Below are 72089 nucleotides of genomic sequence, written 5' to 3' on the forward strand. Positions count from 1 at the left end.
CATAATAATCAACAAAAAAAGAAAGAATTAATAATAATTTTTGAACATCCCTCCATGATACTTCTATACAATATAAAGTTTACCTTTACTCACATGAATCATATTTTCAAGCAACACAATTTAAAGAATCAAAGACATAGATTTTTTAAACTTAAATCCAGATTTATGCATTGATAGAATCCTAAAAGTTTTGCATCAAACATCATAAAACCGGCTTTTAAGATGAGGTTTGCACCTCACTTATATGTGTGTGTGTGTGTGTGTGTGTATATATATATATATATATATATATATATATATATATATTAAATTGGCCTTATCTCTAGTTGATGTGGGACTTCCAACACCCATACCGAGGTATAGACATCTCGTGCGTGATAGTAGAAATTGGGTGGTCCAATAGCAGCCCGATAACGGGTGGAACAGAAATGAGAATATCGCTAGGATAGACTCTTAACCATGGCTCTGATACCATATTAAGAAAGTGGAGTTTAAGCCTAACTCAACCCCACAAAACCGACTTGTAAGGTGAGGTTTGCACCTCACTTATATATTATAAATTGACCTTATCTCTAGTCGATGTGGGACTTCCAACACACCCCCTTCACGCTGAGGTATAGACATCTCGTGAGTGATAGTAGAAATTGGGTGGTCCAATAGTGACCCGATAGCTGGTGAAACAAAAATGCCCAAGAAATGAGAATATCGCTAGGATAGGCTCTTAACCATGGCTTTGATACCATATTAAGAAGTGAGTTTTTAACCTAACTCAACCCCACAAAACCAGCTTGTAAGGTGAGGTTTGCACCTCATTTATATATTATAAATTGATCTTATCTCTAGTCGATCTGGGACTTCCAACATCTGTCATGTAATGAAATAAAATGAAATGTCATGACCATCCCATATTTAAATGGTCTCAATTTATCATGACAAAGTAAGTTCTCTTATAACCTCATAAAAAAAAAGAAGACCTTGGTTTTAGAGCTCTCCAAAGGAACATTCTTCGTCTTCTATATGAGTTTGTGAGTCTAATAAAATTAAGATGACTTCATAAAGACAATCCCTAATCAATGCATAACGTTATAATAACCATTATGACATTTCTCCTTATGATTGATAACATTCAAAAACATCAATTCATTTCACTAATTTATGTTGATATCATCTTCTTAAACCATAACTAATTCTTCAATATAACAATTCCATAATAAGTTTCCACAATTCAACCCATAAATCAACTCTTGATTTAATAAACTCGCTTAGCGAGTTCACTTACTCTAGCCCTACAAGCTTCACTTAGAGAAATACTCACTCAACGACTAGGTATTTCATCCAACGAGCCAAGCATCATAACAAAAATAGATAAATGCGCCCAACGAGCCCGACGAGCAAATCTCCTCTTCCTCTTTGTCAAACTCAAATTTTGTATTCGCTCAACAATAGTTTGGCTTGGCTAACAAGTCTGAATAACTTAAATGCACAAATTTACATATTAAGTGGTTCTCTTAGCTTTAATGAGAGATTTCTACACATGTAGACAACTTGAGTTTTATTGAGTCACATAAAGACAACTTTCTACATACATGCATAAACTTTCAAAACTCAATCAAAAGAAGGGATAACAATAATCTTACTTCAATTAAAATTTTGATGTGATAAAATTACTCTACCCTACTGCAATATATTTAGAAATTCCAATATATTTAGATCTTCTAAATTGATATCACATATCAATAGAAAAATAATTAAAAAAATTTGTGGATTACCAATTAATCATTATTCTATAATTTTAATATATACTTAGTTTGATATACGAAAGTGTATATATTTCACTTTCAATTTTAAGCTTCAAGATAGTAGTAATTTGTTTCTCAAACAATATTTTAGACAATAATTTTTTTACTTGAGTGGATAACTCTTAATCATAGGTGTAAAATTGAATGAATTTGACTCATACAGGTTGAGAGGTTATGAATTGAGTTAAAAATAGATTATTTTAACCCAATTTATTTTTTGGTGAAACAAAAATTTCACAATCTAATACAATTCACCATAAGTTAGTGAGTTGGCTCACTTACAAATATATTTTTTTTTATAATTTTATATATTTATTGTAATATAATAAAAGTGAATTAACTCAATTTATTTTATATAATACTGAAATCAAAATATTTACTTAATTCTCCAAACATTATTATAAAAGTAGAAGTTAAAGATTAAAATATGAGTGTATATAATTTGAGAAACAATCAAATTAGATATTTAAACTATTCAAATATTATTAAATAATATTATAATATTTAAAAAGATTTAATTGTGAATTATTATATAATCAGAAGTAATAAATTATTAAAAAAATAAAAAATAATAAAAAATATTGTTATTAGGCTTAATACCGCTTTTGGTACCTGTAACATCCCAAATATTATATAGACGTACATATAATAGGATTCAGCTATTATAGTACGAGAAAACAGTTAGGAGTTAATAGAGGACAGTATTAGGCATACAATCATCCAAAATATGGTTGAAATTTAAAACTTAAATACAAGATTGAGAGTTCTCCAAAATATAAGACAACTAAAGGTCTAAGGGTGCCTAAAGAGTAATTCCAAAATACAGATCATGAGAAGTAAAAGCTAGAAGTCTTTCAAAATGAAGAGTTATCTAAATAAGACTATAGGAAATCTAAGAAGTAGGAGCTGGGTCTTCTTCAGTCTCCAACGCTTGCTCCAAAGGCATCTCATCATCAACTTCTGCTCACATCCAAGGATTTGGATGATCATCGCAAGGGGAAAATCACACACATACAAAACACACAATTGCAAGGGTACGCTAGGTATAAAAAGCATGTTATAAATCAAGTATTTCAAGCATGTAATGACAATAATACAACACAAACTGTAACTGAATGCATTTTATTGATACCAATGACAGACCACGTGATTTGACCGTCCGGACTAGTATGAAATGTCGAGTTCCAGGGGTTTGTGCACTTGTGGTGGCCCTACTGCTTTGCAAAGCCATTGCCGAGGGGTTTCACCCGACCATACACAAGTGTAAGTCCAACCAAACTCATCTTGGCCCATAAATGGGGACACCCAAGACCAGGACCTCCTGCTATTCTCACCACATGACTCATCACTCTCTAATTGAGCATGGATGGTCATTAGAATGTCCAGGTAAACCCCATCCTGAACTCCGACCATTCATACGGTCAATCACGACGAACTACAGGGCACCACCATGTAACCTCCCTTGTGGATCATGGAATTACGTCCATTAATCATACTTTTAAATTTGACACACCACTCATGATTTTCAACATTCATACACTTGTACATAATTATACACTGTTATTTGAATCTATACAAGATCATATATAATTCATACATACTCAAACATTACATACTTTTGTAGAAACATCACTTATTAACACAAATTTCTTTATAACCTTTAATTATCAATACTTAAGTAATTCAAATGGCTTGGAGACCCTAACCAATGGATCCGGAAGGGTCAAAAACCCCCAGAACGACCTAAAGAACGTCCAAAACGGACGTCCGAAACTCCCAAAACGTCAAAAACATAAAAAATACTCACTCTGTCGCAGGAAATTCGTTGAGCGCACACCCTGTGGTGCGCTGTGCGAATTTCTTCTGCCAGTAGCCCTTCGCAGAGCGCACAGAGTGTGCTGTGCGACTCTGTATAATCTGCAGAGCGAATTTCTGCAGATTTGAGGAACTCACACACCCAAAACTTACTCTAGGCCATTTGGTGAATTTCTAACACTCCAAATTCGAAGTATAGGTTGAATTAAACTTATCTAAAGGTTCACACACACTCCTAACATCAATCTCTAGTAATTATGCATCAATTTAGGATCTAAAGTTTCAATTTAAGTTACTAAAAGGTTCAATTTCAGATTTACCATTTAGAAAGTGTTTCAGGCCATTTTGATGCTACTAATAAGTCATATTTGATTTAATTAAGTGATTCTAATTGCCTAGACCAGACCCTAACCTCTAACTCTAAAAATCACTAGTCTAGTTCCCTGAATTTGGACTCTATCATTATAATAACTGAACTGATTTCCCAATAATCTACATAACCTGAAATCACAACTTCCAAACATTCAACTCACACACCATCCTAGTTTCATACCAGTCCAAATTCATATCATTCAAAATCACATAGTTCACAATAACTTAAAGCACACATTCAAGTATACATATTCATCATTTTAATTCCAACAGTTACCACAGAAAATACACATGCATCAACTTAAAGCCTTTAAACAGTATCAACACAATCAAATTGATTTCTACCAACCAAAATTAAACCTAGCTTCCCTTACCTTATGTTTCAGCAGTTGAAATCAAGGGAATCCCCAGCACACCCTTATGCTTCCAGGAACTTTATACTAACCTATAAATCACCATTAGGTGATAGAATTAAATTTTTAGAGTCTGATTGAAGTCAGTTCAGGAAAAAGGGCAAAAAGCGTTACATGCAACAGAACCATTGCATGATCCCCACCCTAATTTGAAGGAAAGGGAAGAAGAAACACTTACCAGACGAGGAGTAACCATTGGACTGAATCGATGGAAGATTATCACCCTTCAAGCACAATTTATTTGAAAGAAATAAAAGAGGATTGGAATGAAAATGAGCAGCTGGAAGAAAGGATTTTGGAGAGCTAAAAAGAAAGAAATTCAGTAAAGTGAGAGGGTGTATGCAGAGAGACTGTTTACATTTTTAAAATTTTTAACTCATATACCTGTTACTCTTTTGCATACACACATGTCATCTTTCTTTAAAAAAATCTGAATTTACAAGTCCTTACAGTACCTAGTTTGGGAGGGTTTGTTCAATATGGTCCTACCTTTTTTTTTCATAACAATTGATCCCACCTTTTGAAAAAACTGTTCAATTGAGTCTTTTTTGTTCATAGTGGTCCCATATTCAAGTTTAAATTGTTTATTATAGTCCTTATTGTATAGGATGATGACATGATTTTTAACATAACATTATGTCAAGACTGTTAAAATAACATTTGGATATGTGAATGCATGAAAGAACTTATTGACGTCGTAACTAGCACCGTTAGAAAATTGACGTCTTAACCAAAAAGGAGTCAATTGAACAGTTTTTTCAAAAAGTGAGATCAATTGTTATTAAAAAAAAAAAGTAGGACCATATTGAACAAAACCTCCCAAACTAGGGATCAAAAGCGGTATTAAGCCTTTTATTAATAGATTATAAGCCCATTTATATTCAATTTAATTTGGATCATTTAACCTGTAAATTAAGTGAATCAAATTTATTTCAATCCACTTTAAAAAAAAATAAAAATTCAACCTAATCGAACGTGAACTTATAATGTGAATCAGATAGTCTCCCGTGTTAGAATTCATTTTTATATTTCTATTTCAGTGAAAAAAAAGTAAAATTGAAAGCTTAAGGAGACAAATCCCCTATGTAAGGAGTACATGATTTGTTTGGGAACCCACGCCATTATGATATTTTTATTTTATTTTTATCTTATTTTTCATTATTTTCGTGTATAATTTTTTATACATTTAAGAATAAATCCTTGATTCGCCACTTGTCTGTGTTGAAATATATGAATCTTTATTTCTAAATCAGTTTTTGTAAATTGAATAATGTAAAAAAAAAAAATTGACATTAACAATTTGGTCTTTATGATACTATTCATTTAAAAATTGAAATAAATTGAATTAGATTGGTGGTTGATGACATTTAATGACTAAACTAGTGATTGTACATATGAGTGCTCCTAAAAAGCATGTCACATGATATTAATTTAATTAGTGATCGACAATATGAACTACTACTTTTAAATTTAGTCGATAACCATTTTGACGACTATTTATTTCATCTACCTTTGGTAGGTGGTAATAATTACCCAACAATCTTTATCCACGTATCCATTAAAATATTATTAAAAGTCAAATTTTTACACTTAATGCTTTTCCAATTAAGTTCAAACATAACTAGAAAAGAATAAGTATGCTATTATTGACTATCATACAGATCCATTTTTTACTCCATCTACCAACTCTTTCATTTTTCTTAATTTTTATTTGTAAATTATTATTTATTATGTTCCTTTTTATAGTTCGACGACTTTTAAAAAAATATTACTATTTTTATTTATCATTTTTAAAATTTCAAGATAATTAACTTTTTAATTACACTTTTAATTGAATTAATATAAAAAAATAGTTATGATAACTTATAACGAAAATATATCGATCACAATAATGTACATTAAGATAACCACAATAATGTACATTAAGATAATTGTTCAGTGATTTCTTACGGTTGATTATAAATTTATTGTCCTTTTATCTAGTATGTTGGAGAGAGGGAATGAGACTTATACTCGATTTGTCTCAAGAATATGAATCTTTTACAATTAGAACAAATGGTGTTGATGTTATAGGTTCAATGAAAAGGTATATAAAATTATTTTATTGAGTTGAAAGCTTTTTTTTTTTTTTTTACAAAGTTATCTCTAGTTAAAAGAAACCGATAAGGTGTATTTATTAGAATTTGGTAAGAATTAAAAGATTAATATTTATTTTGATTTTTTAAAAAAGGAGTTATGTTTAAAATGGTACTACTTTTTTTAAAAGTAATAATTAGTCTCAATTTTTTTGAAAAAACCGTTCAAATTAATTCTTTTTGCTTACAGTGTCAAAAATTAAATGGTACAGCTGCTCCTGTGGCAAATACTTGATGAGTTGTCCATTTTTTTCATACCGAACACACTAAAATAATATGACGTGTTAATTTTGAATTTTAAAAAATGAGTTGAGTCAGTTTCATCTTCTTCTTCCTCCAAAAATGTTATAGAACCACAACAAATTAGTGGTAGTTTTCTCCTATTCTTAACGACGAAACGGAGGCAACACCAGCAGAGAGGAACAGAAAGAGACATTGGTCCTTGCGAAGTTTTTCGCAACTTCTTCTTCCCCGACTATATGGGACACGTCGTTGACTCCACCGACTCCTTATACTTCCATTCTGATTCACTGCCCCAAAGACAGTGCAGTAAGCTTCTTTTTCAGTTTAGCTTGTTCATTTTCTCTTTCAACATTGTAAGTAATTGTTTGTATAACATCAGTGGAATAATAAAATATTTTTTTGAGTTAAAAGTAATTTTAGAAACCGTGCTGTATTGGTTTCTTAAAAATTGCGTATTTCTTTTATCAATTTATTTTGGAAATTATATTTAGGTTCTATTTTTCCGTGTAATTTGTTCGGAACCCAAGTTATGAACCTTGGGGAATTTTAATATTCGGAGAATGGTTCTTCCTAACTTAATGTGGTGCCTGATTTCTAGTAGTTGGTGTTCTTGTGAGAAGTTTCCTGTAGATTTTGGGAACGTTTTAGATTTTCTCAAAGTTTTTTGTAGGTTTCGAAAGAGGAGGTTGGTGGGGAAGCTCACGTTTTGGTTACCATGGAGAATATTGCGATTGGATTTTATGGTGAAGGAGATGTGCGATTTGCTCGTAGATTTAGGAATACAGGTTTCGGTGTGGTTGAATTGCAAGGAAGGAGATAAACATTGGCCATGGTAGCTGGCCATGATTGATCGCGGTTGTTGATGGAGTTCATGGTGGCTATCGTGATTTTGAAAGCAACCTCAAAGAAGCCATTCGTATCTCCTTAGAAACCCTAACCCCTCTTTTTTAACCTCTGTAAACAAAAAATGTCACTTAATATATTTTTTGGTTTCAATTTTAACCCCACTGCCACAAAACTGTCACATAATCACTTAACATTGACACCTCATTAAGTTCAGTCCAAGGGTAACTGAAACGTTAAATTATTACTTTTTAAAAAAAGTAATACCATTTTGAACATAATCCCTCTCTCGAGGAACCAAAATAATTATTAAACCAAGAATTAAAAGTAGTGATTTTAAGTTGTTCAACAATTAATTAATGTTTTTTTTTTCATTCATATATAGTTTGAAGGTTAAGTTGATCTCAAATTACATTTAAGGGGTCATTATTACTTGGACAAAATATATTATTTAAGGATTAAATGGTTTTAAGTTGATATAGGTATTTAGATAAAACATTGTTCATTAAGAATTAAACAATTTTAAGTTAGTAGAAGTATTGAAATTATGTCCAACAATTTGTTTTTCCTTCAAATATCAATTATTAGGTTCGTCATTCTAGCTATACTTAAGACGTGATTGTTATTGTTAGAACATAATATTAACATTTAAGTATCTTTTATCCCTTTTGTTAATTGTTATTTTCTATTTTAAAATTTTAATTAAGTAATTGATTATATAATATTTAAAATAATTAGTAAAATATTTAAATTATTCATAAATAATATAGTTTAATATATTATTTTTAAAAAATATTATTGTGTAATATATAACGGAGATAATTTCAAACGAGGGTGATGACAAATCATCTCACCAGAACTAATAAAGACGAAATATAATTATGAGATGTTAATGCATAAAACAGATTAATGAAATACTAAAGTAATTAACTAAGATAATAATATATCTATACCTAATCAGATAAAAGCCTACCAATCCATTATGAAATAATAATGTTCACAAAATAAATAATTAAATGTTTATTATAATATGATATTTCAGCGTCGAAGTGTCTTTGCAAAAACTATATTAAAACCTACACACATTTTTGAGTATCTAGAAGGGAAGAAAGAATATTTCAAATTAAAAACTAAAGATCAAGAAAATGAGCTTCTTGTAAGACAAGTTTGTTATGGAAAAAACTTTGATTTCATAAATAATTATGTATAAAATTACAGGAATAGAAAATGATTTATGCCATATTTTCATATGAAAGTGAAAGAAAGTGGATATTTATAATTTTATATTAACTTTTAATTATAAAATAAATTAATAATTTATTAAAACTTAATTAATTAAAAAGAAATAAATAATAATAATATATTTATTCTTTTATTATAATATAATAAATAATTAAAATATATAAATATAAATAATAATTAAATATTTATAAATACATTTTATTAATAGTATAATTAAAAAAAATTAATTGTTTTCAATATATTTTTATATTAAAATAATAAATTAATTTAGTTTCACTCATTTAAATTATAATATTTTATTTTTTATTTTGAGATATAACTTTTATTTATAAATTAAAAGTTTTATATTATTTTTATTTAAATTTATTTGAACATATTTAGTTTTAATTTTAATTTTTTAAATATATTTTTATTTTAAGATATAATATTTATTTTTTAATTTAAAATTTATTTAACTTTAATTTATATTTTAGTATTACAATTTCATTCATTAATTTTTTTAATCTATCAAACTTATCACCACTCATAAACTTTGATAAACTTTAGTCTTAAATCCCTTCCTTTCACACCATATTTCTTTTAATCTAAACAATTCTACTTTCACATCTGTTTCCTTCAAACTCAATTCCCCAAATTCATATTAAAATTCAAGCACAACATATATAGAGTCTTAGCAGTGTGATTTTGACTATGTAGAAACAATTATATTTTAAATTTTGAAATTTTATAGATATGCATGAAAGTAACTTGAAACCTTTATATAAAAGAATGTTTAAGTAAACGTTTAATTTACTTATTGAAATAGGTGAGTAAAACTAAAACATAATTATAATTTATTATTAAATTATGATTTATCAATATAATTGAACTGACTAAAAAAAAAATTAACAATACGTATTATATGAAAAACATTTGGTAAATTAATACTTGACTAATATTGAATTATTGAGTTGATTAATAAATGATGAATATATGGGAATATTTTTGGTCCAATATTAACGCAAAATGTGTCCTTGTGTAGAGGGCATCTTTCTCAAGTTGACTCTTAAACCCCTTAACCATGCGCTATGCAGTGCATTTTGTCGCATCCCTAGGATAGCTGCATCCGTGATCGATCTCTCTTCTAACAGTAAGGTTTCATATTTCGATTCATTCCTTCATTTTACTCCATGCATCGTTTTTCATGATTTCATTTAAAATTCAACATAATGCTTAAGCAAAGGATATGTTTTCTCACACCACACGTTATCTTCATGCACAATGCATCCTACTGTTAATTTCATATCATTATACTATTATAATTTTGGTTTGATTTTCATTCCATATAATGCTATCTATTTAAAAGGGAATCAAATCATCTTGAAGTGAATTCTTTTATTAATTCAACTAACAAATTAATATTTTTCAATCTGAATTAGAGTATGAACTCGATATACAAACTCCTTTATGTTATGAATTAATGTTACAATTATTTTCAAGTCGTTAAATTCTCTTTTTGATATGTAATTTATGCACTTCTTTCCCACAATTATATATTTTTTGTATTTACTGTATTTAAATATGGAATGGTGAATATAGAACAAAAATATAAAATAGAAAAATAATAGATGAATATGAAGATAAAGATTTGCAAGAACGAAAACTATAATAAAACTAAATTACCAAAAATAAAGAGAAACGGATATAAAAAAAATGACTCAAATTACTACATTTATCACTGAATTAGCCATTCTTTTAGAGTTTGTGAATTGTAAATACAATTTTTTATTTATTTTATATTTGAATGACCTATTTATATTTTCTCTCATTTTTTTCATACTTAAACTAAAATAAAATATTTTTTTTACATTAATTATTATATTTATCCTTTCTAGATCCAACTCTATCGATGATATGTTTCTCTCGATACCATCTTTCATTATACACTATTAACGAGCTCTATCTCTAATCTTTCATTCAATTTTCTTTCTTGATATCTTTGTGTATTGATTTCTATTTTATTTACATTATATTATTTCTTTTAATCTCCTTACCTGGATTTTTTTCTTGGAATCTGAAATATTTTGATTGTCGATACCCTCAATAAATTTAATGTGATTTTATAATATGTATATTCAGAACGAACCTTCTATTAGACATTTTGTTTTATAAATTATAATTACCAGTGAAATAACTAAGTGTTTTAGTGTATGTTATTCCAATATAGTTTATAAACATAAGAGATTAATTTTTATATTAAACTTTCTGTAATTTATTTAATTAAGGTCATTACAACATGTTTTAAACTCTTCCTTTGATAATTAGAAAACATCGTTTTAAAAATGAAGAAAGTTATTGTGAATCCCAAAGTTTTGACGTAATAGTACGGGTTGACCTCCCAAAAGCACCGTTAATTAGCGCCCTCTAACAACTAAGAAGACTACGATAAAAATTTAATGAATTGAAGTTGGAAAATGAAGCATGTGTGCGATTTTTTATTTTTTTTTTAAATTTTTTTGTAATGTTCTCAAATCACAATTAAGAAAACGTGAATTATTTAAATGTTCCCACATTTTATTAGCAGCAAACCAATATTTTAGACATACGAAAACTTAATGTGTCCAAGATAAATGTACTGTAACGAGGAGGGACAATCCAACGGTTAAGACAAGTACGTTATTTTCGTGGATGATCTAAAAATGTCACGTGAGACCACGTGATTTGTAATCCGTTTAAGATTCACAAAGATTTGACGAGATTATAATGGGATCTAAAATGAAGCATATGATATTGAAGAAATGACATTGAAAATGGAAACCATAATCGACAAAGTATTTGGTGTTCCGACATAGATTAAACTCTCATGTCAAGCTGTTGGAATTGGAGGCAATGGTCAAAGTTTGTGCTGTTTAGTGGATGATTAAATTTACAGCTCGCATCAGATGAAATTTGGCTCAATCAACTAAGTCATACCAAACCACGTTACCTAATTCCGATTGGAAATTGACATGGCCAAATATTTTACGTTCTTGATTAGAAAATCAGTAAGAAATTTGCTATAGAGGTTCAAATCTTGAATATTGAATCGTTTTGCTATTGAAATTCGTGTTATGTTGAGTGGGAGCAATGCTACTCAATTTTAAAGAGAGATCAGAAGCGTGAATTCCAAAGTTTAAATTATAGGGGTATCTGTATAACATGGTGGGTGAGCATGTAACTTATCACTACGGGCAAGGGATCACCCATCGATAACTGCAAACAAAGAAAAAAAAAGAAAAACTACTGACACTCACACGTGTTCTTACATTTATCTTTCAATTTCTTTTGTAATGTTTAGTTGTTAATAGTTTAAGGGCATCTTTAGAGTGGTGGAAGAGAATAAACCATGATGGTAATGCTATTTTTTATATTTGGGTTCGGTTTTGTAAAATGAAATAGGGTACAGAATGGTAAAATTTATTATCCTTAATTTTCTTTATAATTTTAGACAAATGCAATCAAAATATAATAGCGTTAATATTAACGTACCTAGGACAAAATAAGTAAATTTTCTATCTATATTCATATGTTTTTAAGTATCAGAATATTATTGTGAAATTTCTCTTTCGAATAGGGTTTTTTTTTTCATACGAACAAAAAAAATAATAATATCATTTTGTTGATAAATGATTATTGTTAAAGGAAAAAACTTTAAGTGTAATTCAATGTTATAAATTTTTTTGGAAACATGAAGTATATATCCATTTATATATTATGAAATCATATTATATTTAGTTGTTGCGATACTTTTGACACATTTTCTCCGGTATATATATTGATGGTGAGATTTAGTATTAATAGATGATTTGATAACAATTAATAATAATAATAATAATAAGTGAAACAATATGTCTAATAAATAACAAATTTTGTTAGGATAAATTTTAAATCGTCACTTTAATAGCATATTAAAAAGTAGGTTTTAAGTCTAATTCAACCCTATAAAAATGACTTGTTCAACAAACAACAAACTTGTTAGAATAAGCTCTAATAATGATTTTGACATCATACAAACCGATTTTATGGAATTAAATTAGTTTTAAAATCTATTTGTTAACATGATATCATAACCATTATTAGTGATAAAGTTAGCTTAAAGTATATAAGTAAATGTAAACCTTACTTTAAACGATTCTATAAAATTGAGTTAGACTTAAAGTTCACCTTTTAACATGATTTAAATTTTAGCAAAATTTCTTATTTATTTGATATATTATTCCACCCACTAGATCATCCATTAATATATAATCCTTTTGTACGAAATATATATATCTCAAAATAAAAGGAAAATATCAAAAATTTTACACCAACTAATAAAGATGAAATTAATTTAAAATAATATATATATATATATATATATATATATATATATAAACTTTATCTTAAAAATCAATTTTATAAAGTTTACCTAAGCTGAGACTTCATTTCTTAACCATTATTAACGTTATATCAATTCTAATAAAATCCATCATTATTGACATAGGTGTTGTGTACATGCTTTTCTCCTTCACAGCATCTTTTCTATACCAGCTGGAGGAGTATACTCGCATCATCAATGATATATTTTATCCGTTAATCAGAAGTACAACCAAAAGTAGAAAGGAAAAAGCTAGGTTCAGAGCATGTTTTTTTCTCGTTACAATACTACGACAATAAGAATTAAATTATTGAATAAAAAATTAATGAAAATGGTTGTAAGAGAGGAATGTAAATTTTCGCGATTATTGATATATGATTGTCCAAGCATAAGCTTAGATAATATAGCAAGTGGTTTACATAAAGATTGATGCCTCAATATTAAAATTGAATTTCTCATTTTCTATTGAAACAAACAAAGGCCTAAAGAGAGAGATTTGCATCTTTCAAACATGATCAAAGATTAAAAACAACAGATTGTACATCAAACTAAAAAGCTGTGTCAATGTCATAAGTCATCACTAATTTAACTTATTATCTCTAATTAAGCTCGCGTTAACTAAGCCGTGTCAGATCGGAACCATTCCTAATATCTCCACAAAATTATTCAAATACTCTTTTTTTTTTTTTGTCAAGCAGACACAGACCAAAGGCCTGAGAAATCACGCACAACACGAAAAAGACAATATCACTTTTGGATCGATCATCTGCATTTCGGGGAACACAGGAACACTGTAACCTAGCTGGAGTAGATCTCACATTAACTGAAAATCTTCCATTTTAGGATTATTTACTCTATGGTTGGTGCACCAATTGTGATTCAGAGTTTTGATTCTTGTCATATATCTTCATGGTATCCCATACTCGAGCCGCGTTTATGTTATGAGACAACCTTATTTGCCGACACGCGTAGGTTCTTGACAAGTTCCTTCGTAGTCAAATTGTAATTTTCTCCCATCTGCAAAACCATCAGCATTCAAATACAATTAAACTAATTGTACTTCAAGTTGGTATAGATTCAACATTGAAAAGAAAAAATAATACACTAGAATCCTATCATATCTTACATACATTAAAAAAATAGTGAGGGTGAGAGAAAACTAACAAGAGCTTATAAAAATAATATTACAGTATTATCATAATTTTTGTTATTAAGTTAAGGATTGTCCTTTTACCTGAGCAACTATGGTAATGTCAAGGATAGAATCACCGAATGGTAAGATGCTGCTATTAATAACGAGTAGGTTATTTCTTTGAATCTCGGCCAGTAATTTGACAAGAAGCCCCTTTTGCTTCAGACAGTGGATCCGAAGCAGCATCTCCTTCCCTGACACTCTTGATTCAACCTCAAACTGAGTGTCACTGACACTATCAGCACCAATGCTCTCATCACATGAAGAAGAATCATCATCGCCAGAGAGGTCTGGCTTGTTCAGGACCACCACCGATTCTTCCCTTGTTTTTTTGCTCTGCTCTTCAAGCACTGCCAAACGCTCTTTAAGATCTTTCACATATTTGATAGCGTCCCCTAACACAGAAGCCTTATCCATCTGCGTGGATCAACACATTTTCCACACGTTTAGTCAAGCAGAGTAACCAAGCCAGTGCATTGATGACTTCTTTATCTTTTAGGCAAGTGTGTTAGGTTAAAGTTGAATATCAGTATAAATTTTTTAATCCAATTACTTAAAACGAAGTAAATTTTATAATCAATTCTACGATCAAACATATAATCAAGTGTATTATCTCAATTTCTAATTATGATTTTCTACTACTGAACTGATTCCTTAGCAAGCATTTTCCAACGAATCATAATTGACTTGCGCTAGCATAAGAGTATGATATTTAGTTAATTACCTTCTTCAGGCCAGGAACAAGAGCTGCAAGAGCAATGAAGCTCTGGCTGAGCTTCTCTCTTCGCTTTCTCTCGGCCATGATGTGATCCTGAGCGTGAGCAGGAGATCTCTTGCCATGTGATGATTTTGTTTCAAAGTTGTGATTTTTTGAGGACCCTTTTGGCGTTTCATCAGGGAAGCATGATTTTGTCAACTGGGGCAGTGACACTGACACCATTTCGTTCTGCGTTGGGTTTAAGTCAAAGCCGTAAAAGTGGGTGGTGGTAGTGGTGATGGGAGGGGAGGAGTTGGGGTTGTCAAAAGACAGAATATGAGACTGAAAGGAGGAGAAGGATGTGGATGGGGAAAGTTTTGGCGAGAGGTTGTTGGTGATGGTGGATGAGTCAGAGTTACAGCAACTACTGCTTGTCGTTTTCAGCAACTTGGCTGGTCTCTCAAAGTCAAAACTGGTTTCATCGGTGGATGAATTGCTCACAGTTTTGGAAGGGCACTCCGAAGACAAAGATTGTTGCAGGCTCCATGTCTGTTCTTCAAGGGCACTGGCAATGTCGTGTGGTAAAAACTCTTGGTCATCAAACAAGTTCAAGTTCAGGGCACAGTCATCTGGAAATAAGTTGTAATCATCCATGTCCTGTCATCAAGGACAAAAAAAGTAAAGCAACACAAAGTGTGTTAGAGGATTTGTAACCATCCATTTGTGCATTTTTCATGATTGGAAATCAAAAATCAATTTTCTTACCAAATCAGATAACCAGCTGGGTGCTGATGCATCATCCATTGGTTTGTTTGATTCTTCCATCATAATTAGGCCACCAACACTTTACGTACAGAAAACTGATTTGTCCTTTCTCTATTCAAAGCTTTTCCTCTTCCACTGAATGGGAAATGTGAGTTAGCTTTCTTCAATCTTTATAGCCTACTAGTCTTCACCTTTTCAATTCTTCAACTCGCTTTAAACAAAGGAAAGAAATAAAGCACGTGCGGACAATCTACTCGTGCCTTATAAATTGTTTTTATATCTATATAATGCTTTTAATAATAATATTTTTTCTAATCTTTTTCATCACATCAATTATTATTGTTTACTTTTCTGTCTCATATTTGTCTTTTTATTATGAGACAAATTGTATAATTTTATAGCATGAATTTTATTTCCCAAATTGTTATGGGTTGTTAGATGATAACACTGGCAATTTTTAATCATATCTTTAAAAAAAAATTAGTATTTAATTACAGGGGAGACGCAAAAAAAAAAAAAAAAAAAATCTAGTGTGCCACCCTGTAGCTGTGAATGTGGAACATGAATCATGTGATGTTAATTAACCTATTCATCTCAATAATTGAGCCAAGTAGTCAGCCAGCCCAGATTTATTTGTATGTTATTTTTAATTAACTTTATGTTTTTCAGTAATTATGTTTTATTACACAAACACATGTGTATGGATCTGTTCAAATATAAAACTTTCCTAGTTTAATCATGTTTTTTGCCTTTCAAATTTCATCAATTTGTATTTCTTTAACTATCAAGTAGTTTGAAAAATATTGCCGCCTATATTATATCCATAAAGTTATACTGATTTAAAATTATTTAACATGTTATAAAATATTTTAAGATTAACGTCTCATGTGTTTTTCAAATTACAAGTCGTTTTACTGTAAATTTATTAATCTAAAATTATACAATATAAATTTTAAACATGGTAATTTGTGCTTCTTTTTTTTCATTTAAGGTACAAATAAACATTAAATAGGAAAACATTTTTAGAGGAGAAATAAATTTTACTTCATGACTTTGACAAATTCCTTGGGTTGGTTTGTTCAATTCTTTTAGAAAAAAAAAAACTATTTAAAAAATAATTAATTAAATTTATATTTATTTTTTTAGATTTCAGAAAAAAAAAACTTTAATAAATCAAGATTTTGTTTTCATTTACTTTTATGTATTCTATCTTATTTATAACAAGAAATAAAAGTAATAGAATTTGTTGTCTCAATAAGAATTATATCAAGATTAAGGTAATTTAGGTTTTCTTTTAACAACCTAAATTAACATGTATTATTCTACTAATCAAGTTTATCATATTTGGTATTAAGCAATGTAAAAACAAGGAAGGAAAATATGAAGATACAGTTTTCCTTGAAAATTTAACATATCATAAATATCAAAACTGAAATAAGGAGGTCTCATATTTTATATCATATACAACCAAACTTGATTGTAATAACTTTTGATTATTTTGTTCACAATCACTTTTACTATTAGGCTTTAGTGTTTCTTGCACTACTCTCTGCTCATGTATATCACACAATCATAGCATGTGAATGGTCAATACCAAACATAGACAAAACACAAAGATAAGATTATTTATTTTTATAAATTTATATCATGCATTTAAGATCCTATACTTCATGTTTCTATCATATATTCATAATTCAACTCATTATTCCACATGAAATACAAATAAACTTATAAGACGATAATTCCAGGAACATATACATAAGGAATCGATACTCATATGAAGTCCTACACCTTTCATGATTTTTCTTTAGTGGATTCGACCAAAAATAATAATTATGATTCCACTTGGCTCAACTACCATGACAAACTTAGTTTTTATCAATCTTTTAGGTCATGACAATATTTTATATGATCTCATAAGCAAGAAACCTCCTATAACTCTTATCATCTAAATCTCATTCTCCATGAGTCCATGAGTTTGATAGAGTTAAGATGACTTCACACCAAAATCTCTACACATTGTATACACTACATTACACAATATGACACTTCTTCTTAGAAATGAACGTATTTATACCATTTAAACCATCATAATATCTTCAAATAACAATTTCCAATAGATTTTTGGTATTAAAATCCAGGCTTTATGTTGTTAATCCAAGTGTGAGTCTAAGTCTCACATTGGGTAGAAATGAAAAAGTGCAACACCATATAAAAGTGAAAACCCATTAACTCACTGCCTTAAGGTTTTGGGTAGTGTTAATCTTTTATGTGGTTGGACTCAGTCTGATTGGTGTTGTATCTTCCTAGTGAAACTCGTCTTCCTCAATAAAAACCGAATAGTGGTATCAGAGTCAATAGTTAGTTTTGGTGACCGGCTTGGATAAGTAAAATATAGTTTTTGTATTAAAAGTCTTACTGGCAAAGATTCCAAGTAATCGTGGTTGGGAATGCTTGGAGGGGGAGTGTACCAATATGGAAGGACTCACCCTTGAGGAGGAGATTGTTGGAAACTCAAGTGTGAGTCTAAGTCCCGTATTGGATATAAATGAAAAAGTGCAACACCATATAAAGGTGAAGACCTATTAACCTATTGCCTTAAGGTTTTGGGTAGAGAGTGGTGTCAATCCCTTATGTGGTTGGACTCAAGTCTTATTGGTGTTATATCTCTCCAGTGAACTCCCTCCCTTGATAAACCTAACACTTTATTCAACCTAACATATACCATCACCACAAAGTTCTCATTCTTCTATTATCATCAAATTAAGAAAACTTCTATAGAAAACTTTTAACTGTTTTCATAAGAGATTTATACAACATATGACAACTCTTACATTCATAACTTATTTAATTTAGACAACAAAGCCATCAAACATAAAGAATTTATTTTTGTATGTTTAGCAACAGTGTGCAACAAAAATTAACATAGAGTATTTACAATTTTCAATATTAAATTTCATCCATTTCATTCTTATGTGTTCACAAACATCTCAATTCCATATTTAAGTAGAAATCAACTCACAAAAATACTTTTATCCCTAGTAACTTTAAGCTTATGATAACTCATCAAAGTTCAATCCTTTGGATCATCAACAAGCAAATCATGCATTAAGTTCAAGAGCATTAAGATTACTAATGAATCAAGTTTTATCTCTAGATACAAATTTCATTAGGTATTGAATTTCATTTTTAGGTTCAAAAAACATTTTCCAACACCTTAAGAACCACATACAAGTCACGGGTGATCAAGTCACAACAAACATTAAGCACAAAAATCAAATTCTAATTTGAATTGAAAAATCATACACACATCAACAATACAAGTTACACAAAAATTTAGTTTATCACATCTGATCTCAACAAATAAGGTTAGTTCTCTATGGTAGAGAACTTAGAGTTTACAAATTAAAGAGATAGGAAAGAAATATTAACCAAAGAGAAGAAAGTTATTTCCTAAGGCACCTAGTAGCTGGTCCAAACTCCATTTGCTCATCCCATTCACATCAACACCTCTAAATCACAACTCGTCTTCCTCTTCAACCCCCCAAAAGGAGAAACCACCATGGATAAAGGAAAAGACCCGAGGAGGAGAGGGAAAGCTTCCCAATACCCCTAACTACCCAAAGGTCTTTCTTGAGCATCCTAGGTATTTCTATTTGTGAAAAATGAAGAATGAATAAAAATCCTCACGAGAAACATGAATAAATACCCATTTTTTTACAACTCAGCATCGTTATCGTCGAACCCGTTAGTTTTCCTTCACCTAATGCATGCTCTACAAGATTAGGTGATGCCCAACGCCAGAATAGGCCACCCAACACTAATTCTACAACACTTGGTGGTGACCAACGTCAGTTTCCTATGTTCAACGGTGGTTCTCTAGAGGCTCGTAGCACCCAACATCATTTTCCACCACCCAAAGCTAGGCTCACTTATAACACTGGTTGGTATCTGACTTTATGGTAACACTAGTTGGTATCTGACTTTGGGTGTTGTATGCGATTTCAATGGTGTTCCAAATTTATCTTCTTCTTTTTGTCTAAAATGTGTTTCCTTAAGTTCTAACTTGTTATCTTCTACAATAATTTCTTCCTATTAACTTCAATCATTCAATAGGATATTAAAGGTAAAACAAGCACACACTAACTAAAATATATGAAAATAGAAAAAAAAATAATAATGAACTTAAGGATAAAACAAGATAAAAGTTAGAAAAAAAAATTATTTATTCACGAAAACAAACACATCGACATAGGTAAAAATCAACTTATAATGAACTCACTCTTAGAGTAGAGCTTGCTTAGAGATAATAAAGTGTGCCTAGCAAAAAAAAAAAAAAAAGATAAAGAGTTTTGTTTTAGCTAGCACTCAATGCAAATGAGTCAATGCTTAGCCAACTTAACGCTCAACGGTCTTTGAAGCTCCTTATAATTAAACTTCTAGTATCACCCCATGATCCTTAGATGATGCTTAATGCCCTAAATCTCTGTAACTTAATAAAATTTAATATCCTTTAATGCTCAATGGTACTCAAGTGTCATTTAATGCCAATGAAGTATTATATATTTGTATCATATTGAGTTATTGAATGTATTTGAGTTAATTTTACCTTTAGGTTGTGTTCACTTGTCGTCTATTCTTGTTGGGGTTAGAGCATTCCGTGGACACCACCATTTTGAACATAATTCTAAAGACTTAATGAATACGTTAGAGCAATCAGAACATCCTCCTAGTAATGGAGTTAATAGTTCTAAATCCACAAATTTAACAGAAGCTAAAGAGAATCCAAGTTCTTGTCACAAGATTGTTATTGAAGAAGAAAAACTAGGTGTTAAATCTAGATATATGTAAGGTTTTCTGAATCCAAACTCAAAACTTAACGAGCTTAAAGTTAATGTAAGAAGCAAATGAAATGATTTAAAAATGAACGCAAATGGTAAAAAGGTGAGATATGTAAAATGAAAGCAACTACACATCAAAAACATGTTAGCCATTAGAATCGATTCTAGGCTTATGGAAATCGATTCTCTCCTTTACAAATGGAATCCATTTATGCATGTGATGGAATTGGTTCCTTCGCTAGGTTGATTCTCAAAAGTTGGATTCTTATTCAAAGACAAATATGAATTTTTAGTCTAAATATCCTCAAATCCCAACACATCAGCCAAGATGGAAAAATGTTAAATCTTGCAAATCATTATTTTCCCTTACTTCCAAATATACATAAATGAACACTGCTCATATAATGAATTCAATGTGACAATAATCACCCATAAATGAACGCAGTGTTGGACCCGCTATTTCTCAATAATTTGACGTAAGTCAGAACCTTTAGTAGTTGTTTATTAGATTCTTTTTTCTAGGCAAAATATACCTTCATTAAAATATTGCGGATGAAATGATTATGCCAAAACCAGTTTCTCCTACTTTTTAACTTAAAAAAAACAATCTTCACATCACTACGACGACCTTATTTGCTGTGGGGTATGCAATAATTTTTACTTTTTAATTACAAAAACTATAAACTATTGAACTATATTTGTTGCATAATAGTTTTTTATTTAGTCATTACATTATTGATCTGATATCACATTTGACTTTCCCGTGACCGTAAAGTTATATAATAATAAAAAAAAAATAGTATCTTTAAATTTTTTTTCTTATTGCAACTAGATAAATGTTTTTTTTAACGGTTAAACTTGTCCATTTTCAGAACTTTTGATGTAACAAGTTTAGAAAAGATGAAGAAGTTTGTCGCAATGAGTGATGTTCAACGTCGCAATGAGTGATGTCCATCGTCTCTACGAGATAAAATGATGGAGACCACATTTTGCCCTTTGTATGAGTAAATATTTTCTTATAGTTAACTTTCATACACTTTCACAGGCTTTCCAGCATAACACAAGATATAAAATTTTGAAAGAAACAACGACAATGCAATATAAGCATAGCTTTCCCGTAATAGGCTTAATACCGCTTTTAGTCCCTAGTTTGGGAAGGTTTGTTCAATATGGTCCTATCTTTTTTTTTCCATAACAATTGATCCCACCTTTTGAAAAAACTGTTCAATTGAGTCCTTTTTGTTCATAGTGGTCCCATATTCAAGTTTAAATTGTTTATTATAGTCCTTATTGTATACGATGATGACATGATTTTTAACATAACATTATGTCAGGACTGTTAAAATAACATTTGGATAGGTGAATGCATGAAAGAACTTATTGACGTCGTAACCAGCCCCGTTAGAAAATTGACGTCGTAACCAAAAAGAAGTCAATTGAACAATTTTTTCAAAAAGTGAGATCAATTGTTATTAAAAGATAAAGGTAGGACTATATCGAACAAAACCTCCCAAACTAGGAACCAACAGCGGTATTAAGCCTTTTTTTTTTCTTTTTCTTTTTTTTTTAATTTGATAAGGTATATTTTAATCTTTCAAAATATTTTAAGATTTAGTTTTTAGTTCCAAAAATATTTACTATGTCTTTTGTTTTTACGGGAGAGACTAAACCTATTCATATTAATGAATGAGAGTTAACAGATTAAATTTTCGTAAATATTTAAACTGATTTTCGTGAAATTAGAAATATATTTGACTTTTTAAATTTTATTTAATATATGAACAAAACAATCAATAATTAATTGATCGTCCGACTAGACATTGATTGAACAAATATACTGTAAAATAATATATACACGCTAATATATTTATTTTTTCGTTCTATTCAATGGCACCGTAATAAGGCATTTTATATGGATTTTCACTATAAATTTGTTGAGAATTTTTGGTGTTTTAAAAAAAATATGAGAGATGTTTCTTAAAAAATAATTTAAATAAAAAATATATTATATAAATATTCTCACGTTGTTCCTTATTTATATTTTCTTATTTGAACTTTAGATCTTTAAATTTGATTTTCCTTTCGTGCTTGATTTTCTTTTTTTTTCTTTTATGTAATTTTTTGCTTTTTGCTTTTCTATATAGGATTAGATCTCCGTTTAATTTGATATTCTTTATTGTTTTTTTTTTCTATCATCATCTTTTTTATTAATTACACATTGAACCTTTGATGAATGTTATAATGTGTGTTTTTATCTACTTATTTTATTCATCTTTTATTTTATTTTGATAACTCTTATATTTTCTTCATTTGTTGTAAATTCCTCCTTTATCAAATCCAAAGTAAATTTTGTGCCTTTAATATGAACTTTGAATATTTCTAGGTATTGGTCACATAAAGTTTGTTTTCAAAGAAGACCTTATAACATTTCTCTAACATTTGAGCAACATTTAACACATTTTGAGTAATCTTAGAAACATACAAGATATAAAAAATTAATTTAGCATTTGGATGAGTTTTAATTGCAATAAATTGTTGTTCATTGTCAATTCTTACTTTGGAAATATTTGATTTGTTGAGATCTTTAAAATGTTTTCGATCATGAGTCGTGTGTTTGTATAATCACTATCTATGATTCAACCTTTTATAGACTTGCTTATTATAACACATGGTGTTATAAGTAGTTCCTTCTCTGATACGTGCTTTACAATTTTAACATCTTCTTGAAGATCATGAGATTTGTATATGTTGACCTTCCAATTAAGGGATCTAAATTATCTAGCAAGTACACTAATTTGATTATAACACAATAAGGTCGTATCCACAAGGATTTGATTTGATAAAATAGTAATTTGTGATCTATTCAAATTTGTAATGGAACAGTGACAGAAGTTTGGTAGTTTTAGAAATAAATTTGATAAATAACAAAGATGGGTAATGTTGATTAATATTAAAATGTTTAAGGAATAATTATGATGTATGTTTCACATAATATATATATATATATATATATATATATATATATATATATTATAAAGATTTTATAAAGATTTTAGATAAAAATCTATTTATCTATAAAGATCTATTTATCTATTTCACCAAACATTATTATAAAGATTTTAGATAAAAATTAAAGTGTCAAACAAGTAAATTAAATATTGAAACTATTCAATCATTATTAATAACATTCTAGTTCTTTAAAATTTTAAATTGTTAACCTACATAATTATAGTAGAAAATAGTTATAATAAAAAACTTATGAAAAATTAAAAAAAAAATAGTAAGAGTTGTTTTTAATGTAGGTTACAAATAACTTCACATTCAATTCAGTATCAAATTCATTTAACCCACAATTTAATTATACAAGAATGAGTATAGCCCATATTAAAAAAATAATAATTTTTTTTATCCAACTTAGACTCAAACTCTTAAATAAATTAAGTCACAAATTTAAGTAAATAAAATTAAGTTTAATCCATATTTAAAAAAATCAATTTTCTTTCATTCAACTCGATTCAAACTCTTAAGTCAAGCTCACAAATTTATACACAATTTGACATCTCTATCCAAGAAACATCTCTTTTGTTCAGTCCATTTTGGAGATCTTCTCTCTGAATCTGTTGATCTTGTGTTGCTCGGGGTTGTTGAGTTTCTCTTGTACCACGAATAAGCACTTAACATGGTGAGCGAAAGTGTGGTTGAGGCCGAGGAGATGTTTTTCCATTCTCTAGACCGGTTAACTCCTGCCAAATTTTATAGGTTGGCTTGTCTTTGAAAAGGGCCTCAAGCTTGCTATCATATTGTTGCTCAACAAGTTAACAAAACACTACTGTCATGATATTGGACTTACATGTATATTGATGTCACATGGTCGTTGTTGAATTAGACCTCATCTTGTGGGAAAATTGTTCATGGTGACAATGAGAATGTGAGGTCGATAATAGGTTTTATCAGGGTTCCATGGTAGGCATCAAATGATTTTATCGAAATCTTGAATATGGCCTTGAGAACAAATGATGAGATTCTAATGATGATTTGATTATTTTTTATATGGAAAGAACCTTATTGTTTATGAGATAATGTTTATTTCTCAAAAAATATTAATTATATTTATAATATCAACATGGATATGAGCTTATGCTTTTATTGAAATGATACTTATTTAAGGAGTATAATAACATTATAACAAACACAATAATAAATAATAATGACACACCAAACTACCATAATTTAATTATAAAATGTAAATATAATCTAAATTATGCATATTGAGTCATATAGGAAGAATGATTTTCTTTCTCAATTATACCAGTATTTCTATTAATATTTTTTGTTTTGAAAATTGATTGAACATTAAATAAGCTTTTAGGAGATATTGAGAAAAGTTCCTCTGTATGACCTATTTCCACCAATGAAAATTTATAATCATATTTATACGAATCTAAATTAAAGCAGAGAAGTTATGTAAGTCACACAAAAATTTTAGATTAAAAATTATGGGGAGAAGTTTAAATTTTTATGAAACAAATGTAGAAAAAAAAGTTCTTCTAGGGATATAAAAAGAATAATGCAGAACCCTTTGATTTACATTAACAAGATGAGGTGCTGCTTTAATTAAAATTGGTGAAGGAGAAATATAAATATAATATTATCGCTAGTGTCACTTTCTTATCATTGATATGGAGAGAGAATAAGTTGTAAACGATAGTGAATGGAGACAAATAAACCGTGTCTAGCTAGTTGCTTCTTAATTAATGAGTTATAATTGTTCAACAATTTAATTCAGATAATGCAGCGAAAGAAAACTGAAAAATGATGCAGTAATTATGTTATTAATTCACTTTATGTGAATTAATTATGTTATATCAATTTTTATTTTTAAGATAATATAATACTTTTTTTAATTTCTATGATGCAGAATGTTAAATGTTATCTTGTCATAGAAATGGACATGGAGAAAGTAAAAGTACTTTTATAAGTGAAAAACCTCATCATAGTAACGTTACATTTTGTCAACATTCATTGATTACGAATGCTATATATAATATACATGTCATTTTCCTATGCACGAGGTTCTATTTATGTTATTTTATTGTTTTTGGTACACCACGTTGCGTTGTCGTTTAGTACACGTGGAGCGGATTCTTATTATGTTGCTCTTTCACGTTTTCTTTTGTTGATGATAAAAAGGCATCTCAGTTTTATTGTTGTCCGTGAAACATGTATCTTGCTATATGATAAAAATCCTGTTTTTTTATTATTTTTTATTTGAGATGAATTATTTTGTGTACCATAACTCTTTTGTAATAATTAAATTATTTGCTTAATTTATTTAATTTATTTAATCATCATCAAACTTTATTTAAAGTATTCTATGCATGTCTTTTGTCTCAAGTTCAGTGACCTACTCTCTTCGATTTTCTTTTCGTTGATGTTTCAGTTAACGACAGAGAACAAACCCACACTAAACTAAAATGATATTACGCAAATATCATATTAAAGTTGATTTAGTAAGACTAATGAAGATTGCTTTACAAATTAAAAATGAGATTAGGATACTCTTTGTCCCCTTTTGGCTTGTAAAATTTTAGGAGTGAGATTACAAGACTTGTGTTTATTTCACTTTAATAAAAGAAAAAAATTATTTTAACAATTTTTTGACAACACATATGTGACAATTTGTGATTGGTCTGTTTTAAATATTTTTTAAAACATAAATTTAAATAGACCAATAAAATAATGACACGTGTATCGTTGTAAAAAAATTTATCAAAAAGTATTGTCAAAATATCATGATGCTAAAAGTATCATTAATAAAATGATTTCACTTATGCTCTTATAGAATAAGCATACCAACTCACGTAGCCATATTATAAATATTGAATTCAGTATCAGAAACCATTAAAAGATAAATAGTATTCTACTGGAAAGTCTTGTTAACTTTCGTATTAATGATAGATTGGGTTTTACTTGATTCAGTGTTCTCTAGTCTAGATTTCTTCCATGTTAGGTATCAATTTCATAATTTAAGTTTTGTTTAGTTTTTTTATTTTTGGAGTTTGATTATTTATTTTTTATCCTATACTATTATATTTGTTTTCTCTTTTTTTATTCAGCTTTCCATGTAATAATATACAATGGTTCTACATCGGAGGGTCTTAATGTTGATAATGATAATAACATGTAAATTTTTAATTTTTAAAAAAATGTAATCAATTTAGTTCCTAAATTTAAAACTTAAATGACCCAAGTTGGATACTTTAATTTATATTTTAATAATTTTGAAAATTAAATTTATGGATACTCATTCTTAAAATGATAACTTTCCTCTATAGCACTTATGTACATCATTAGAGATATCTTATCTCACCACCATTTACATAAATAAAATAAATTGAGGAGTGGTGGGGCCGATTTCTAGTAGTTACATATTGTTTTTAATTTGTTAATCAAGCACATAAAAAGTCTTCTTGATGACGAACCTTACAGATTATATTTAAGTCTTCAAATTTTAAAATAAAATCATCAATAATATTTAATCACATATGACATGACATAAAGAATGATGTCACCATGAAGAACTTGTGTCAAGACCATGAAATAATAATAATAATTTATCTTCATTAAGGTTATATGCTTTCAATGAATAAAAAAAACACGAGTTTTAATATATATATATATATATATATATATATATAAAGTGGGATAGAATTTAAGAACATAGCTGTGTCAAAGAATTATACTGACCGCGGAAACATCAAGGTCCAAATTTAAGCCTTTAACAAAATCATGATTTGAAACTCATCACATATAAAAAGTAGTCACAAAATCATAGATAAGAAAAAAAAGTAGCAAGTGACATTAGAGTTCCACACTCCAATTATACTACTAATTAGAAAAAAAGAAACAAATTCATGCACCAAAAGAAAAAGAAAAAAAGTTATGAATATAGCATTGGGGTGTATCATATTCTAGATCAATCATCTATAGAAAGCTAATACAGTATCAACTTCTACACTCGTATCTATAGAGAATATTCCAAGCATTCTGTAACGCTCATAAGTTATATATTTGGGAACCATAACCCATAGTATACTTAAAGAATCTAACACACGCCAAGCTGGCGGCTACAAGTGTTCCAACCAAACTATGATGAACAGATCTTTCACCAAAGCCAAATCTACGATTCTAGCAGACAATAATTTCCTATAATAAACAGATTAATCAGCATGAGAAACTGAAACAATGGAGTTATATAATCATTTAAACTCTTTGCCGGTAAATATGCATATGAAGAAAATGTCTCAACAGAAAAAAAACACACATGCAAAATGTACTTGGAAAGGGACAACAACCAGAATAAGTGAAATCAAACTAAGGAAATCGCAAAGAAGCATGCTCCATCCTACAGTCAAATGTTCTATGGAGTATGTATTACTAGAAATCTTAAATATCACGGTGAGCCAGTGTGCAGAAAGGATTAACAATGTTCAAGAGCTTTTGACATGGTGCAATTCAAAGTCCAAATTTAGAGGATAAAACTTCCACAGCTTGCCAATGAAGCAGGCTCAGATGTTCCTCATCACTTGTTGGAGAAGCAAGGGATTCAGGTCTGTCGGTATTACTTCTCTCAGCATTGTTGTTCAGATTTTCTTCATGTGACTCAACTTTGTCATCATTTTTGTTCTCTTCTGTTGGCATCTTGACGTTCACATCTTTGCTTGGTTGATCATCTACATTCTCAACAGGCAGACAGGGGCCAACTTCCGGGGTTGCCCTTTCAGGCCACAGTGAAGTATTAAGATCAAGAACGAGATCAGATTCACCAATTCCATGTGCTTCAACCTTGTCACCTGAAAAACTTGTATCCACAGCATCAGATTCAGGAATATCTGTTGCTCCAACCTTGTTGATGTCCCCTTGAAGATTCACATTAAGATTCAATGCTGAACTGCTCACAAAACCTCTAATTTTTCGCTGCAATAAAGTAAGCATGTATTAGCACCAACTGTGTATCCATGCACATAGCCTTTATTCCATGCACATGGTATCCAAATTCATTTTACAGCTTATGTCATTGTCACTCTCAATGCTAACAAAACAGGATTTCTATCTTTCACTTGAGTTCAATATACTCTGACTGATTATGTAGTATATGTTGTGCAACAATATCTCTAACATTTTCAAATAGAACTGTGAGCAGACTCGGTATAGAAGTTATATGGTATGACCCAAGCAAAGACAAGAAAAAATATACGGTAATTGGTATCAGTATTCAGAAAATTCTCTCAAAGAATGAATCCATAATACAACGTAGCATAGGATGTATAGACAAACTAAAATTATATAACAATGGAATGGAACAAAGATTCTAGCGAGATGAAAAACAATAAACTAGAAAATAACATTCTTCCTGAGAATAGTATCCTTCTACATAACAGAATCTTCACTCTCCGTCCCCCACATCCTCCCCACTATATAGAACTGTTTCCATTTCTCTTTACGATCATTAATTGCCAACCATCCTTTTTGTTATGTGTTTGTTTAGGTAAACTTCTTTGTAAACAATTTTTAGAAGATAAAACCTAGAAGAAAAAATGAAATACCCTTCTCCATAAGCTAAAACTTACAAATAAACATGTAAAAAAATTGATTTAGAAGAGACTAATAAAGAGAACATTTACAAATTAACTTTTGCAAAAGCTAACTTTAACTCGAGGAGAAACTTATTTCATTTTTCCTTATTTTATCCTCTTGAAAGTTTTATAAAAGCAATCATTTCAGATTTGGACAGCGACCCAAGATTTGTCGCCTTTCTAGTATTATGTATAGTTATATCTTTCCCAACCTTTTTCAGTGGCAAATAACGAGCTTCGTCCAGTGCTTGAAATTTCATATCCACATCAGTCAATCCAGACATCAAGTGAGGGCCTGCGTGGATACATCAAAGTTAATAATACTTATCTAAATTAAATAACACCGAAAAGAAAACAAGTTATCACTGTGTCACGTATACAACATGTGTTATCTCAGTTTGTGAGCCCAATGTTGGCAATTCATTACCTGAATGAGGATGTAATTTTGGACTTTCAAGAGAAAAACAGGAAGATTTCTCCACATTTGCCTTCCCCAAGTTTTTGGACAGCGACTCCCTACCTAGTAGAGATCGTTTGGGTGATTTTGACGTATTAGGGAGTCCAGCACTTGTATCAAGAGTCTTTGTTTTTCTATATAAATCAACTTGTAAGGTATCAGCACATCTCTTGTCACTAAAAGCATGAGAAGCTTTAGCTTTGTCTTGAGGATTGCAAGAAATTTGGAGCTCAGAAGTAGTATCTTTGGTTTCTTTTGCTTTTCCATCTTTAAAAGTTCTGTATGAGGAGTCCTTATGCTGCAGTGGGGTGTTGTCGCAGGATTTGGCACTCATTTTGTCCTCCTTCAAAGACTGGGCTTCTGACTGGACACCATGCCTGTTAGCTGATGAATAAGATCTAGTACTTGCACCTGCTTTCCTTTTCCAATCATGGAAAGATTTTGAGTTTAATTCTGCACTACTTGAAGATTCAAGATTTACTTGACTTTTGGATTTTTTGCATTCTGACTTCTGGCAGTCTTCACACATCCACCAATCACCTTCGGGAACTTTCTCCAACATATCACGCATACAATAACTGGTTGATGAATGAGAAGTAAAACCAGATCATTTCACTTGCCCATAATGAGAGGCTACCATAACAAAAATACAACTACGCAAGATATTATAATACATACATGTGCTCTGCCCCATCAGTACACTTGTTACAAATAGCAAGATCCTCTTTATTTCCTGCATCCCCACAGATATCACAAACTATATCCTGCTATCAAATGGGAGCAAAAGAAGCTATATAAATTCATTTGAAACAAAAAATAAGCAAATTTTTATGTGGCATGTATACGTCTTTTAACATGCTAGCTACAAGTGTAATCTAAAGCATGATGCAGAAATGGAAAAAAAAGAAAAAAAAAATCATTTGTAGATGGAATTTCAAACACTAAAATAGCGCAGCATGCCACAACAGGATGTAAAGGATTCTGTTGAACACCAAGTTTCTCAGGAGTGAAATTTGAATGGGATACTTAACTGAGTGCCATGTATAACAGAAAGATAAAGAAAGCTAGAGTTAAAGATCTATCAAATACTCCATGTTATAGGTTTGAAAAAACATAAAATACTAAATAGCACAATGCTACAACAAGATCTACTAGGGTAAGCAACAAAGGGGTCAAAAGGCAGACAATCTAAGTTTGCTAAAACGAAAATTCACAATCTTACTATTAAAATATTTAAAGTAGTTTTCTTAACATTGCAAATTCATTTCAAACATTCCATGCACCATATGGAGCTCGTAAAAAACTTAGATTTGCTTTCTATTTTAAACCTCACTTAACTTTCCCTGTTTTTCCTCAACCTTCAATCCATATATTTCCTCATGTAAAACCTGTCCGTTTTGCTTATGACCCTTTTACTATTATTAAAAATTTATTTAACCACTAGCATATGATAGTGTTCCTTGGCTCACATTTCGCAAAAAGAAGTTCCTTGGTGTAAATCATCAACTACTGGTGAGGTTTCAGATAACCCAGTCTCTCCTCCAACATTCAGTGAAGAGATTCCATCAACTTTATGACACTAAGTAAACAGAGTGAAATAAGAGACTCTTCCTATTACTGAGTTCCAAACACACCTCAGTGGACAATATTTTACTATTTCTTCAATTTTTCTTTTCATATAGGAATGTTGAATTACAACGATCAGTAGGATAAGATTTAGTAATCACGAATGTTTTTTCATGAATTTAAAAATGAAAAATACAAAACGCTCCTATGCAATTTGAGATTGAATCAACAAAACCAGAACTAGAACAAATAGGCCAATAAACAGTCCGCTTATAGAAAACTAAAACAACAACAAAAGCCTTATACCACTTGGTAAGGTCAGCTACACAGATAACAAAATGCCTTTCACCTCCGTTAATGACTATTGAAGTATTATCCACCATGGAATCCCTCTCAACAACTTCATCCAGTGTCCTTCTCGGTCTCCCTCACCATTTTAACAAAACTAAAAGACCATATAATTTACTCTTCTCACTAGTGCCTTCTGTACCCTTCTTTATAAGCTAAAACCACCTAAACCAATTTTATTCATTTTTTCAAGTGTGTTCACACATCTTTCTTAACATTCTCATTATATTATTGTCACCTTTTCCTCTGGTTGCCTCTTTAAAGCTCAACATTCTCTATATTAGAGTATAATTGGACATATAGTAGTACAATAAAACTTGTCTGAGAATATGGTAAGAACCTTATGATTACAAATAACTCTTTGTTAAGAAAATACCTTAGGAGTGTTTTATTTTTAATTTAATTGAGTCAAAGTTGTTCTTTATTTTTAGGATTTAGTTAATTTTTAATTATGGGTTGAAGTAATGGACTAAAATTAGGATAAAAGTATTGGTGGATAATTACTTTTTATGTTTAAATATTTTAACGTTTCCAATCATTTAATAATCAATTACTCAAGAAACATTTTAGTTTCAAGTGTGCTACTGTTTTGATTCAAAAAACCAACAATTGGTATCAAGAGCCTTTTTTTTCTTGAGGGACATGTGAGAGAAAAATTTGAAAGCATGGAAGGAGATTCAAATTTTTCAACAATAGCACCATCAGTTTTTTATGGTGAAAATTATTAAATTTGGGCAACACGAATGGAAGCCTACCTAGAAGCTCTGGATCTATGGGAGGTAGTTGAAGAGGATTATGAAATTCTTGTTCTACTTGGCAATCCAACGATGGCTCAAATCAAGAATCACAAGAACAAAAAAACTAGAAAAGCTAAGACAAAGGCATGCCTCTTTGCTGCAGTTTCACCAACCATTTTCACTCAAATCATGTCTCTAAAGTCAACCAAAGCCATATGGGATTATCTCAAAGAAGAATATGATGGAGATGATCGAATTAAAGGCATGAAGGTGTTGAATTTCAATAGAGACTTTGAATTGCAAAAGATGAAGGAATCTGAAACTATTAAGGAGTAATCTGAGAGGCTTCTGAACATACCAAACAGAGTAAGATTACTTGGTTCTGAATTTAAGGAATCTCGTATTGTTGAAAAAATTATGGTTACCGTACCTGAAAGATTTGAAGCTACCATAGCCACATTAGAAAACACTAAGGATTTTTCCAAGATCACTCTTGTAGAGCTTCTCAATGCTTTGCAAGCACAAAAGCAAAGAAGAGCCATGAGGCAAGAAGGTGCCATTGGAGGAGCTTGCAAGCCAAACATCATGAGAATGCACAGAACAACAAGAAAATTTTTTATAAGAATCAAAATGCTACTGGAGAATCTTCAACCAACAACAAAATAGGAGTCAAGAAGGGATCTACCCTCCATATCAACATTGCAATAAAATGGGTCATCCTCCATTCAAGTGTTGGAGAAGGCCTGACGCTAAATGCACCAAGTGTAATCAACTTGGGCATGAAGCTGTCATATGCAAAAACCAAAATCAGCAGCAGGAAGAAAATGCTCAAATTGCGAATGAAGAGGAGGAAGATCAACTTTTTGTTGCAATCTGTTTTTCAACCAATGCTTCAAGTGAACCTTGGCTAATTGATAGTTGTTGTACTAACCACATGACCTTTGACAAGACACTCTTTAGAGATATGAAGCAAACTGATGTCACCAAAGTCAGAATAGGCAATAGTGATTATATCTCAGTCAAAGGCAAGGGGACACTTGCAATTACAAGTTATGCAGGCACAAAGTTTATTCTAGACCTTCTTTTCGCTCCTGAAATTGACCAAAATTTGTTAAGTGTTGGTCAACTGATTGAAAGAGGATTTAGAGTTATTTTTGAAGACAAAAATTGCTTGATTAAAGATGTAGCCAGTCAAGATATGTTCAAGGTGAAAATGAAAGGGAAAAACTTTGCTAACTTTGCTCAAACCATTGGAGGAGGAGGAAATTGTTTTCTCACTCAAGGAAAATGTGACTGAAATTTGGCACAAGTAGCTAAGACATCCTCATCATATGTTGGGTGCAAAGAGTTTTTCTTATAGTGCAGCAATGGCTGCAACATTGGTTTTGGTCCTTCTCAATGTGGTTGTAGTTTGCCATGGAGACAAAACAAATTTTTTCATTAGAAAGGTCGATAGGGCTGAGGACATGCCCCTTCAAAGTGATGTATTTGTTGCCCCTTCTATACTTGGAATGGATGTGATTTGTCAAGCTAAATCCGGGATGGGAAAAAATGTTGTTTTTATTCTTTCTACACTTCAGCAAGTTGATCATGTTCCTGGTCAAGTTGCAGCTCTTGTTCTTTGCCACACAAGAGAACTGGATTATCAAATTTGCCATGAATTTGAGAGATTCAACACATATCTTCCTGATATAAAGGCTGTTGTTTTCTATGGTGGCTTCAATATCAAGGTTCACAAAGAATTACTCAAGAATGAATGTCCTCATATTTTTGTTGGAACACCTGGGAGGATTCTTGCTCTGGCTAAAGATAAGGATCTTGGTTTAAAGGACGTGAGACATTTCATACTTGATGAGTGCGACAAGATGCTTGAATCGCTTGATATGAGGAGATGTTAAGGAGATTTTCAAATTAATTCCTCATGATAAACAAGTGATGATGTTTTCAGCCACACTTAGTAAAGAAATACATTATGTCTACAAAAAGTTTATGCAAGATCCAATGGAAATTTATGTTGATGATTAAGCAAAGTTGACCCTTCATGGACTTTTGCAGCTCCTAAAGCAAGGAGGAGTGTTAAGAAAATGCTTTAGGAGTGTTTTATTTTTAATTTAATTGAGTCAAAGTTGTTCCTTATTTTTAGGATTTAGTTAATTTTTAATTATGGATTGGAGTAATGGATTAAAATTAAGATAAAAGTGTCATTAGGTAGTTACTTTTTTATGTTTAAATACTGTAACATTTCCCATCATTTAATAATCAATTATACAGAAGCATTTTAGCTTCAAGTGTGCTACTGTTTTGATTCAAAATACCAACATTCTTGAAGCCTTTTTTATGGCATACCTCCTAACCATGGCCAAACACTTTCAAGAAGAGTTGAAGTCATCGGTAAAAAATGGACCTAGACTCTCTCTTGGGCCATCATGAAGCTTCTAGAGTATGAATAATTTTTGGGTCTTGTATTTTGGGCCAAGTAGTCTAAAATTTATTTGGGTTTTGTATTATGGACCAAGTAGTGTAGGTTTTATTTTGGACCTTGTATGTTGGGCTAGTGTAGGGTTTTTAGACCACTTAAGTCAACAAAGGCCAAGGCCTAATGTTGACCAAGTGCGATGTCCAAGAGCAAGGAGTGTATTGTCCAAACCTTTGTGAAAGTGGCCATCACATTGGAGAGGATTTCCTATAGGTAGTGGCCAAATGTTCTCCTCCTAATGGAGAGAATTTTTGCCACATGCCCTCGTCCTAATGGAGAGGATTTTTCACCTTGTTCTCCAAGCTAGCAAAGTTTGGGTTTTTAGGTCTATCTTCTACAATTTGGAGACATCCTTAGCCTATAAATAGAGATGTCTCCCACTCTTGTATTCACCTTTTGTATTTGAATAATATTATGCTGTCATTTTTGTACCATACTACTCATCTTAGGTCACCAAAGGCTAAAGCATCTCATCTAGTCTCTAGCCACCTTCTTGTAGAGTTGACCTAACCTCTCTTAGAGCACCATAAAACACCATTCCATCACCATATAAGCACCAAGGCCATGAGCCTTCTCCTCCTAACCCACAAAGTTCTGCAACCTTTGTTCCATCTCACCATCACCATAGCTTCTCTTCTAGCTTTAGCTCAACCTAGCTAAGGAGATTGCTATCACTTTTTCACTGTTATCCTCCTTGTACCCTATGTGTAAGCACAACATTATCATTAATGTCCTTATTATTTTGTCATATTAATCGCATATATTTAAACTTTAGAACATGGTAGTAAGTATCGCATGATACATGATTCATAACCCCCACGATATGAATGTAGGAGGAAAACTCGTTTGTTCTTGAATCACAATTTTATCGTTCTATCGTAGTCGTATCGCACTCTGAATCATGATTCAAACAAGAAACACACCTATAATGTCATTGACTCTGTCTCAAACGTGAACAGTTCTGATTTCTCTATCTTCATGCTCAATTGGGACCAACTTAGAGATGACCCACTAGATCCTGTTTTCCAATTGCCTCTTCCTTCTGCAACACCACACAAGGCACATGCACAATCCCATACTCACAAGTGCTAAGACACATGAAAAGGCGGCAATCATGCTTCTTGGTTTCTATTTTGACTTTGGTTTTTTTTCTTGGCCTCTTTTTCTCCGTCTTGAGGTGGTGGGACTGTTCTTGGCCTCTTTTTCTAGAAGAATTGAAAACTTCATAGCAATCCCTCAACACCCAGAATGCACAGGGAATTGTGTAGTGTTGCACTATTGGTTGGTGTTGTAATTAGAGGAAAATATGAAAGAAGAAAACAACCCACTTCGACTCTTGAGCAAGAAAACTAGTCTAATCCGAAAATGAGGATTCCAAAAAGATAACAGTGAAAAGATAAGTATTACTGAGGATTTACCCAATGCATTGAGAAAGGAAAGAAGATCATGTGCTAAATATCCTATTTCTCAGTATGTTTGCACTAACAATCTCTCTGATAAGCACAAAAGCTTTATTGTTATCATTGATGCCACAAAAATTCCTACCTCAATCCAGAAGGCCATGAAACTTGAACATTGGAATCAAGCCATGAAAGAAGAAATGAATGCATTAGAAAGAAATTCAACTTGGGAGATTGTTGATAAGCCAAGAGACAAGAAGACAATAGGGTGTAGAAGGATATTAGATGGATATTCATAGTGAAACATAAGGCAGATGGAACAATAAAAAGATATAAAGCTAGATTGGTGGGAAAAGGATATATCCAAACTTATTGGGATTGACTATGAGGAGATGTATGCCCCAGTGGCAAAGATAAATATAGTTCGAGATGTTCTCGCTTTGTCTGCTCATTTTGGATGGGACTTACACTGGTTGGATGTGAAGAATGTCTTTCTTCATGGAAATCTAGAAGAGGAAGTGTACATGGAGATTCTCCCAAGTTTTGAAGTGAACATTGTATGGTCTTAAGCAATCCCTTAGAGTATGGTTTGGAAGATTTACAAAAGCAATGGTTTCCTTGGGATACAGACAAAGCCAAGGAGATCATACTCTATTCATAAAGCACTCTTCTACTAGCAAATTCACTTTATTGTTTGTCTATGTGGATGATATGATTCTTGCAGGAGAAGATGAAACAAAAAAATTGGCATTAAAAGAAAAATTGGCAACCCAATTTGAAATGAAAGACCTAGTAAAACTCAAATATTTTCTTGGAAAAGAGGTTGCTTACTCCAGGAACAGAATTTTCATCTCCCAAAGGAAATATGTACTTGATCTCCTCAAAGAAACATGAAAGCTAGGATGTAGAACCTCAACAGTTCCTATAGAATAGAATCACAGAATTGAAAGTGAAGAAAGTACTCTGGTAAAGAAGGCCCAATATCAGAGATTGGTTGGAAAATTGATTTATCTATCACATACAAGACCAGACATTGCTTATGCAGTTAGTGTAGTGAGCCAATTTATGCATGATCCAAGAGAGAGACTCATGCAAGCAATTGACAAAATTCTCCAATACTTGAAGTCAAGTCTAGGAAAGGGGCTATTATTCAAAAGGGAAGACACATTGACTATGAAAATATATATTGATGCTGACTATTGAGAATCATTTTGGATGACCTTAAAGTCAAAGTGAAAAACCATGTGCAACTATATTGTGACAATAAGTCTGCCATGAGCATTTTCCATAATCCAGTACAACATGATAGGACCAAACACATTGAGATTGACAAACATTTCATCAAAGATAATCTAGACAAAGGCTTTGTGATTACAACTCATGTTCCTACAGATCTTCAGATAGCAAATATTTTTAAAAAAAGGCTCCCTCTGAGTAGATTTCAAGATCTTGTAAATAAGTTGAGAATGATTGATATTCATTTACCAACTTGAGTGAGAATGTTGTAATTAGAGGAAAATCTTCCTAATTAGAAAAAATATCTGTAAAGTCGTCCTAATTAGAGAAAATATTTGTAAGATCTTCTAGATTATTTTTCAATATATTGTTTCCTTATCTCCCCTTTTTAGAAGATTAGATTGTTACAAATAGAAGTAAGGAGAATGTAATAGACATGAATGATAATAAAAAAATCCATTCCCTTTTCAAGTGTTGGATCTAAAGGAGTTGTTAACATTTCCTTTGGGGCGTCCTTGCACCATAGGCACTGAACACCGTGTACTTAATTTAGTTAAACTTTTTAAATATATTCTCAACAACATGCCTGCGATGTGTATTTCTGGGAATGATTCCAATCACTAATAGCATAAAGAGGTGGCAGAATTTTGGTAATCAATGACGAGTGGGTAGCTAAACTCACCATCCAGCTGTAAACCTCCAGAAACTGCACACGGAGCCTGAATTGGTGATTGGCAACAATGATCACAGTTGCCAACCATCACTAATCTTTGGTGTGGGATGAATTTGCTGGACATCATCAACTATTAGCATATGAAAAAGGTGGCTGGATTTCAGCCATCACCAATGGTGGCTAGAGTCACACTCATCCACCACCTTCAACTACTAACTTGCGTAGGCTAGTTAAATTATGGCACCCAGTGCAGTGACTGACATCATTAGCCATTGTCGATTGTCAATAGGAACAAGATGGCTGACTTTTGGCAACTGTTGGTGGTGGACAGAGGCCAATGGTAGTTGAGGATCGTGAACAAGGATAAATAATTGTTTTTAGACAACACGTAAAAATAAGCATTTTATACATTCTATATGGCAACCTATTTCTAATTTGCTCAGCCATGGGTAGGAGTAAACCCACCTTCCTCTGTAATGTACACGCCCCCCTTCAAGTGTAAGACTAACATTGTTTAAGCAAGATAGGATTGCCTTCCCAGCAATGCATTTCAGAGGCTCACACATTAAACATTGCATATGCCAGTCAACCACTTAGATTAAGCTTTCTAAAAGCAAAAAACTACTCAGACCCTTTCTCATTCAGGCAAGGACAAGCATAATTGTTGTGATGATTCTTCTGGGACTTAAGGGCACATGGAATTAGTTTATAAAAGAACTTTATATCTAAAGAAGAGCAAAAAATTTTCTGAAAATTGCAATTTGTTTTTTCATTTCTTGTATTTCTCAACCTGGTAGAATCTGGTTATATACATCAATGAAACTTGCAAAGAGATTTATATAAGGAAAGTAAAGAGCTAGGTTGATTGCACTTGGAAAGCAGATGGGCCATGTAGGACTACTTTTTTTCCTATACTGCACTGGAAAACAGCAAATGTATTGGGTCAGTTGAAGGTGACACAATATCAAATTTAGGACAGTCCCTAATCCCATCTTGAACTTGGTTAGGCCTAACTCGGGATTTCCCAAGCCTTTTTAAGGTCTACTTTAACCATACATGCAGTTGAGTTGATGTAAGATCTCAACACGCACCCCTCTGTTAAGTTTTCAATGAGAAAACCTAATCAAGCACTCTCCTCACACTCTCAACAGAGGAAAACAGAGAAAAGGAATGAATAGTTTCGTATTATTCACAAAGAATGGAATAGACAGCAATGTTACAAGAGGCTTAACCCTCCTCCAGAGGATTTAACCCGTCAATCAAGTAAGTGTTCAAAAGTATCTCAATGAACAAAAACAACTTCTATTTATACTAATCATCTCCCCAGTCCACTTAACTGTGTGACAGATAAGTGCCTATGCTCCCCCAACTAACCCATCTAACTAACTCTCTTATTCCTCCTTTCATATACAATCCACCCATGCTTATCTTTAGGCCTATCAATACCCGCCTCCTGAAGCCCAACCTTGTCCCCAAGGTTGAAGTCGGGATATTGTTCCCGAATGGTAACCTCATCTTCCCACGTTGCACCATCCGGACCTCCAACTTGCCACTCTATTAGCAATTGTGGCATCTCCACGCCTCCTTGTTGTATCTACCGCTGTCCCAACACCTTCACCGGCCAAAATGATGGGCCCTCCCCTTGTAGCTCCTGCGGCAGCTCCTTCTCTACCCCTTGTGTGCCCACAGCCTTCTTTAACTGTGAAACGTGGAAGACGGGATGTATCCTCGCCGTCTCTGGAAGTTGCAACTTGTAGGCTGCCTCCCCAACCTTCTGAATTATTTGAAAAGGGCCAAAATACCTGGCTGCTAGTTTCGAATGAAGTCTAGTTGGCATTGTCGACTGTCGATGGGGTCTTATTTTAAAAAAAACCCAATCTCCCACCTCAACATTCGCTGGTTTACGCCTCTTGTTTGCTTGCCACACCATCACATCTTGGGCCCTCTCCAAATGAAATCTTAATTGCCTCAACGCCTCATCACGGGTTTGAAGTTCCTGGCTCACAGCTTCTACCAGAGTCTCACCCAGAATAAATCTATGCAGGGAAGGAGGTGGTCTCCCATATACTGCTTCAAACAGAGTGCACCTTATAGCCCCTTGAAAGCTGGTATTATACCAGTACTCCGCCCACGGGAAAACTGCCCTCCACCCTTTAGGTTGATCAGAACAAAAGCACCTAAGATACCCCTCCAGTACCCGATTCACTACTTCTGTCTGCCCATCCGTTTCGGGGTGATACGTCGTACTCATCTTCAATTGAGTCCCCTGTCCCTTAAACAACTCCCTCCAAAAAATGCTCAGAAACAATGGATCCCGGTCACTCACGATGGATTAAGGTACGCCATGCAGCCTAACTACCTCCTGGACGAACACTTCTGCCACTGTTCTTCCCAGGTATATCAGAATGTCGTCGAAGAACACCAAAACATATTTCCGCAACTGGGCCCGGAAAAGAGTGTTCATGGCACTCTGAAACGTCGTCGGAGCGTTGGTCAGGCCGAACAACATTACTACGAATTCGTAGTGCCCCTGGTGAGTGCGAAACGCCGTCTTCTTGATGCCCTCCTCGTGCATGCATATTTGATGGTAGTCGGCCTTCAAATCGATTTTGGAGAAGGTCCCTCCTTTCAGCTCGTCTAGCAGCTCTTCGATGACGGGAATGGGGAATTTGTCGGGCACCGTCGCGCGATTGAGGGCCCGGTAGTCTACGCAGAAGCGCCAGCTATCGTCTTTCTTCTTCACCAGAATCACCGGGCTTGAGTATGGACTGTGACTCGGTCAGACCACCCCTGTTCGGAGCATCTCGGCGATCTGCTGCTCGATCTCCGTCTTCATCACGTGCGGGTACCGATATGGTCTGACGTTGACGGGATCAGTTCCTTCTTTAAGTGTTATCCTATGTTGCATGTCTCGGACAGGTGGCAAGCTGGTAGGCTCTCTGAACACCAACTCAAACTGGCCTAGAAGCTTCCCCATGTCACTTATTTGCTTCTGCGTAAGGCCCGTATGTTTTGGAGTATCATTCTGGGCCTCAATGCAGCCCAACTCCCAGACTATCATCCAAGCTTCCGCATGGTCTATTTTCAATAAAGCCTCGGGTCCCACCACCATTCTCTCCAACTTAGGATCCCCTCTCACTGTAACCTTCGTGCCACCTTGCCGGTACACCATCGTTAATTTGCCCCAATCCACCGTTACTTCACCGAGCTTCCTCAGCCACTCCATCCCCAATATTACTTCCACTCCCCCAAGCTCAAACAAATAGAATTGTTCGATAATTTCGGTGCCCCCCAACTCCAAGACTACTCTCTCACAACACCCACTAATCCTCTTCCTCTGGCCATCTCCCAGACTTACGAAATAAGGCTGAGTCTCCTTCACTGCCATACCCAACTCTTCAACCAAGCATCGACTGATAAAGTTATGGCTCGCGCCACTATCGACCAACACCAATACCTCTCTGCACCCTATTCGCCCCATCAATTTCATCGTTTTGGGAGTAGTCAACCCCCCCGCTGATAAGGCCGATAACTCCATTTCGGCGAGATTCACCTCCGTTTCCGTTTCCCCTCCTCGTCCACGACGATCATCATACGAAGTCCTCGTTCCGGCGGACCCCCACATCGGAAGCACTTCCCCTCCTCCCCCCGTTTCAAGTACTCGGAGTAGGGCAGGTTCCTCGGGCCCCGTTCTCTGCCTTCGCCGGTGTTCCGGGCAGCCCCACCTCCTTGGGTCGTGTCTCTCCGTACAGATCCTACACTCTCCACGGCCCCACCTCTGTTCTGTGATTCCTTAAAGGGATCCATTCGAGTTATGGCTCCCGTCGATCGCCCCCATGCATTAGAATTTCTAAAACTCGTTCCTCCTCCTATCTTCAACGGGGTACATAGCTTTTCAACGTCCCTCGCGACTCGCATCGCGGTCATGAGGTCTGGTGGATCGTGAGGCCTTACGTGGTCGCTCACCTCTTCTCGGAGTCCCGCCATAAAATACCCAAGAATCTGCTCTTCCGATATCTGCGTCGTTTGGCCCACTAACACTTTGAAGTCCCGAACGTAGTCCTCCACTGGCCCTGTCTGTCTGATAGCCGACAATTTCTCATAAACCGTTACCCGAGTTCCTCCTCCAAAGCGAATCCCCAACGCTCTCTTCAATCCATCCCAAGAATAGTTCTTGGTCTTCTCCCGCCAAAAACGAAACCAACTACTCGCGTATCCCTCCATGCTGATAAACGCCAATTGCATCTTCTCTTCTTCCACTTTCTGTACCTCGAAGAATTTTTCTGCCCTACTAATCCAATTCCAGGATTCTTCCCCTTCAAACACGAGCAATTCCACACGCTTCCTCCAATTAATCAGAGTCCTTGTTCGCCCTGCTCCTGATCATTCCCCCTCGCCTCCTGTTCCTCCGCCGTTATCATTGATCGACGATTCACTACCATCCCGTCCACTTAACTGTTCCTCCTGTTCAAAAGTATCTCAATGAACAAAACAACTTCTATTTATACTAATAATCTCCCTAGTCCACTTAACTGTGTGACAGTTAAGTGCCTACGCTTCCCCAACTAACCCATCTAACTAACTCTCTTATTCCTCCTTTCATATACAATCCACCCCTGCTTATCTTTAGGCCTATCACACTTAGAATTGAACATCTTAGAGTGTGGAAATTGTAACATGTTTCCAATATACAGCTCTAGGAAAGTCACTGAAAGGAACCCAGTAGCTCAGAAAAATCCAAGACAGGTTCTTGAATGATTTTATTATGAATACAGTGTTCTGCCAATGTGGCAAGAATACAACCCAAGATGTCTCCGAACACAGGTCTTTTCAAGAGGACCTTAACTCTCCCAAACCCCTTTTCCTCCTAAACACCAAAAAACTAAAAGAAACAGCCTAAAAACAAGCTATATATACTAGTCTGTTACAGCCTGTTATAGCTGCAAGAGGTTATAACTACCTCCTTTATTTATTTCTCCTAGTATAGACTTTAACCTATCGGTTAGAAGTGGACTTTAAGCCTAACTCAACCCCACAAAACCGGCTTGTAAGGTGAGGTTTGCACCTCACTTATATATTAGAAATTGGCCTTTTCTCTTGTCGATGTGGGACTTCCAATACACCCCCTTCACGCCGAGGTATAGACATCTCATGCGTGATAGTAGAAATTGGGTGGTCCAATAGCGACCCGACAACGGGTGGAATAGAAATGCCCAAGAAACAAGAAATATCGCTAGGATAGGCTTTTAACCATGGCTTTGATACCATGTTAAGAAGTGGGCTTTAAGCCTAACTCAACTCACTTATATATTATAAGTTGACCTTATCTCTAGTCGATGTGGGACTTCCAACACTATCAATACCTCGTCATTGAAGTTTCACCTTATCCTCAAGGTGAAAGCCTAGAAATTTTGTGTTGATGACATCTGCAAATTCCCAACTATTTTCCATCCCAAGGGAGTTCCTGCCATTTGAGCAAGACTTCCAGTTCGCCCGCTGTATTCCTTCGTGTATCCAACAACTTTTCATGTGTAACTTGTAACATATATTCCTTGGACAGCACATCATAGGGGGTAAAGGTTGAGAGGATGGCACAACACTCACTGTTGGTTTGAGTAAAGATACATGAAAGACAGGGTGAATACAGTTGTGTTCAGCAAGAGTAATTTATAAGCAACCTTACCAATTCGTTCCACCACTTGATAAGGACCATAATAGTGTGGGCTCAATTTTTCATTTGGTTTTCTTGCTAAAAATTTGAACCTATATGATTGAATCTTTAAGAAAACCCAATCTCCTTTATTATAAACCACATCCCCCCTATGTTTGTTGGCTTGTAGCTTTGCACAAATTATCTTCCAACACTTTCAAAATGGCATCCCTTTCTTCCTGCATCTGATTAACACCCTCCACATTGGATGGGATTGTTGTGCCTTTCAAAATTCGAGGAAGATCGCATCCATATAAAGCCTTGAATGATGTCATTTGTGACGAGGCGCTGTTTTTGGTGTTAAACCAAAATTCAGCCCAAGATAACCAAGTGGGCCACCGTTTAGGTTGAATGCATGACATATACCTTAAATATGTTTCCAGACAACAATTGACAGCCTCTGTTTGGCCATCTGATTGTGGGTGATAAACCATGTTGTACTTCAATTCAGTTCTAGCCTGTTTAAAAAACTCCCTACAAAATTGGCTAAGGAAAACTGTGTCTCAGTCTGACAATGGATGAGGGGGAATCCATGTAAACGAACAACTGCTTTCACAAAAAGCTGAGCCACTTCCAATGCTGAATAAGGATGAGATAAAGCACAAAAAATGAACATACTTTGTGAATCTGTCTACCACAACAAAAATGGTGTCTTTACCCTTTGGTTTTGGTAGTCTTTCAATAAAATCCATGGAGATATTTGTCCACACTTAAGTAGGAATAGGCAGTGGTTGCAGTAATCCCGAGGGGCCAATGTCTCAGTTCTATTCCTCTGACAGACTTCACACTACATTACAAACGTTTTGATGTCCTTCTGCACGCCCTCCCAATATAAAACACCCGCAACTCTTTTAAGGGTATGAAAATAACCATTATGTCCTCCCATGGGGGTTCACGCAGAGCTCCTTAATAATGATAGGAATTTGGGAAGAATTATTGGGTAACACCAATTTACCATGATAAAACAGTCTTCCTTTTCTGATCTCGTAATGAGGGTGAGCATTAGGATCTACTAGTAAACCGATCATAATACCACTCATTTTCACATCTTTCTGCATCTCATCTTCCCATTCTTGGGGTTTAACACAGAGATGCTGCTGAAACGAGCAATTCTGGACAAAGCATCAACCACAGTGTTTTCTCTTCCAGGTCTATATCTAATTTTAAAATCAAATCCAATTAATTTTGATGCCCGTCTGAATTTTTCTTCTGTTAAAAGCTTCTGCTCCATCAGAAATTTTAAGCTTTTCTGATCTGTCACAATCACGAAATGAGCCCCCCCGCAAATAATGCTTACATTAATGCTAGAGCTGTAAAACTTGGGATAAATGCTAGAGATGCATATCCAATGAAGGGCTGTAGATTAATATGTCATCAAATAACACTAGTACAAATTTTCTGAGAAAAGGGTTTAGAACCTCACCCATTAAAGATTGAAAGGTAGTTGGAGCATTAGTCAGCCCAAAAGGCATGACAAGGAACTCATAGTAGCCTCATGAGTCCTAAAAGTTGTCTTCTCAGTATCTCCCTCCTTCATTCAAATCTGGTGATAGCCAGATTTAAGATCCAATTTAGAAAAAATGGTTGCTCCAGCTAATTTATCCAGCAACTCCTCGATTACCGAAATTGGAAATTAATTAGGGATCATCAGCTTGTTAAGAGCCTTATAATATACACAAAATATCCACCCACCATCCTTTTTCCTCACTAAAATTATAGATAAGGGCTGATGCTCGGGTGAATGATGCCATCCTTCAACATCTCACTAATTAACTTTTCTATTTCATTCTTCTTTTGGTGAGAATATTTGTAAGGCCGCAAACTAGAAATGTGATAGGTCCAGGAAGAGAACTGTATAGAAAGATACACTTTATTCCCACAAAGTCTATTTCCTTATCAATGAAGTAGGAAAATTAGACAAGAATCCTATTACAACTAAGGTATTTCGAGAGACCTTTCCTCAATCTAAGATAACTGTCCTAACTGTCATGTTTTTTCCTTCTACTATAGACAATGACAAACCTATCAATGCCCCCTCCATGAAGTTTCATCTTGTCCTCAAAGTGAAAATCTGGAAATTCATTGCTGATTGAGAGACCGCTTCCCAACTGTTGTCAAAATTTGGAAGGTGCTGCCATTTGATTAGGACTTCCAATTCTCCTTGGTTATTTGTCCTGGTGTCTAATAACTATTATGGACGAACATCTAAAATTAATTCTTCAGAGTGTGGGAGGTAAAGGCTGGATAACAGTAGCTAGCCGGACTGCTCTTTTGAGGAGAGACACATGAAACACTGGGTGGATTCTGCTGCGAGTGGGAGGATCCAACTTATATGCGACCATTCCAATTTTCTCAATAACCTTGTAAGGTCCATAGAACCTAGGACAGAGATTTCCACACAGGTCTTTTCGAGAGGACCTTAACTCTCCCAAACCCCTTTTCCTCCTAAACTCCAAAAAACTAAAAACAATAGCCTAAACACAGACATTGTATACTAGTTTGTTACAACCTGTTACAGGTGCAGGAGGTTATAACTACCTCCTTTATTTATTTCTCCTAGTATAGACTTTTCCACTGAACCTATCAGTCACAAAGCCAGGTAGGTTGCATTACAAAAGCAAAGAGTACAAGTTAGATTGATAGAGCAAGAAATCCAAGGGTCATGCTAATTTTTGGGAAGTTGAAGGTGGTCCAAAATCACATCTATAACAGGCTCTATACTAATTTTGAGTTGGGTTGGGCTTGACTTAACTCCAAAAGCTAGCCCCTAACATAAGGATTGTCTGCACTACCATAAGATTTAAATTGACTATATTTGTAGTTGATGTGGGATCTAAACAAAATACTTCAACTCTGAATCTTGCAATACACTGATGGTATTTTGAGTTGAAATTTGTGATACAAACATAGACAGAGGAAAAACTCAAATTTTGGGAGTACATACATGTTTTTGATAGTGCAAACCTTGTACGTTAGAAAAGTAAGAAGCAAAATACAGCCAATCGGTTTTCTATAAAGCTCTAGTATTGAGCAATATTCACTAGTGAACATGTAAAAGTAAAATAGACACTTGGTGAGTTAAAATTTGGAAATGTTGATCATATACAACTAATTTACTAAAATAAAAGCAACTTCACATATTGTACCAAATCCAGTATTTTATGACTGGACCAAGCATAAAAAGTTCCATCCAGGGAATCACTATTAAGTTTGTTAGTTCCAGTGACTAGCTTGCATATATCATAACAAAGTCTCTTTGAGGTCCTTGTATACTGAAACCACTTCAAACAAGTTCAATGCATACATGCTCTAACTTGAGGAGGATTGTTGAAAAGTATTTTCTATTCCGGGAAAATAAAAAATGTTCTATTTACTGGCTGTATTCTTTTTGTAAATTGACTTGTATTGTTTCCAAATTCCCTACTTTCCTTATTTTCCTAGTTTCCTAATACTAGAGATAGTTATGTGTATATAATTCATCACGCTGAGAATCTCCTTAAGCAGTTAAGAAATCCTTGGTCAATCTCGAGTGACAGAACAGACAATCTTAATTCAAAAAATTTACAATTAATAGTGGATAGCTTGAAGTAAATAAAAAGAAAATACCACATACTTCACCATCCATCTTATCTGAGGCACCCCAAGGATTCGCCAACTGAAATTGAACAAGATTCTTGCACACTGGTGTTTTTAATCACAACGGTAGACTTATGGAGATGCGACTTGCATTACAAATGTTCAGTTTCAATACAACTCAAATGTGATCACCACCATCACATGTAGCACAGCTATAAACCTCATCTGCCCAACAACCTAACTGGATAGTGCTGTTTTTGCTAATGATGACTCCCTTTGTTTGCTTAGGAACTCAGAAGGTACTCCCTGAAATAAAAAAATAGGAATCATTTTTTATTGCTAGAAAATTTACCCAGAGATCTATAATACAGTTACAAAAAATTATAAATAATCTGCCTCCACAAAGATAGAGCATTATCATAGAAATCTCTTAATGAAAAACATCTAATTGATCCGATCTGTTCGGAATAATGATTCCAATTATTGAAGGTTCTTCGACCAAGTTTTGAGAATCATGATGATCACAATTACCTTCGCCAAAATGAACACCAAAAACCACAGAAGAATTATCATCTAAAGCCAATCTTTGTGAATTCTTCCTATCAACAACATTGAAAATCAATCCCCAAATTTATACTCTCATATAATAAGTCAATTTGAAAATCTATCACCGTCAAAATTGGTCAAACCTTAGGTAGGCATTGGATCGAATACGACATTGGGAATTGCTCATGTTTAAAAGCAATTCAATGTCTTTGCGCAAATCAAAATCCCTAAAAGTAGTTTAACTTTCTGCATTCCCAGAAAACAAGTTGTGATTTGAATATACAATAGAGATGGTACTTACCTCACAACTACAATTGCAAGTGATACTCAACAAAGGAGAGGACTGAATGCTGTCTTAGAAGAGAACTTATTGGTTCCCTTACCCTCATAGGTTTAATCAGTAAAGTTGTCAATCTCCACACCCGTTGTTGTCGCCACTTGTTCAATATGCACATACAATGGCATGAGCAACATGTGTCACACGCATTGCACGATGTGAACTTTTCTTCCATTTCAAACTCGAAAGGCTGAAAAAGAGGGGAAACGACAATCTAGTGATTGAAATGATAACAAATCACGACGGTTACCAATAACAACAAAGATATCCTAGGAGCCATCAATGTACTCAATTAAAAGATATAAGCACAAACTATATGATTTGCAAATAACCAATATAGAGTTGAAATCCTCATCATGGGTGGTGTAAATAAATACATACATAAATAACTCAGACCATAGACAACTTCAAAAATCAAATATCCTTTCAAGGAATTTAAAAATCAAGTCTCTTGTGTTATACTTTTTTTAAAAATAATTGTCTTTGAAATTAGTCTTAAGGCCTAACTTAAACCCACAAAATTGAATTGTAAGGTGATGCTTGCTTAAGCATTATGCCATACATTTCTAGTCGGTATGAAACTTGTTGGAAGTCCCACATTGACTAGAGATAAGCAAATTTATAATATTTAAGTATGTGCAAACCTCACCTTACAAGCTGGTTTTGTGGAGTTGAGTTAGGCTTAAAGTTCACTTCTTAACATGTTATCAGAGTTGTGGTTAGAACCTAGTAATATTTATTGTTTGTTGGGTATATTGTTCCACCCGCTATCAGGATGCTATTAGACCATCCATTAATATCTAGCTTTACGCTTGAGATGTATATACCTCGGCCTGACGGGGGTGTTGGAAGTCTCACATCAAGTAGAGATAAGGTCAGTTTATAATATATAAGTGAGTGCAAATCTCACCTTACAAGCCAGTTTTGTGGGGTTGAGTTAGGCTTAAAGTCCACTTCTTAACAAAACTAAACCACACCCTTGAGGTTTCAACTAAGGTAGGGTAAGGGTGACAACAATTAAGGTGGTTTTCAAACAAATGGATTCAAAATCATATCAATTTCAACATAGCTATATGATTAATGGAGCTATTTAAAAATGATAGCACCCAGTAATGTCAAATTCCTTGCTTCATGGTTGAGAGCCTTAATGGTTGATAAATGGATGTTGCATTCTCCATGCAAGAATTCCAAGGTTAAACTTTGTTGAAGGAAATATACTGCAAGTGAATGGGCCACTACTGTACTAAGGTAGCGCAAGTGTTCATTGAAAAAATTCAACCAATTATACTTTACATTTATGGCACCCTATTATCTTGTTCCGCACTTTTACCTACACAAGATAGTAGGAAAGTGTCAAAATGAACTAATAAAACTAGACACCACCAAAAGGGAAAACAAACATAAAAAGTTAGAAAATGTTCTTCAATATAAACTGATTGTTTATAACTTAAAGGGGGGCGATGATATTATTTTATTACCATATTCTCAAATCTAACAACTCCCCAACTAGCAAAAACTATTACAAAATACAACATTAAAAACGGTCTGACAAGTCAAAAAAATAATCTCTACATATATGCCTTGAACTTCTCACATCAAAACTAGTTAGAATCACTTATTTCAGTTATCTTCAGTTTACTATATGCTCAAGGTAGAAGAGCATTCAATATTTACTTGCTTTATGGACTCTTTAGCCCTCTTCAAATCCATTGAAACATTAAAAACACACAACAATCACCATGTGGTCAATAATATGGAACAGGTGATCCCATTATACTCTGTCAAAAACAGAAAATTCATTTAGATAAAAATAAATTGATTTTCATCTACTTCTTTTAATCAGAACATGCTTCCTTTGATTAACTTTTCTTACTTGAGCCTTGAAAATATATTAAAAAAAATATTAATTTCAGCAACTAATGTCAATGAGGTGGTCGTAACCCATAAGCTACAATGATGCAATCATGCAAACGATAAATGTGGTGCAGCATATCTACTATCGGATTTTAAAGTTCAAGATTGAGTAGCAAAGTGCCGCTGAAGGAAACTTTGTCCAAAGTAGATCATCACCAGGGCAGGGCAGAAAAGGAGAAGGTCGAGGAGAAGCAAAAATTCTACAACAGGACAAACAAATTGATGCAATAAATCATATATGCAGAAGCTAAACCTTTACAATACAATGACAAGAAAGAGCGGAAGAAACTTCCAAAAAGTTTCATTACTGCTTCTTCTTTTTTCTCCGAACCATATGATCATTAAAGACCGAATTCAACAGTGTCATTGTAACATATGACAGACATGCAACCCAAGCCGTATATACCCAAAATATATTAAGACTCCATATTATAAACAAGAGAAAGGAAATGAAACAGCATAAACAAGAGACCTTCCACAAAATTTTCTTTTTCTGAAAGAAAATCAAATCAAGTATTGACATGAAAAACAGAACCTTTATGTTTATTAGATACCCACAATCCCAATCAGACAATGATACCATAGATTCATACACACACAAAAAGACCAAAGAGAAAACACTTAATCACATACTATATCCAGAACCCCCAGGCTAATTATAATATAAAATAGAATATTAATAGTAAGTAAAAGCATGAGAGAACAAAAGAATACATGCCTGGGAAGGTTGGTGACTAATATTCTGATAGAGGATCCTTAAAGTTTTTAACTTTGGCCTCCCCAATAATGGCAATGATGCCAACGCATGAACACAGGAAGCGATACCCATGACAAGGGAATGGAAGGAAGGGTTACAGACTCTGACAACACTCATGATCCACACAACACTCTCTGCGTTGTGCATAATGGGCAATAATCTTTTGCTATTATTCCTCTTTTTTCTGCTATTGCCAAACTCAATTTCATAACTTGCACACTGCACATGAATGCATTTGCATCTCCAAGCATATACAGGCAACCCTTCTTTTATCATTTATAATAAATTAATAATAAATGTATAATAATATTAGAGATGATAGGTGAACTTGTTAAACTTTACTATTTATAATAAATTAATAATTTATTGGAATTTGTGAGATAATAAGTGAGTATATATGGTATGCGAAATTAAAAAAAAAAAGTAAAGCAATATGCAATAGATGTAAAACAATGATCAATATCAAGAATGATTAAAATTCTATTACCAATTAGCAGGGAATGTAAGAGTTTTCAATAATACAAAAGAAAAATGTTTATTTTGTTGTTGTTTATTACTTAAGATTATGCCTGTTTTAGTGACTCTTGGATTTTTTTTTTTATTATTCTAAAGCTTATTGTCAAGCTCAATTATTCACAAGTTTGAAAAGTTTAAGATAATCTCATTTATTATTGTTAAACTTCAACACTTTTTTTGTTAAGTTTTAAAATTTAAAAGAATTAAATGTATTTTTAATTTTGAAACATAGATAACTTTTATTCTCAAACTTTAACAAAATGAATAGAAATAATTATCCTAACTTAATAATATTAAATTTTTTTACATATTAAATGACATTGTTGAATATACTTGAAAATATTAAATAATGTAAATAACATTGAACCTTCATCTGACAGGTAAAAAATTAATAGAAATAATATATTTATATAATTTTAAAGTTTGAAAATGAAACTATATCAAAATTTAAAGACTAAAATAATATTTAATTTAAATTTAAAATAATTTTTTTTTGCATATTTTCTATTCAATGTGCAATCTTTTTTACTTGACTAAAGTTGAAGGTTTTTCAAGTAGAAGTGTGATGTGTCAGGTCTAAATAATTTTCATATACGTTAAAACTAAAAGACATCAATGCATTGATTGGAACATGCTTGAGCTCTGGGAGGTTTTGGTTAAAATATAAAGTTTCTTTAGTTTGTCAAGCTTTTTTATTTAAATGATAGTGTCTTAGACTCTTAAGAAGAAGAGATGATGTAGATGTTTACATTTTTCCAATAAAATTCAATGTCAAGTTTTACATGTATGTTATAAAGAAATTATGTAAATAAGTCGATAAATTTGGGTATATAAAGTATAGTTTTCTTTTTTTTAATTATAAATTTGATGTGATCTTTTCATATTTTGTATTCTTCATTTATTTATTTTTATCTGAAAAAATTTTCATTTGATAAATAAATAATTTATGTACTTTTGAAAGTGGATGTGAATGTAAAAGTGATATATAATGTAAGTTTATTTTGAAACTACATAACATGTATTTGACCAACTTGATTCCCTAAATAGTCTTTAAATTAAATAACTTTTACTTGTGTCAAGATCAAATATTTGTATATGGAAATTATAATTTAGAGTAATGTTCGAATCGATATAATTTAGTCCAAACTAATTCAAATAAAATAATAAAATATTTTCATGTATTTGATTAACATAAATCAATTAAAATTCGAAACTTCTAAAACTTAATTAAAGTGTATTAATTTTTTATACCACTTAATTAATCTTAATTTTCTAAATTTGGCCGTACACTTAATTGAAAAAGGACAAATAATGTATTTTCAATTAAAATTATAACAAATACTTTCCATTCATAAAATTAAATAAATTGAAGAGAAAAAAGAAAACCTAAATTGAAAACAAACATGGTTACTTGATTTTTAAGAATACGGCATTTTTTATCCTTGAATTTTATATATATATATATATATATATATATATATATATATATATATATATATATACTTATTTTTCATATCATCCAAATAAATATTTTAAGAAAAAGATAAGAATCATATTACACTTAAATTTGAAAGACGAAGATATATCCTAATTTAAAAAAAAAAATTGTCCTCACCAATACTCGCATAATTTCTTCTACAATTTTTTCCAAGTTGATCATGTCAAACCTATGAACATTCTTAAAGTCATGATTTCACAAAATTTGTGCATTTGACATGCTTTTTTTTTTTTTTTGGTATTATAGGTTGAAATAATGACATTAATTAATGTCTTAAATAATGCATTGAATCCTATTTATGGGATATTTTCTTGCTAACGTAGAATGGGTTGCATTTATCAAGTTCATCCATATGCATGTCACATGGAGAAAAGAGAAAATGTGAAGTGTAAATAAAAAAATAAAAATGAGTGAGTTTATAAGAATTATTCTTTGATGAAAAATAATTTAATATGAATTGCTTAAAAAAATGTAACTTAAGAAGTTTCATTTAAACTGAAGGTTAAAACCATTTAGGCGTCCCTATTTTTGTAAGGTATTTCTAATTTGGTCCCCTTCTTTTAAACATTCCCAATTGAGTCCTTATAAGTGTTAATTTGAAACAAATTAGCTCCTGCCGTTAAAAATTGTTAACGGTGTTAAAATTGTGCAGAGGTGAGTAGATGATGTGGTTAAAATTCTCCTTTTGAAGTGTTAAAATTGTGCAGAGGTGTTAAAATTGTGCAGAGGAGAATGGGAAAAATTTGAACACCTCTGCACAATTTTAACACCTCTGCACAATTTTAACACCTAAAAAGGAGAATTTTAACCACGTCATCTACCCACCTTTGCACAATTTTAATACCGTTAACGATTTTTAACGACAGGGGCTAATTTGTTTGAAATTAGCACTTATAAGGACTCAACTGGGAAGGTTTAAAAGAAGGGGACCAAATTGGAAATACCTTACGAAAATAGGGACGCCTAAATGGTTTTAACCTAAACTGAAATAAGAACTGGAGTGTATTACTTGTAATTAAGAATCAATAATATATGTGATGTAATGAATTTGAATAAGATTCTTTATTAAAATGAAGAAGTGACTAGAAGCTATGTTTGGATAATAAAGAGTATTTGTTTTTAGAGACAAATATAAATAGAATGTGAATTAGTGAGAAACATAGGTACAAATAACAATTTCTTAAGTTGAAACTTAAGCCTATAATATGCATAAACATTAGTATAGGTTGGGCTTCGTCATCGTCAGTTAAGTTCACTATCAACATTTTAAATTTTTTTCACGAAAACAGAGTGCCAGTAACAAAAACATATTTACACTAACTAGATTTATTGAAATATATTATGAAAATTAGTGTTGTCAAAATACAAAAACATATTTACACTAACTAGATTTATTGAAATATATCATGAAAGTTAGTATTGTCAAAATAGATTAGAAATTATCAGTCAACCCAATCCACCACAGATTCAAGCTGGGTTAGATAAAAAAAATTAATATGAGTCAATTTAAAGTCGACCCAATCTACCTAATTTTGTTTATTTGTGTTTGTTTTTGAATTATATTTGAAGTTTAAGATGATTTTGAATTATATTATATTTTTTTATTTTGAATTATTTTTGGAATTTAACAATATTTTGGATTGAAATTTATTTGGATTTGAGTTAGAAAAAATTTGTTATTTTTTTAGAATTTAGAAAAAAAAATTGTCATTAAATGAGTTAGTGAGCCAACTCGTTTAATATATTAACCCGTGATGAGTCTAGTCGAGTTTAAAATTTTTCGGCTCGCTAATAAGTAAACTAGATTGGATTGCCTCACTAACTAGCTAACCCGTGGTGGATCAGGTCGGGTTGGGCTAGATGACCCGTTTTGATAATACAAATGAAAATTTCGGTATATTGTAAAGTTTGCATCTTTAAAACAAATTTATAAACAATAATTTTTTCATTAAGATCCACATGAAAAATGTCAATGAAAATATCTTTTTGTGTGTATCGAAAGTCAAATGTTTCTTAAAAATGATAGAAGCTAAATAAAATATAAGGATAAAAAAAATTTACAAACATATATTTTTAAAATTTCAAATTAAGATAATGTTATCTTATATAAATTTAATTATTTGACTAAATGGTATTAAATGTTTGATTAAATCATTTTATTTATCTCTATTTTTGTAGCGAAATTCAAATCGGTTTCCATATTTTTATTTGTCTAGATTTGGTCTTTAATTTGAAAAAATTGATACAATAAAGTTTATTTTCATTAGTATTGCATTAACACCGTTAAAGAGATGTCACATGTCAGTTTGTGCATAAAATAAGTCAATAGGTAACAATTATAGTGAAGAGGACTATGTGCTACGAAAATAGAGGTGTTGGTTCGAATGAGAGGCACAATTGAAGCATGGAGCAACTGCCAAGATCCTCGGGAGAGAGTTTGCATGTTCTCTTTGGTTTTCATTTCTTCCACATTTCTTCAATTTGTAGAACCCTAAGTTCTTTACCTTGTAGGACTATTCTTATTTGTTGTTATTATATGTAATAAATTGAATCTTATGTATTTTGTGATGTTAACACATATGATTTTCCATTTCAAAGTTAGTATTTGATTTCTATGCTTAATGCTTGTTGTGACTTGATCATCCATGACTTGATTTCTGATTCTTAATGTATTAGAACATCCATGACTTGATTTGTGATTCTTGATGTATTAGAAAATATGACTTGAACATAGAACTAAAATTGAATACCTAATGGAGTTTTCATTTAGGGATAAAACATGATTCACTAGTAATAGTAAGACTTTTGAACTTAATGCATGATCATTTGTTGATGATTCAAGGAATTGGAACTTGATGAGTTATCATAGGCTCAAAGTCACTAGGGATAGTGATACGCGGGGTCCAAGCACCATGATACATCAAGGTCAAACCAGCACAAGGAGAAGGGTAAAAAAGTCATTTACACAAGAGGGAGGTGAGTTTAGCAAGTATGGAGTTACATCAAGAAACCCACATGTGTCACACCATCACACATTTTCTGCTTGCTGCTCACAGCCACACACACATCGTTGCTGATTTTGGAAGAAGAGCACACAACTCACACCTCTACCACGTATTGGAGTGTTGATTCCATAAGAGATTCACACGTTTCATACCCCGGCAACGTGTCTATAGATCTGTAGTGTTTATTTTCATCTGCACCGTTCAAAGCTTGGAGAATCATCTATAAATTCTCCTATTTCATATTGTAGAAACACTTTGGAAAGTATATGAGAATTCATTTTCTTCTGTTGTTGATTTCTGTCCAACATGGGAAACTCTCTGCCAAAGTCACTTTCATTGCCTTTCCATTCTTCCATCTAGCTTTCTTCCTCTAGAAGACCGTCTAAGCTAGTACTACCTTACCTTAGGCTCAACTTCCGTCAACTATACATCACCGATCCATCACTGTTTCACGTTGTTGCATCCAATTCACGTTTTTGTCCGCTGTTGTTCCACCTTCTCTGTTCCGCCATCAACCGCTGGTCATCTTCAATCTCTGGAGCACCGTATCAGATAGGATTTTAGTATTTTGGTGAGTTGATTTTGACTTGAATATGAAACTGAGGTGTTTGTTAATGCACAAGAATAAAATGGATGAACTCTACTTTTAACAAGTTGTAAATACTCTATATTACATTTTCTTGCATACTAACTATTTGTTAAAAAACAAAAAAAAGGTTTGCTTTGTGTTTTTATGAACTTTGTGGTCTGATTGAGTTATTAAGTGGAAGAATTGTCAGGTGTTGCACAAGTCCCCTATGAGAGAACGATATTTATCACTTGCTATATTGTGACCGATGCACTTGTCGCTAGTTTTGCAACCATCACCATTTGGTAAGGGGCTATGGACATTGACCCAACTCTTGGCACAAGACCAATGGAGAACTCCACTTTCCTACATGGTGGAAATCTTGATGTATCTTCGAAAAGAGATATCCATGTATTCACTCACCACAGGAATACTATCCATTTTTTCATTGTCTCCTTCATCCAATTTAGTTAGGAGCATATAACATTATGCTCCTTCCTTTATCTCTTTCCATATCTTATGTGCAAACACTACATTCAACTCCTCAGGCTTGGGAAAAAGAACCTTCTAGAAACAATCCAAGAGTATGTGATTGGAAGATAGTCAATCCATCTCTAAGATAATGTCTAACTCACGTAAAATGTATACAGATCAAGTTCACCTTAAATTTGTACCCCTCCATTACAACTCGACACACGCACGCACGCACGCGCGCGCATACACACACACGCGCACAGACACACACACGCACACCCTAGAGATGTAAATATTCAACTTGAGGCTAGTGTGGAGTCTAACAGTTTGAATTGCAACTTTCTCATTAGCAATTCCAACTCTTGCACACACAAATTTGACACAAAGGAGTGTGTTGCTCTAGAACTAAACAATACTCTCAAACATATACCATCTACTATGCACTCCCCTAGAATAAGGTTACCAAATATGGCTGCCTCCTCCATGGATAAAGTAAAAACTCTTTTGACTACTTGAGGTTTGTCACCTCCCTATCTAGTAGGTTGTTAATGAGCTGTTTGTTGTGGCATTGGTTTTGCAGGAGCATTATGAATCCCACCCTACAGACAGTTTCTAACTAAGTGTCATAGCCTATTGCAATTAAAACACTTCATTTTTGTAATCTTCCTTGGACAATCTTTCTTCAAATGTGGCTCAATGGATTGAAAACATTTAACACTTCCTTGTGAAGACCATTGAGATTGAAGGGAAAATGCTACAGACCTTGAGGGTTGAAGCCTAACATATGGTTTCTATTGATGTGCTATATTCCTTCCACCAAAAGACCCACTTAAAGACCCACTGTGATGTAGCCTCATAACTCTGGTAGGGTGTTGTTCTAGCTTTTCAATCATCTTCTCCTTCTCCACTAATGTAGGGAATTCATTAATACACACAGGCGCCACTATTTTCTTTAAATCATGTTTAAGCTCTTCTTTAAACTTTCTACACCTCCAAGCCTTAGAGGTGGCTTGGTTGTAAAAACGAGATAGATACTTCAATCGGGGCCACATATGCATATACAAACATATCGCTCTAACCTCATAAACTCTATTTCTTTACAATCTTTGAACTATTTCGAAAATATTTTTCCAAGAACCATATCTTAAAGCTCTCCCAACAAACTTCCTTAGCCTTGACCTCCTTCATTTGCCTTGCTCCTACCCACCAAAATTTGGCTTCCCCAAATAGCAAATACATTACATAACTCAACTTTTTTTTTTCGAACATAAGGTTGCTTCAAAAATATTTTTTATCGCCTAAATTCACCCACTTGCTTGATCAGGATGGGCATTACTAGTAAACCTTGGAAGGTTGTGCTTCATAAACTTGAACAACCTCAAATGCTCTTAGGGTTGAGCAGTTGAAGGTCCAATAACTTTCTTAGTTGTTGAAGGACCTACAACATTCACACTGGTTGCCCTTGCAGCCTTCTACTATCTCATATTTCTTGACGAGCACGGGATATTTTCATACTTTGTTGTTGCATGGCATTGACATCATCTTCATGGCCTTGGCCTAAGTCAATATTGGGTTAAGGTGGTGGAAGAGGTCTACGAGACATGCTGATTGGATCATAAGAAAAAGAATTAGATACACATTTATAGCATTTTGGCAACCATCCTATAATTTCATATGTTCCTAATAATAAGGGTATAACATCCCAATCATACACAAATTTATGTTGCACACCATACCGGTATTCCAATGTTATATACAAAAATTGATAAGCCCAACTCTCTCAACTTAGAAATATAAAATTCCAGAATTTTGGTAGAAATTTATCATTGACTTAGTCATGAGTGTGCACCTTCATCACTACATCAAAATCATTTCTCCCTTAACATTGTAATTTTTACTAATGTTGCACACTTCTCTACTCAAACACTTCTTTATACAATGCAACATAGCCACACAATTATGAGAACAAACTCCACATCCCACAGTTCACCTAAATTCAAACCACTATGATACCAAAATGTAACAATCCAAAAATTCAAGACAAATAACTAATAATGCTTAATTAACATATTGTCCTTGTAATTTTAATAATTATGTGTGAACAAATTCACATTACAATTATTAATAATAGAAATGAGTTTTTTTTTTTTGAAAGTGAACTTTATAATATAAACTTCATTTATAGTTTACTCTTTCAAAGTACATTCAAAATGAACTCATAAGTACTTCAAAATATCAAAATATATATATATATATATATATATATATATATATATATATAATTTTGCAAAAGGACCAACCCTATATCTAAGACACTCCTATACTAATTCTTCAGTTTTCAATTCTAGCTTTCGTATTATCGCCACCCTCAGCTCCTATCTCTACTCACGTATATAAAATATACGATCATTGTAAGAGAGAAGAAAATAAGAAACAAACATAAGTGTAAGGATAAATTAATTGTGACAAGAATAAACCTCAACCTAAATATTATATATATATATATATATATATATATATTAATTATAAAGGTTGTGTAAATAATTATTTGAAATATAGATATATCATAAAAGAGACTAAAGATCAACATAGAACTATCATAATTGTTTGGAAGATTGGTCTATTAAATAGACCCGTGAAACTATGCACCCATCATACTGTCATTTCTCTCCTCTTTTTCAACAACAATAACCAAGTGGAACATAATATATCTCATCGGGTAAGTTAACTTCACTATAGCTTTTTAAGTATGACTATTTTTCATATTATACATATATTAACATTTTCTCTTGAAAATAACTACTTTAACAATCCTGAAATTAGAACTTCGTGCATACACATGTATTTTCACACATATGATAAAAATTATAAAAGATATTATACAAGTAAAATTATAGCTTAATACCTCTTTTGGTCTCTCGAAAGAGGGGTTGTGTTCAAAATAGTCCTACCTTTTTTAAAAAGTAACAAATGATCCCAACTTGTGAAAAGACGAGTCAAGTTAATCCTTTTTGTTAAAGGTGTCAAAAATTAAATGGTGTAGCTACCCCCTGGACAAAACTTAATAATGTGTCCAATTTATCTTATTGTGTGGTAGTAAGGTTAAAATTGTGACAAAAAAAAAATATTACGTGGCAATGTTTTGACATAACTTAAAAAAAGAGGGGTTAGTTTTTGGGTTCGTCCTACTTGGTGTCTAAGGTGAGGAAAGTGTTTGTGACGAGATAGGAATGACTTTTTATCAAGGGTGTTCTTTGTGTTCCAATAGATGGGGCAAAGGATCTTCGCGTTTGTCTCATGCTGATGCTTGCTATTTACTTGCCTCTACAAAACTATCAAGCATTTTACTAAGATCGAGAACTGCAGATTTTAGATCTTTTACATCCTAGTTTTCAAAACATGTTTTTCTTCATTAGGTAGCCAACCAACAATTGATGGAAGTGCAACAACTCCTAGACTTTTTATTCTTGGATTAGAACTATCGTCGACCTACATATCAGTCAATGTATACATTAAATCTTAACATTCAAAGTATATGACTTTCCCAATAGGTAAAGAAGGAAATCAACAGAGAAAAATAATGTGTTTGACGTCTAGCATTTACACACCTCTGCATCACTGAAAATAATGTGTTTGTGAAACAAGCCACTAAGAACACGCCAAATTACTGGAATGTCCTTCTTGGTGGAGAGAAGCACCACCCTAGGCAACTTTGTTGTAGTGCTAAACTGATCCAGATTATTCAAGTTGGTTTGCTTGGAAAACCTTGTCAAGTGTTCTTGAACGAAAGCCTTCAAATTCTTAGCAGCCAACTTTTCAATCCGCTCTTGAAATTTCACTTTCAACAAGATAAACACTGACCCCACAATTTGAACACAACTTTCACCAGAATATTTAATCCCAAATCACGATTTCATTCTAATCTTAACCCCTCTTTGTTTTAACCTCTCTCATAATACATTGCCACGTACTCATTTTTTTTTTTAATTTTACACGTCAATAAACCTAACACTGTCACACAATCACATAAAATTGACATGTCATTAAGTTTTGTCCAAGGGGGCAGCTACACCATTTAATTTTTTATGCCATAAGCAAAAAGGATTAGTTTAACCTGTTTTTTTCACAAGTTGGGATCGTTTGTTATTTTTTAAAAAATGTATGACCAATTTGAACACAACCCCTCTTCTGAGGGAACAAAAGAGGTATTAAGAATAAAATCATTTAGCAAGATATAAATCATTCCTAATATGGAAAAAATATCACATAGGTATCATCCAATGCCAAAGAACCATTGACCATTACAAATAGATAAGTTTCTCTAAAAATTAATGTTTTCTCATCATTTCATAATTTTCTCATTCCTATCCACAATTTACAATATTTACACACACACAATATTCATATCACACTTAAAATCCCTTATCTACCAACATCAAAAATCAATCAACGAACCATGAATACATTTTTTTTTAAAGAAAATCACATACAACAAGAAAAGAGTTACCTAGAAGGAAAAATTGATCAATGACTTTAATATAATTCTTAACAAATATCATTTCCTTTGCATTGGGTCTTCAAAAGAGATTAACAATGTTAGAAATTGGGAAAAGAAATGAAAATTGTTTCGAGAGAAAGTGGTTTAGAAAAGAAGAAATGTTTTTTTTTTCTAATTTGATAAAAGGGAGATTCTCACAGTTATACTTTCTAACATCTTAGCAATATATATTTTAAAAATATTATAATCCAAATTAATATAATGACAATAATAATAAGATTATTATATCATTATTTTCGCTTAAATGTGTTAGCTCATAAAGCAAAGGAATAAACTTTTGAATGACTTAATCCTTTTTTTTTTTTAATAATAAAGCTTAAGAAGGCTTGTTATAACTTATTTTTTTGTAAATAGGACTACCCAACTTAGAATTGATATATGTCAATAGGTTTTCCACAAATGATCTAATTTATTTCATTCTTAACCAAAACTAGTGTACCATTCGGATTGCTCTTTTACTTTTCTATCTTTATTATGATCAGTTTACCAAGTTTAAGTTATAATCTCCTCTATTGCAAGTAAAGTATGGTTAGAATTAGCTAGTTTCATAAATGTAATTGCTAATGTTCAAATAGTTTTCTCATTAATGTGTTAAAAACAAAAAGTTATTTCTTTAAAAAGGTTGAATCAAAATATTGAATCAAATAATAATCGGCTAAACTATACTCAAACAAAAGTTTGTAATTCGTATATGGTTTTTTGTCTTTACTTTTCAGTTTTAGTAGTTTAAGCCAAACAGACCAAAACAAAACATCAAATATTCAAAAGTTGGGTTTCCTTTGTAAAAAGAAAAGAGTGACGAAGACACCACTTTAGCTTTTTATTATTAAGTTTTCTTCTCATGTGCAGAAGCCTTCCCTTTCTGCTAAAAGATCGACCAGTATGGTTTTCAGTTCACAGATATTCATATATGTCATCACCTACATATGTTGAAAAAGCGATTTTAGAATTCATTGTAAAGTAGATGTATATTGTTTGAAGTTTCCAAACTTGTTTTGAAGGCCTGTCTTTTTGCTGTTGGAGGATGCTTCAGTAAGAACAACACACAGATTTGCTGCGATTGTTTGAGATAACATGATAGAAGATAAACAAAAACCGATGCAACAGTAAACATTAAAAAAATGCTCAAGTGGGAAGTGTCATATTCTGGATCATTTTGGGTGTGCAAAAATGTGCAATAGTCTCAAAATGCACTAGTCTGAGATGGAAGTGTCACTGTTAAGAACAGTCAATTGTTTAGAAGGGAGGAAAAGGGCAAGAGACAGGCTTCCATGCAGATGAAGATAAGAGAAAGGCAATGATTACTGATTAGTAACTGGGTATCCGAGCCCATGCAGTGACCACGACTAAACTTCATCCCACCACCCACTTACATCTCACACGCTTTTGCTTTTTAAAACCCCTTTCAACTCCTATCAGATTAAATAATACTAATTTAATTACAACAATGCTAATCAATACTTTTAATTTAATTACTTGATAAAGAATTATTATAGGGAGTTTTTGTGTTAGAAGAAAAGGACTTAGAAGAGTAATGAATGGTTTTTGTGTTGGGTTTGTTAGAGGGACATATATATATATGATGATCATGTTAAAAGTAGTGGACACTGAATTCATGGTTGTGAGATTTTTGGGCATCTATATCAGTAACAGAAGAGAGAGATGAATGATCAGAAGATGCAGAATGATAAAAGAAAGAGGTATGGTATGCTATGTTGGAGAGGAATAGGTAGGAGAGGGGACCAAGGTCAGAGCACATAAAAGGGTGAGGCATCGATGTGGTGCCAAATGAGGGTTGAAGAAATCATGCAGACCCTATAAATATTTGTGCTCCTCTTAGCTGGCTACCCTGTAAAATGCTGGGGTCCACCACACTGTAAGCTTGAGTAGTACCTAAAGCTCGTTGCATAGTGTAAACACATTATTCATATGTGTTCCCATGATGACAACGTTGGAGTGTTGTGGTTGAGGTGGATTAAAATGTTTTTTTCTTTTTCAAATTATATCAAAGTAGGGTTAATGTTATTGGAAATTATTTCACTGCTTTCAATTGAAATTTGAAAGTCGATTAAGAAAGGAAATACAACTCAAGGGTTATTAAAAAATGGTAAAAAAGAAGAAGGAATTTAACTTGGAGTCCTTAGGAGAATGAATTTTGAGAAATTTACTTTCAAACCTGTCTAGATTTAGATTTTTTAGAGCTTAAGACAGTTATCTCTTATGTAATATTCTTTCTTGAATACATAATTAACATAGGAAAATATAGTAATATATATTCCAAATTAAGGATAAAAGGTTTTCTCCCAGGTTTCAGCTATTCCCTTGTGCATAGTGTAGATTGGTCTCCCTTCATGTATAGGTATAATTTATTGGTCTATTGGCAAGATAGCTAAGCTGATTCCTGTCCTTAATTAATGAACAAAATTACAACAGTGTTTTAATAGTACAAAAATTCTCAGGAGCAGCATGTTCATTTAATTTTTGTAGGTACAACCATATATTTAAAAATGGTTATCATACTTTGAGAAATCTAACAGTTTTGATGCAGTTGTATTTTTAGGAAGGGCAATAATTGTTTAGCACCTCAAAGGAGATAGACAAAGCAAGGAGTGTAATATATTATATTACTGATTAATTTTTACTTGATATTTATAATAATTCCACTTTTTAATAAGAATTTTTTTTCAAAATAATTGATTTCATGTTTGTTATAATTTTTCAAAAGAATGAGATATTGAAAAGAATAAAAAACTAATTATAATAAGTCATTTTTTTTAAAAAAAATATCTCATAAACTTTGTTATTTTTCTTCTAATTATAAACATCTGTGAAGTATAACTTCTGTTTTTTCTAGTTTGTAAAAAGAAATTCACTAAATAATAATATTCACTGAGATATTTTTTATTTCTAAACAAATTGGTCCATTTATATTTAATATTATTATTTTTATTTTTATTATTATCCCTGCTGCCTTTCTCAAATAATTTTTTTCATAAAAAGAAGCAAAGGGAATCCAATCCTTAAAATTAGAACCAATTATATTGAGAAATATATTCCACTTGGATTCGAATGATGACAGATTAGGATAAGTAAAATGAACCCCACACACAAAGCTGCTGTTCCAATCCATATCCAAGAACAATTCAACTGATCAATATCTTCCCATATATGTATATCCATATTTCTTTAATAGAAAAAAAAAAGATAATTTATAATATTTTTATAAAAGAGAAGTAGTATAAATTTTTATAAAATATATAATCTCACGAGTCTCAATGGCCATATGTGAATCAGGTAGGTAACAGAGAACCATACCAAAAGCCATACCTCTAGCTTTATTTCTGAAACTAAAAGCATCATCTTGCATATAAAATGAAATTGACTATGATCATAAGAATAACCAAGCAAAGCATATACAAAATATATATTCATTATCACATATCCTTATTCCATATCAACTTGAGGGTTGGTCCATTCCTTCCCCACTTCCTTCCAACTCATTTCTTACCTTAGTCATTGGTCGAGTCAGTACAAAAACATCAAATCTACTTAAGTATGTGTCCTATATATACAGTGACCTAATTTACAAACCTTCAAGTCCCAGGCGTAGGATAGATAGGGCAACACTGTGATAACTGAGTGGGGTTTATGCACACAAATCAAGCATGGTCCCGCTTATACATGTGAAGTTGTGATTACACTACCCAGTTAGTTATATATACCAATGTAAAAGCTAACCAACGGTGACAAATAACTCACTAAATTCTTCTGTTTAAGTAATTTTTTGAATTCATACTATGTAGAACTTCCTAATCGATGAATCTCTCTTTCTCACTGACCTGAGAAAAAAATCTGGTGAAGTGTGTTGAGTGCGAAGGAATTGGACTTGTGTGGTGTACAAAAATAATAACAGCATCATCAACCTAACGGATACGATGAAATGACATGTTAAAACATTGGGATGTTGGGTTTGGACCACATGCATGAGCATGGATTAATTAATGGTAACAACACAAGAAAGTGCTCAATGAATGTACGTTTTCTGCTGTAGCCTAACAATAAAGATTGCACGCCAATAGTGCGGCGACACAGCTAGCAAAGAACACATGCATATGTACCTACTGGGTTCCCATTCCCAGCATAGTTGTTGTAGCTCTCTGACTCACTTTTAATGCTATATGTATATGTGTATATATGGATATATATGGAGTCTGCTTTGTTGAGCTAATCAAGCATTCATGGGAATAGAGAGGGAGAAAGAAAGATAGCGTGTGTGTGTGGAAACTGGCATGTATAAAGTGTAGACAGTAAAAATGGAAAATAAACAGCAGCACGAAACGGTGGTTAAGTACCTGAACTTTTAGTCTTTACTCTTTTACCATGTTTCTGGCCATGTGTAGCCTACTTGTCCAGAAAAGGGAAGCTAGAGATGGCTAATTGGGTAATATGTGTGAAGAAAAAAATCTCAGCTCTTGATCATGGAACTAGATATCTGCATGTGCAGGTTAGGCCTACCTAGGCTAACAAAATTAAAGCCTCTCCCACGATTCCTTTTGTGTGTGTGCTCATTTCCTCCATTTCACAAAAGCAACAATCTATCTATCTATATACTTTTTCTTTTTCATTCCCAATTTTTATATTTACTATTTTACTTTTTATATATATATATTTTTTTCAAATACACAAATTTACCTCTTCAGAGACTTAATACACAAATAGATTGTCAAGGATGTATTACAATAAATAATTGATTTAATATAAGTATCTGGGTACTTTTAAAAAATTTATGTTCAAGTCATGCTTACGTTCCTTTTTATATGTTAGTTCTCTTCGTGCCACATCTTATAATCCTACTTTCTTTAACTAGATTGATCCATTAAGTTTCAATCTTTACATATACTTCTGGTTTCTATTAAAATTTGTGTTGAATAAATTATGTTAATATCTTGAAAGTCTGGCTATTGTTGTTTTAGAAACTTTGATACACTTTTAGTTTGTAGTTTCTGATTAGGAACAAATTTCGCATCATTTTAATAAATATAAGAATTAATTATATATTCAAAAATTGTATTCTAATTTAAACTAGAGAAAGATACAAAATATTTAATAGCTATGTGCTTTACACACTCAATCAAATAAATTTCAGTACTTTGTGATGCCGTATTATTTTAATTAAATTAAAATGAAATCTTAAAAGTAATGCAGAAGTCCGATGGAGAATGGTTGGTTGAAAAGAAATTGAAGGATATAATTTTGGGATTAAAGAATAAGATCAAAGAGAGTGATAAAAAAAGAAGGAAGATGAGGTTTAAGACTAGCAAAGATGGAAGAAAGTGAAAACAAAATTATTAGTTTAGGTTTTTAGATTGAAAAAATGAGGTGAAAGGGAGATGGAAAGAGTAAGAAATTTTTTAAATGAAGGGTGAAAAAAAAATGTGAGAGTAAAACGGAAGTGTTAAAAAACATATATTTTAGAGTATAAAAATTAACACGTTGGTTGGTTTTTTTTTTTTTAATTAGAAATATTTTGTAATAGCTAATTCAACATGACTAATAAAATGAATTTTAGTATAAAATTGTTGTACTAGAAACGCACCATCAATTACAATTGCAATGAAAGAAAGGTGGATAAAGTAATTCAAGTCCAACCTTACACGACACTTTTTTTTCTATTCAAATCATGTAAAGGTTTCAGTCTTTTAACTCAGATATGAAATGGACAGCTATTTTTGTTTAATACCTGGGGTGTCTTTATTGAGAATTATAAACTATTTTTACATAATATTAAAATCAATTTAAGAGGATAATTTCTTAATAGATATTTTTCATATATTCAAAGATCAAATACCTATTAAGGAATATATATATTTACCATTATTTTTTTGTAATATTTACTTATGCAATAATTACTTATAATAACAATATTTTTAATATAAAAATATTTTTAATTTATTTTTAATAATTTAAATTGTGATAAAATGTTTTTTTTCCTTATTAACTAATAAAATAAAGGTAGGATAAAGTGGATGATATAAACTTTTAAGAAAATAAAATGCATAAATAAATTAATGAAGTGGTTTGAAATAATCTAGAAATAAACTTTCGGGCAAACTGTGTCTCTTACTTTTTGAGCCAATAATATTTCAAGGAAGCTCACAAGACTTAGACCAATTTAATTCATTTTTTAAAATGTAGTAATTACATTGAATTTTAAGGATTTTTTCTTCTCCAGATTTAATTGTTGGGAACTGGAGAGAGGAACAATTCTTACATTTTCAAACTAATCATATATATATATATATATATATATATATATATATATATATATATATATATATATATATATATATATATATATATATATATGGACATCCGTAAATATATGAAAGTAAAATCCATTTCAGATAATTAGTAATTATAGATATTAGTTATCTATTTTTAATTGAGTATTTTAATATTTGTTTATAAATAAGATGGGTGGTGTGAATATTATATTATCTTATTTGCTATGTAAAAAGATAAAAATAAAAATTTAATTTGTATTTTATTAAATTAAATTAAATTTAAAACAAAATTATTTTATATTTTATTAAGTTGAATTTAATTAAAAAAATTTATATTTAATTTAATTTATATTATATTTTGTATATTTTTTTGATTTTGTTTAAATTTTATTTTAAAAATTATAAAAATATATTTTTTAATATTTGTGAAAATTTTAAAATATCTCCGAGGTTTTTCAAAATAGATACTCACAGGGTAACAGATGAGTTGCAGATTGAATTTTCATTGCGAGTCAAATTAAGATAAATAATGTCAACATTATTTATATACAGACTCATTATCATTCCTAATCCACACATTGGGTTCATAATATAAATGCTAGATAACATAGTAAACATTTATATACAATTTTGTAAATAATGTCAAAATATTGAAAGGCAAACATTTTATTTTTACAACAAAATGTTCTTTAATAATATAAAAAATAATATGTCAAATTTTCTTCTAGTCTTGAATGTATTTTATTTAATTTCATTTTTAAATTTCAATATATATATATATATCTATCAACATGTAAGATAAAAATGAAGTTTACATTTCGATCATAATAAAAAATTAATAATAAGTTACACAATAATATTAATAATTTTTATTAAAATAGATTTTAAATTATTATCTAATTCAATCTTACAAAAGATAAAATTCATATTTTACTTATATATTATGGATTAATCATATATTTAATAGATGTCAAATATTCAAATCACCGATATATATTAATTATAATTTATATTCCATTTATTATATTAATGCTCCTACATTGTACAAATACTAATCAAACTAGAATAATTAATATTCGACTAATTGACATATGATGTACATTGGATAACACTATGAACAAAATGCAAAGTTCAATTTGTGAAAAAACAACTATAATGGATCAATCTTTTACTGTGCATAATGAAACCTTTAACAAGGTCTTGAATTTAGAATGGGAAAGAAGCCAGTTCAATGCTACTCTTTTATTATATCTGTACCTATAATTTATAACTTGCATTCTCTCTTCCCTTCTTGCACTGTATCCAAATTTAATTAGAAATAAAAGACACTCAAGATACTATAATCTCTTAATGTATTGTGCAATTATTCATGATGCAATCATTCCTGTTAATCGGATAATGTTAATAATAAGAATCATAATATTACAAGAAAAAAAATATGGACTTATTGATTATAAAATTTATCTAATAATTATTAAAATTTACTTATAAATCAAAATTATCTATGACGTATCGATAGCAAAAAAAATTTGTCGATAAAATGTTTATTTAACTTTCGTTAATAAATAAAAAATTCACCATTAATTTTCGACGTTCAAAATTTATTGATAATGATAATCATCAAAATTCATCAATAATATTTTATCAGTAAATAACATAATTTGTTTTTTTTTCTTTGACATTTTTTTTTCTTCTTTTGTCTTTTTTTACCATTATCATTGTTGTATTCATCACTTGTGTCTCTTTCTCCTCATCCTCCTCCTTCTTCTCTCCTTTCTACACTTTTTCTCATTTCTTTTCCTTCTCCTCGTCTTATTTCTCCTTTCTTACTACTTTATCTATCTTTATCATCTTTCTCTCCCTCCTTTTTCTTTTTCTTCTCATTTTTCATTGTCATTATCACCTATAACTTCTATCATTACTAACGTCACCTTCATTATTACTGGCGTTATCACCCAACTTCATCTCTTTTTCTTTCTTCTTTTACTTATTTTACTTTTCCTTTCTTATTCAAGTTAATCTCCAATTAATTTATAATAAATATTTCATCAAATTTTGTGAAAGAATTAATATTCATTTTAGTGACAAATTTATTGACGAAAGTAATAATGAATTTTTAAAAAAAATACATTTATCAATTAATTTGTAAAAGATTAATCATCAACGTATTTACTAATGAAGTTTCAAAAAGTTTAATTTTCAACGGATGCCAATTAATCTTAAAAAAATTTATTACCAAAGAATTCAAAAATAAATAATTACCAAAAATTTACTTGAAAATTTTATTATAACATGTAAAGCTGTAATTTTGACACCCATTTTATTGAATAAAATATTTGTTAATAATAAACATTATAAATTTGGCTTACACTATTTCGATGGTGTGGTGATGCTTGTGGTGAGATTGTGAACAAACATGATAGTTCGATTTTTGAGTTTTTACATGTGCTGATTTGTGATTGATTTGTTCATAGACAATAAGAATATTTATTATATACTATAATTACATAGAAATATTAATTTTATATAATTTTATTTTAAAATACCATTTAAAAAACAAAGGAAAAATAGCAAAAGAAACTAAATATGTAATGCCTTACTGCTACTTACAATCGATACTTCAATTATTATCTTTATTAATATATTGCATATCAAGTTGACAAATGAATATAAGATTAGATAATTAAAACATTAAAAGGAAAAAAATAGTGATAAAATCATGGAAAAAAATTCAAAAAATGGCAATAACTCTAAAAAGTATTTTATATGTTAAGTTAATTTTCAACTTGCATGTTAATATAGTGTGTGTGTGTGGACAACGGAAGGAAGCAGCCCTAAATGCTAACTTTTCTTAATAGCTTGAGTTATCTTATTCTATGTACATTATAATCTGCCCGACAAAATCTAATCATTTATGTTTATATTTTTAACAATTCATTAAAGGGCGTGTTTATAATCAGATCACAATCACCAAAGAAAATAATTAATTGGATTTGTTCGACATGTAATTAATGATTTCAAAACTTGAATTTGCAAGTAACACATATTGGAGGAATGATTGAAATCAATCAAGATAGTAAAGGAAAAACATAAGACTTATAATTTTTTAAGTGTTTTTTTTTATATTATTATTATTAGATTAGAACTTAACTTTAATCTAAAATGTTGGAATGAGAGATGAAAGAGAAATGGTGGAGAGGGATGAGGGAGGTGAGTAAGGGATTGGGGTTTTTTTTTTTTTTAGTTTTGAGAATGAAAATTATTTAAATATCTTTCACCTTAAAACTTAGAATTCATGATAAATGAGGGTATTTTTATCTACTATAATCCGGTACACAGTGTTAAAACGTACCAACTGAAAAACAGGCATACACGTGTTAACAAACCCATATATATATATATATATATATATATATATATATATATATATATATATATATATATATATAATTTTTAAAATACAAATATTTATTACACGAATTATCAAGATGAAACTTTTATAAGAATAAGATAAAAACACTATGAAGCTTCAACAAATTAAGGTTTGTCCAATTTAAGTACTAATCCCTTTCAACAGAAAGAAATTCGACAATTACTTTAAGGACACTGAAATCTAAATGTTAAGAACAAACTACCCATTGTTTCGTTGAAAAACTTTCATATTGATTTTATATATATATATATATATATATATATATATATATATATATATATATATATATATATATATATATATATAATCTTCACAATGGAAATAAAAGAAAAAAATTAATTATTGAATAATAAAAATGAAAAAAATAAAAACAAAATTGTTATGATTGATTATATGTTAATACAAACTAACTAATTAGTCACAAATTCTGTAAACTATCCATATGTATATAAAGAAAATCCATGTAAACAGAAAGAGAGACAGAGCTTTGAATCAAACCATAACACTGGAAAGGAAAATAAAGTTATATCAAATAGAAATAGCTACTTAAAGCATTATAAGAGTTGAATAAAGCTACTATTGTTGTTTCTAGTGAAGCAATCCCTGCAAGAACTAGTACCACACATGTTTTTGTGACATAGGCATATAAGTT

The 72089-nt window shown here is 31.8% G+C and overlaps 3 protein-coding genes across 5 annotated transcripts; 1 reads left to right on the forward strand and 2 right to left on the reverse strand.

Annotated features, from left to right (window-relative positions):
• Positions 1-13610: 13610 nt before the first annotated feature.
• LOC106767246 (transcription factor bHLH18) lies at positions 13611-16065 on the reverse strand. Its single transcript, XM_014652095.2, has 4 exons — positions 15892-16065; positions 15154-15783; positions 14472-14846; positions 13611-14254 (listed from the first exon to the last, which is right to left on the reverse strand). The coding sequence occupies exons 1-4, from the start codon at positions 15952-15954 to the stop codon at positions 14177-14179; spliced, it is 1146 nt and encodes a 381-aa protein (XP_014507581.1). The 5' UTR covers positions 15955-16065; the 3' UTR covers positions 13611-14176.
• An 11373-nt stretch (positions 16066-27438) lies between these two features.
• LOC106765797 lies at positions 27439-48620 on the reverse strand. 3 transcript variants are annotated; one of them, XM_014650536.2, is made up of 6 exons: positions 48395-48620; positions 47585-47853; positions 30504-30589; positions 29796-30403; positions 29581-29663; positions 27439-28709 (listed from the first exon to the last, which is right to left on the reverse strand). In XM_014650536.2, the coding sequence occupies exons 2-6, from the start codon at positions 47594-47596 to the stop codon at positions 28248-28250; spliced, it is 1251 nt and encodes a 416-aa protein (XP_014506022.1). In that variant the 5' UTR covers positions 47597-47853; positions 48395-48620; the 3' UTR covers positions 27439-28247. The 3 variants fall into 3 exon arrangements, with proteins under 3 accessions (XP_014506022.1, XP_022639101.1, XP_014506020.1); XM_022783380.1 differs by having other exon boundaries at positions 30504-30592; XM_014650534.2 differs by lacking the exon at positions 48395-48620 and adding an exon at positions 48079-48384 and having other exon boundaries at positions 30504-30592.
• On the forward strand, positions 30609-34549 carry LOC106765889 (DEAD-box ATP-dependent RNA helicase 56-like). Its single transcript, XM_022783382.1, has one exon. The coding sequence runs from the start codon at positions 33808-33810 to the stop codon at positions 34372-34374; it is 567 nt and encodes a 188-aa protein (XP_022639103.1). The 5' UTR covers positions 30609-33807; the 3' UTR covers positions 34375-34549.
• Positions 48621-72089: the final 23469 nt, after the last annotated feature.

This window comes from Vigna radiata, chromosome 7, assembly GCF_000741045.1.
Source record: "Vigna radiata var. radiata cultivar VC1973A chromosome 7, Vradiata_ver6, whole genome shotgun sequence".
NCBI lineage: Eukaryota > Viridiplantae > Streptophyta > Magnoliopsida > Fabales > Fabaceae > Vigna > Vigna radiata.

Bases quoted from the DNA above. Each gene is read 5' to 3' on its own strand.
- LOC106767246 (XM_014652095.2), bottom strand. From the start codon at position 15,954: ATGATGGAAGAATCAAACAAACCAATGGATGATGCATCAGCACCCAGC. The intron at 14,847-15,153 runs GTAATTAACTAA...TGATCCACGCAG, and splicing joins TTGTTCCTGGCCTGAAGAAG to ATGGATAAGGCTTCTGTGTT. The intron at 14,255-14,471 runs GTAAAAGGACAA...ATGGTTTTGCAG, and splicing joins ACATTACCATAGTTGCTCAG to ATGGGAGAAAATTACAATTT.
- LOC106765889 (XM_022783382.1), top strand. From the start codon at position 33,808: ATGTTGGGTGCAAAGAGTTTTTCTTATAGTGCAGCAATGGCTGCAACA.
- LOC106765797 (XM_022783380.1), bottom strand. The intron at 29,664-29,795 runs GTAATGAATTGC...GTATCCACGCAG, and splicing joins AAAATTACATCCTCATTCAG to GCCCTCACTTGATGTCTGGA. The intron at 28,710-29,580 runs GTTGGGAAAGAT...ACTTTATTGCAG, and splicing joins GTTATTTGCCACTGAAAAAG to CGAAAAATTAGAGGTTTTGT.